Source organism: Zingiber officinale, chromosome 1B (assembly GCF_018446385.1).
Source record: "Zingiber officinale cultivar Zhangliang chromosome 1B, Zo_v1.1, whole genome shotgun sequence".
NCBI classification, from domain to species: domain Eukaryota; kingdom Viridiplantae; phylum Streptophyta; class Magnoliopsida; order Zingiberales; family Zingiberaceae; genus Zingiber; species Zingiber officinale.
Genome location: NC_055986.1, coordinates 151,330,199 through 151,402,287, shown reverse-complemented (window position 1 = coordinate 151,402,287; position 72,089 = coordinate 151,330,199). Strand labels below are relative to the sequence as shown.

At 38.7% G+C, this 72,089-nt stretch overlaps 2 protein-coding genes across 2 annotated transcripts in view; both read right to left on the bottom strand.

Moving 5' to 3' along the window:
- Window positions 1-37,877: 37,877 nt before the first annotated feature.
- LOC121985112 (4-hydroxy-tetrahydrodipicolinate synthase, chloroplastic-like) lies at window positions 37,878-47,401 on the bottom strand. The gene is made up of 3 exons (XM_042538394.1): window positions 47,024-47,401; window positions 39,617-39,697; window positions 37,878-38,896 (listed from the first exon to the last, which is right to left on the bottom strand). Exons 1-3 carry the CDS (start codon window positions 47,128-47,130, stop codon window positions 37,969-37,971), a joined length of 1,116 nt encoding a protein of 371 aa, XP_042394328.1. The 5' UTR covers window positions 47,131-47,401; the 3' UTR covers window positions 37,878-37,968.
- A 24,070-nt stretch (window positions 47,402-71,471) lies between these two features.
- The window catches only part of LOC121985102 (ycf20-like protein), a 10,712-nt gene continuing 10,094 nt past the window's right edge, over window positions 71,472-72,089 (bottom strand). The window contains exon 3 of the mRNA XM_042538384.1: window positions 71,472-72,071. Coding sequence (XP_042394318.1) covers window positions 71,642-72,071 — 430 coding nt within the window. The 3' untranslated portion in view covers window positions 71,472-71,641. The remainder of the gene's footprint in view (window positions 72,072-72,089) is intronic.

Below are 72,089 nucleotides of genomic sequence, written 5' to 3'. Positions count from 1 at the left end.
GTTGCCAGTACGATCCTCCAGATCGACTGGACTTTTGTTCAGCACTCGATGCTTCTGGACTTTCTGCTGGACATCCGCTTCCCGGCTAGTCCAGTCTTTCACCTAGTTCGCGACACCAGGACTTTCCACCCAGGGTTACCACCCCCTAGGACTTTTGCCTGAAGCCATCGACCTGCCAAGACTTTTCGCATAGGGTTACCACCCCCTATAACCTAGGGTTACCACCCCCTAGGGTTACCACCCCCTAGGGTTACCACCCCCTAGGGTTTTCCTTTTGCCTAACCGCAGTTACGACTTTCCTGAAACACTCAAGCAGACTTGTTGGATCACAAAACACCTTAACTTTGAATCCTTTGCCATTATCAAAACACGAGTTCGATCGTTGGATGCTTTCCGCACCAACAATCTCCCCCTTTTTGATTATGACAACTCAAATTCAAAGTTAAGTAAACAAATATCAAATAAAGAATAGATGCAAATAAAAACATTTAAAGCAAGCATAACATCAATGAATATTTTGCTAAAGTAAACTCCATGAATTTAAAGCATAGCATCAAGTTTAGGCTCCCCCTTAACTGTTACTGTCCCTTTAATATTTTGTTATTCATTATTTTAAATTTGAATTTGCTACTCTCATTTTTTAATTTGAATTTGATAATTATTTGAGTATTTGAATTTGCTACTCTCCCCCTTTTCCATATATAAAAAATAATCAAAAATAGTCATTTGATTTTTAAAGAGGGATAACAAGATTTGATAACACTTAACATTTTATAATTTTCTTTTCTTACCTTTTAGCTAAGTGAAATAAAGATCTAAAAGTTAATAAGGGTTGATTTTAAAGGACGATGTTAGCCCTTTGGAAACTTAGTTAAAATTATAAAACCACTAGAAGGTGGAACCTTTTGACAGTTTTTAACTAAGTTGAAAAGCTAGTAAAACTATACATAGAGAAGTACTTGTTTAGATTTTGAAAATTTGTTAGAGAAATATTTGGAGCTAAATGATTTTTGAGAAAATATTTTTGAAGTCGCTTTTTATTTAGTAGAAATTTTTGAAGGCAATGAGTTAAATTTTGCACAACTATGCTTTACTTAGGAAAGCAAGAATTTACAAAGTTAGATTTTGAAAATAAAAATTGGAACTTAGCTAAGCTCTTTGCAAGTATTGGATTTTGAAAACTATAGCTTAGGTTAAAAAAAACTTAGCTTAATTTTAAACAATACTTATTAAATTTTAGGACAAGGAGGGAGTGGAGTAGCTAAAAATTTGGTTTAGGTTATTTATTCAAAGTCAGTTGGTCCTTAAGTCCAAGCATGAGTCAAGTTTAATAGATTTCAAATTATCCAGTTTTACTTTAAGAGGTATCAGAGCCCTAAAGATCAAACATGCTTAACCTGAAAACTAAGTATCCTTTACCAACTGTCTAACCTTTAGCTACTTGCTGATTGCCTAGAGGACAACAACTTTCACTTGGTTAGTCGAGTTAAGTCATTTAGTCCAGTTAGATTTGACTAAGACTGGAAGACTTGACTTGATTGATGTATATTACGTGTTTAACGTCCAGACTCATATTGATGCACAGATATAAGCATTCTTGAGTCTAGGCTGTACTCTATGCATCTCACGTCATTCTATGTTTTATAAGCACAAACAAGGTAGACCTAGGTTTTTGTGAGATGCTCTGGCTTAAGTCTAGGGGGAGCATGATTTCTAGGGGGAAAACTTAGGCTAAGTCCGAATTTTAAAAATTCTAAGAAATTGGAATTTTGAAAACTATTTTTCCTAGAATTTGAAAAAAAACACGTAAAAGCAAGATGATTAAGTAAAAAAGAAACACTTATTCTACCCAACACATTCCTATTTGCCTTCTAAGTGCACTGAACTCAAGTTCAGGTAAGGGTTTTATAAAAATATCAGCTAGGTTTGATTTGGACTCAACATGGTTGAGTGCAATTTCACCCTTAGCTACGTGATCCCTTACAAAATGGTATTTTACCTCTATGTGTTTAGTCCTAGAATGATGAATAAGATTTTTGGTCAGATTAATTGAGCTGATATTATCAATAAAGATTTTTGTATTTTTATATTCTAGTTGATAGTCTTTTAATGCATGCATCATCCACAACAGTTGAGATGCACACTCTCCTAGGGCTATGCATTCAGCTTCTGTAGTAGATAAAGCAACACAGTGTTGTGCTTGACCAACTTACTAGGTATTAACCTATAATTTGGCAGCTACCACTTGTACTTTTTCTGTCTAATTTGCACCCGGCATAGTCCGAATCAGAATAGCCAAAAAAAGTCAAAGGTGCAAGTTCTAGGATACCAAAGTCCTACATTTAGTGTCATGCCCCGGGAAAGTCCCTGTCCGAAGAAATTTCGGCAGCACCTCCCCTGTACAACTGACAATCTGAAGCATTTCTATAGACACAATATACATCAGCCACATGCAGCTGGAATATATACACAACCACGCAGTTAATAATCTCAGCCTACACGACTGGACAAATATAACAACAACCACGCAGTTATATATATTTTTATCAGCTCACTCGGCTGTAATCAAAAACCAACACAGTGGAAATCCAATAGAAAATCAAATACAAACCAAAATACAAGACTGCTAGCCGGCTAGGCTTACACCACACAACCACACAACCACACAACACTCCGGAAACATAACTGGAACACAAAGCCAAACACACATATCATATACCAAGATAAAATAAACAAAAAGGTGGAGACATGTCATCTGATGTGACGTGGGGATCGGCAGGCAGGATACTCCAAGCGACTCCATAAACAACCTGGTACCTGAAAAAGATAGTGTCCACGGGGGTGAGTTCAACAACTCAGCAAATACCAATAGACATGTCTAGTAAGATATATCTAACAACAATAAACATGGAATACAGCTTCCTAATCATATATAGGAAAAATGCAAAACTGAAAGGTAACTAAGGAAGCTGTACTCACCAGGAACTCCTATCCAGAACAAAAGGGTCGTCAAACCGAGAGTGTCACAAATCATGTATGCATGTCAAACATATGCATCCAACCAAATGCAGCAAATAAATGCAGCAAATAAATGCAGCAAGCACAAGCAATAAATGCATCAATGCGTATGATGCCAATGACATGGTCACCCCCGACGTCAGTCAGCCATCTCACACACAATGGCGAGACCGAGTGGGTAGGGTTGTGACAACCGTGCACTCTGCCATCACTGCTCCTGATGAGTGACCGAGTGGACGGGATGCTGTCGGAGTACACCTATCCTCCTACCCCAAATCATAAATGGGGGAGCTCAATGTTCTCATCTCCCGGTACACAATGACGGGGAGGGATCCCTGTCCTGCTACAACGCTGCGTCACACTAACCCATGAGTGGACCAACGGAGCTCTTGACAGAGCACCTGCTACAACACACCCTGCCTGAATATACCACTAACCCATGAGTGGTCGTGTGTGCAGATACACGTAACTGGCGATGTGCTCAACAATAATGAAGATGACAATCGCACAGCATGTAATCATGTGAATGGTGCATGACACTAAGCATGGCAATATCCTGAACCAAATCCATATATATATAAAAATGCGTACCCTAGCACCAGGAAGTCAAATCCACAGATCTAGGGTATACATGTCCTCTATGGCATAACAACCTAGGTCCTGAACATATCCGCCTCCATAAAATATATACCAACAATATACATGGATCAAAGTAAAATGGTCTAGGTACACAGATCAGATATGATATAAAAATATAGGTACACATACCAGATAATAAAAATCTAGAATCTAGTCCTAAACTCAGTAAAGCATGGTATGTCACTTACTCTAGGAACTAAGGTACTCATGGCAATAATCACGAGGTATAAACATGGATACATAACAAGCGACAAAATAGAACATGCTATGGGTATCAAACCGTAACATACCAAAGACAAACATGATCATTGCTTGTAGCTATAAAATACTATACATATCCAATTGACAATATCATAAAAGATAAGTCAAGAGGTACCCGCCTCCAATAGAGGATCGTATCCGGTCCAATCCGACGTCGAGATACTCGTCTCGCGTTAAAGTTGTAGGACCGTTGGGCCGGCTAGGAGGGGGTTGTTGGATATCCTGCTAACACAAAAAGAAAAACAAACCCTCCTCGAACTCTTTAGGCTAACACTTGCATAATTAAGTTAAGCAGATAAATAAAAAGCATAAAGAAAAGTGAGGCACAAAAGATTTACTTGGTTACAACCGATGTGGTTGTTAATCCAAGGAAGATTAAGCTCAATAAAACTCCTTCAGGCAGAGAAGCCTCTTATAGCGTTGAAGTGCAGAAAACAGAAGCTTAGACTAAAAGAGAGTGTACAAGCACTGGATTTACAATCAGCGAGTTCATTTCTAAGCTTCTGGACCAAGGCTATATTTATAGTCTTGGTCCGGGCGCCTGGAAGGGTTCCGGGCGCCCTGGGGGAAAATTTTATCCCCCAACGGTCGGATCGAGTCAAAACTCGATCCTGTTGAAAAGTAGATTTCGGGCGCCCGGAAGGGTTCTGGGCGCCCCGGTCGGTTCCGGGCGCCCGGAATGGTTCCGGGTGCCCGGAGCCCTAAGGTCAACATAAGTTGACTTTTCGACTCCGGTTCAGCTCGTCTCGATCCAGCTCATCTCGGTCCGGTTCTGTTCGCTCCGGCTCCGTTTGCTTGGGTGATCTCGGCCTTCCGGAATAGGGCTCACCCGAACCCATGTTCCGGCCTTCTCGAGCGTGCTTCCCTCCGGCTTCTCGTCCCTCGGAATTGCCGCGTGTTCCTTCTCGTCCACCAGCGTACTCATCCGCAGTCTTCATCCCTCAGTCGTACCCCGTGCCGACCTTCGCGCTAGCTGCGTCTCTTGCTCCCCGAGCAATCTTCCGCTCCGGCTTTCGTCCCTCGGAACCACCGCGCGCGCTTCCTTCTCGTCCGCCGGTGTACTCTTCCGCAGCACCTCGTCCCTCGGACGCACCGCGTGCCGTCCTTCTCGCTAGCTGCGTCTTCCGCTCGAGTACCTGTGCTCCTAAGCTCCTGCAAACTTAGACACTAGGTTAAATACACACAGGACCTAACTTAACTTGTTGTTCACACCAAAACAACCTTGGGGTTCCAACAATCTCCCCCTTTTTGGTGTGATCAACCCAAGTTAAGCTAGGGACAAAACTAGACATCAAATTAAAACAAGTTATTGCATTGATGTGCAACAAAGTTAATTTTTGAAAAATTTCAATTTTCAATTTCTACCTCTCCCTAGACTTATACTTTCTCTTCTCCCCCTTTGATCACAATAAAAATGGGGTTTCAAGAAAAATAATCTAAGGGTTAAAGACTTAGAAAAAAAAATATCTCTAAACAAAAAAAATTTCTAAGTCATTAAGAGCAATTTCGAGAACTTTGAAAATTTTGCAATAATTTCACAAAAAAATCATTCTAAGCCCAAATATTTATGCAAGAAAATTTATCAGAATTGATAACGAAAAAAAAATTTCTTTGCATTTATTTAATTATTGTTCTAATGCTCTTTATCAACAGGATTTAAATTTCCATTTTAATTTATCAAAACTTCTTAAATCACACTGTTTCAAATTTAAAGCCACAAATATTAAACATACAACAATTTGTATCATGTTGATTTCTATTATTTTTTGAATTTCAACTTCACAAACATTTTCAAATAGCATAAATTCTAACTTGATAAAATTCCTCAATAATATAAAAAAATCTTTCGGCAATGTGCAAAATTCGTTTGAAAGAATATTTTCTAATTTGCCAGAATTTTTTAACAATAAGAATTTGCAGGAATCTTTTAATAATAGATTTCTTAATCCAAAAATATTTTTCGATGAATCAATTTCTAATTCATAAAACTTTTTCAATAAAATAATTTGTAATTCCAAATTTTTAGGACCAGAAAAAGTTTTCGATAATATTTCTAAGTTGCATAATTCTTTCGAAAAACTTCTTTGTGATTCACAAAAGTATTTTAGCAAAGTTTCCAACTTGCAAAATTCTTTTGTTAAGATATTTTGAAATTCGAAGAACTCTTTCGATAATATTTCAAATTTACAGGATAAGTTTGACAATTGATTTTCTAATATAAAAAACTCTTTCGATGATTCGCAAAAATTTTCAGGCAATTCTTCGATTGAATCATTCAATTGATCAGAGGTTCGAGTCCATACCTGACTTACCTTGTCAGTAATTGATTCTCCCCCTATCGAGTTGCTTTCTTCTGAAGATTCTCCCCCTTCATCGATCTCGGGATGTACTTCGGCTGTTGTAGTACTTACCTCGATTTCGGACTCTTCTGTCGGTGGCTCGGTGTCTATTGAGGTGTCAGCTTCTGAAGGTTCTTCGTAGAGCTGCAAGAACTTTTCCCAAAGTTCTTTTGCGCTTTCATAATCTGCGACCTTTTTGAAATCTTCCTTTGGTATTACATTCAGAAGATAATATTTTGCCCGCCCATTTGCCATAGACTCCTCACGTTGCTTTTCGTTCCAGAGGCGTAGATCGAGTCCTTCTCCGTTCGTGTTCTTTGGTTCTTCATAACCAAATTTCATTATTAAAGAAATACCAGAATCTGAGTTAAGGTATACCTCCATGTTTTGTTTCCAGATGGAAAACTCCCCCTCGAATGCAGGTGGGTAGTCGCTAGCTCCGGCCATCATTTTTGTTGTGTTAGACGGCGGTTAGTCCTTCTGAGGCGTACTCGGCTCTGATACTACTTGTAGGACCGTTGGGCCGGCTAGGAGGGGGTTGTTGGATATCCTGCTAACACAAAAAGAAAAACAAACCCTCCTCGAACTCTTTAGGCTAACACTTGCATAATTAAGTTAAGCAGATAAATAAAAAGCATAAAGAAAAGCGAGGCACAAAAGATTTACTTGGTTACAACCGATGTGGTTGTTAATCCAAGGAAGATTAAGCTCAATAAAACTCCTTCAGGCGGAGAAGCCTCTTACAACGTTGAAGTGCAGAAAACAGAAACTTAGACTAAAAGAGAGTGTGCAAGCACTGGATTTACAATCAGTGAGTTCATTTCTAAGCTTCTGGACCAAGGCTATATTTATAGTCTTGGTCCGGGCGCCTGGAAGGGTTCCGGGCGCCCTGGGGGAAAATTTTATCCCCCAACGGTCGGATCGAGTCAAAACTCGATCCTGTTTAAAAGTCGATTTCGAGCGCCCGGAAGGGTTCTGGGCGCCCGGAGCCCTAAGGTCAACATAAGTTGACTTTTCGAATCCGGTTCAGCTCGTCTCGATCCAGCTCATCTCGGTCTGGTTCTGTTCGCTCCGGCTCTGTTTGCTTGGGTGATCTCGGCCTTCCAGAATAGGGCTCACCCGAACCCATGTTCCGGCCTTCTCGAGCGTGCTTCCCTCCGGCTTCTCGTCCCTCAGAATTGCCGTGTGTTCCTTCTCGTCCACCAGCGTACGCAGTCTTCGTCCCTCAGTCGCACCCCGTGCCGACCTTCACGCTAGCTGCTTCTCTTGCTCCCCGAGCAATCTTCCGCTCTGGCTTTCGTCCCTCGGAACCACCGCGCGCGCTTCCTTCTTGTCCGCCGGTGTACTCTTCCGCAGCACCTCGTCCCTCGGATGCACCGCGTGCCGTCCTTCTCGCTAGCTGCGTCTTCCGCTCGAGTACCTGTGCTCCTAAGCTCCTGCACACTTAGACACTAGGTTAAATACACACAGGACCTAACTTAACTTGTTGTTCACACCAAAACAACCTTGGGGTTCCAACAAAAGTCTTGTAATACACGGTATACCGATTTAGCTAATTACATATAAATTAATTAGCTAGATCAAATCTCCGAGAAGCTAACCTAAATCCAAATCCAATTATAAATCTTAATTGGAGCATCTAACTCCTCAATCAAACCCCCACATCTAATAATTATTTCTATGATCTGAATAACAATCATTAAATCATATAACCATCATGTATCATCTACCTACGCAATACAATAAGATATGGTTTCATTCTATAGAAAAAAAAATCAGATGCTAACTCCTTACACATCCCCTTCTCCTCATCAAATTAGAACAATTAACTACTGAATGTCATCACTCTACATTAACCCGAAAGCTGAATAAAACTCACCTCAATCCGGATGATCAGCCGGTGCTCCACAACCGGAGCTACAATGAAGTTATTGCTGAGAACAAAAACCGGAACTGTTGCTGCGAAAACCAGAACCACCATTCCCAAATTAGCATAACCTTCCACTCCAACATAGTGATCCTCATGGCAGAATTGGACAAAATAGAGCACAAAAATCGAGATCCAATCCCTTACCTCTCAGTCACACTGCCAGATCTCCACAGCTCTCTGTCGCCTATTCGGGCTCTCAGCTTCCAGCGATCTAGGGCACAGGTGCGCCAACAACGATCTAGGGTTCGGCTGGCCGCTGCTAGGGCAGAGGGAAGGAGAGGAAAGGCGGCGCCAGTAGGTGCTAGACGGTGCTCGGGTATGGAAGCTAGGGCAACGAGCACAGAGAGGGGAGAAGGCATCGGGAGAGGCTTGGCAGAGAGGGATAGCAGAGATAGGGAAGAGGAAACGGTTTCGGCGCCGCGCAGAGGCGAGGAGACTTCGAGGCAGAGACGAAGAGAAGAATCGAGACTCCTTGGCTACTCCTTTTGTCCGCAAGAGAGGAGAGGAAGAAGAAGCGCCGGCGTCGAGGACGGCTCGAGCACGCGAGGAGGGGAAGAGGATCGGGCTCAGGAAGAAGAAGGCTCGGCGCGATGGGAAGAGGAATGGGCGGAGAAGGAAGTTAGGGCACGGGTAAGAAATAGAGGAAAAGAGGAAGAAAAATAAATAAATAAATAAAAATATTAAACATTTCCTCATTTAAATAGGGTAACCTAAACAAGCTTTCCCGGGCCCCGTTTTTTAACCCTGTAACCTGAGCCATACAATCTCCGAAAAATTCCAGAAAAATTTCCAAAAATTTCCTTATCATTATTCACCATTTTTCGGTATTTTAAATTTAGAGTACCTTTAATGTATCTAAGTATTCTTTTAACATATGTTAGGTGTGACTCTTTTGCACAGGATTGGTATCTTGCGCACATACCTACTGCAAACAATATATCGGGTCGGCTTGCAGTTAGGTAAAGTAAGCTACCTATGGCACTCCTATAGTACTTTGGATCTACTGGTTTTCCTTCTGGGTCAGAGTCAATGTTGATGTTGGTTGCCATTGGAGTATTTATTATTTTTGAATTTTCCATGCAGAATTTTTTAACTAACTCCTTAGCATATTTAGTTTGATAAATGTAGATTCCATCTTTGGTTTGTTTTATTTGTAAGCCTAAGAAAAAGTTGAGTTCCCCAACCATACTCATTTCAAATTCATTTTCCATTAATCTAACGAATTCTTTTAAAAATTTAGGGTTAGTTGAGCCAAAAATTATATCGTCAACATAGATTTGGGCTATAAAGATGTCTTTTTCTATAGTTTTTACAAATAGGGTCGGATCTATTTATCCTTGGTTAAAGCCTTTGGATATTAAGTAATTAGATAATCTTTCATACCATGTCCTAGGGGCTTGTTTTAGTCCATATAAAGCCTTTTTTAGTTTAAATACATGGTTTGGGTAGTCTAAGTCTTCAAATCCTGGGGGTTGGCTTACATAGACCTCTTTCTTGATAAACCCATTTAAAAAGGCTGACTTAATATCCATTTGGTATAACCTAAACCCTTTATGTGCTGCATAGGCTAATAACATCCTAATGGATTCGAGTCTAGCTACTGGTGCATAGGTTTCATCATAGTCTAAGCCTTCAACTTGACTAAACCCTTTGGCTACTAGTCTAGCTTTGTTTCTTATTATATTACCCTGATCATCCAACTTGTTTCTAAAAACTCATTTGGTGTCTATTATTGATTTATCTATGGGTTTAGGTACAAGGTCCCAGACTTGGTTTCTCTCAAATTGGGCTAATTCTTCTTGCATAGCAATAACCCAATTTAGGTCAGGTAGGGCTTCTTCTATAGTCTTAGGTTCAATTTTAGAAATAAGGGCAATCTGACTAAGGTTTCTATAGGAGGATCTAGTTCTGACTCCTAGGTTTAGGTCACCCAAAATTTAGTCAGGTGGGTGAGAAGTACTTACTCTAGTTGGTCTTATGTGTGGGTCAGAAACTGGTTCTTCTGGTTTATTAAGGTTAGGTTGGATTTCATTATCTTCTATAGTTCTTGGATTGATGTCAATATGTTCATTTATATTAGATAGGTTGTTTTCTTCATCAAAGATTACATTAGTTGTTTCTTCCACTTTTAAGGTATTTTGATTATATACTCTAAAGGCCCTACTGGTTGAGGAGTATCCTAAAAATATTCCTTGGTTAGATTTGGGTGTAAATTTTCCTAAGTAATCTTTAGTATTTAAAATGTGAACTTTACACCCAAATACTTTTAAATAGTTTAAGTTAGGAATTTTATGGTAATATAGTTCATAAGACGTTTTATTGTGAAGTTTGTTAATTAAAATTCTGTTTTGAATATAATTTATAGTATTTATTACTTCAGCCCAAAATTGATGATTTAAATTATATTCATTTAACATAGTCCTAGCGGCTTCTTGTAGTGTTCTATTTTTACGTTCTACTAGACCATTTTGTTGGGGGGTTCTAGGACATGAAAATTCATGTTGGTATCCATTTATTTTACAAAATTGGGTAAACCTATGATTTTCAAATTCCCCCCCGTGATCACTTCATAGTCTTTTAATTTTAGTATCTTTTTCATTTTCTGTTAATTTGCAGAAATTACTAAATATTTCAAAGGTTTCATCTTTTATTTTTAGAAATGTTACCCATGTGAATCTAGAGTAGTCATCAATTATAACTAAGCAATACTAGTTCTTGCTTAGTGACTTGGCTCCATGTGAATCAAATAGGTCAAGGTGAAGGAGTTCAAGCACAGAGTTAGTTCTTTCTAGATTCGTTGGCTTGTGTGTTGATTTGGTTTGTTTTCCTTGTTGACAAGCATTACAGATTGAGTTTTCAATGAATTTTAATTTTGGCAAACCTCTAACTAGGCCATTTTGACTCATTTTATAAATAAGTCTAGTGTGAGTGTGACCTAGTCTTCTGTGCCACAGCTAGGTTTCCTCTTGTTGTGTCATGAGACACTTTATTGAGGATATTGATAGGTCAATTGTGTAGATGTTATTTTTTCTAAGTCCCTTAAGTCTTATTTCAAGGTTTTCGATGTTTTTAACTAAACACCCAGATTTGTCAAAATTGACTAAGTATCCACTATCACACAATTGACTTATACTTAGTAAATTAAAGTTAAAATTTTCAACCAATAAAACATTTCGAATAATGAAGTCAGAACTAAGTTCAATATTACCTTTTCCGATTACTTTAAGTTTACCGTCGTTGCCGAATGCAACCGATCCTAAGTTCTTGTATTTGAGCTTAGTAAACTTCAACTTATCTCCAGTCATGTGTCTGGAGCATCCATTGATCTAATTCCTACACATGAAGTAGTTGAATTGGTTTCTTTTAATGGATTTAAAGATAGCTTAATTGAAGTAGGCTCCCTAGTTTTCCATCTCACCCAATCTAAGTTAGCAATCAATTAACCCTATGGGTGATTGTGAGATGATTGATTAAATTAATGGTTTGAAAATTTTGGAAAAGGTTTTTTTAATTAATTAAATTTGAAAAATAATTTTAAATTAAAATAATTTTGAAAGAGAATTTTAAGTTAAAATAATTTTGAAAATAGTTTTAAGTTTAAATTAAGTTTGATTAATTTGAAAAAGTTTAATCAATTTGAAAAGTTTAATTAATTTAGTTAATTAAGTTTGTTTAATTAATTTCAATTGAATTAATTTAATTTTAATTTAGTTGAATTAACTTGATTTAAGTTCAAGTCAATTTTTAATTTCTTAATCATCTCACCCGATCTAAATTTTCAATCAGGGAACCCTATAGTTTTTGTGAGATGATTTTAATTTTAGGGTTTTGTTTAACTTTGTGTTAGATTCAGGTTTAGCTTTGGGTTCAACAAGTAAGCATTCTTTGGATAAACTTCTGGGCTATGGTGAGTCACAAGGAACTCATTAAAGTAACCATGCCTTCGAGGTTTTCCAAATAGTCCTACCCATTGAACTTAATACTAAACCTTGGTCTAATTGGTTAGAATCCATTTAAGGGTAGCTTCGGTCAATTCCACTTGGCCAAATGCACCAGGTCGAAGTCATATCTTCGTAGACATGCGATGCCCAAGCTTCCTTAACGTACTATCATCCAAAAACTTCACCAGTATTGTGTTTCAAGTTAAACCTAACCCTTTGTTCTAACCCTATTTACCCTGCCGAGTAGGTAAAGTTCGGTTACCCTGTCGGGTAGATTAAGTTGGAGGTGTCAGTTATTCTAGATCCTCCTTCTATTTGATTTAAGTTTTGGATTCAGTTTTAATTTCAAAATTTTAATTAGTAGTTTGAATTTTGAATTTTTGAATTTTAATTTAATTTCGAATTTTGAATTTGTAATTTGAATTTTGAATTTTTGAATTTTAATTTATAATTTGAATTGTTTTCGTGTTTACTCCCCCTGGATCATAGCCTCGATATGGTCTATCGAGGTAGTGTATTTGATCTTTCGGGACCCAGTATTAGCCAAGTCTAACTTGATTGACCAATTTGGACTTGGGGGCCCATGCTTGTATTACCTTTCTATTTGGTTTGTTTATTAAGGATAAATAAGATTTATATTTCTTTTTAGTTTTATATCCTAGCCCAGTTCTATTGTAAACGGCTCTTTGTATCCCAAGAATTAGGTCAAGATTCTTGGAGCCTAAAGAAAACCGTTCTAAGGTATTTTTTAAATCCTTGACCTGATTTTTCAAACTAGAATTTTCTTCCTCAAGTTTTTGAACTTGAGTTGAATTTCCAATCTGAACTTGATCAGGTAAGGATTTAGAGTTAGTCACTTCTTTAAGGACAGCTACTTCCTTTAGAAGTGACTTAATCTTAAGGTTTGACTTAGCTAACTTGCGTAATAAATAATTGACTAAATTATTAAGTCTAGGAATACTTACAGCGGAGTTTGGCCCTTCGGAAACGGATGCGGATCCTTGGCTTCGCTCGGACTCGGCCTTTGACTCGCTCTCGCTCTCGGATTCGTTGATCTGGTCCCGAGCCATCAACGTGAGTAAACTCGTCTGATCGAGTTCGTCGTCGTCGTCCTCCGAAGAAGATTCGTCCCACGTCGCCTTCAGGGCCTTCTTCCTTCTTTGCTTTTTTGCTTCCTTTTGGTTGGGGAAGTTGGCTTTAATGTGCCCCTTCTGGTTGCATCCGTAGCAGATTACTTCAAATTTTACCTTAGAACTCGGTTGGGCCTCCTTGGATTGTACCGTCTTCTTCAGGTCTTTCTTGTTGAAGCCCTTCTTCTTCTTGTAGAGCTTCTTCACGAGGTTCACGAGTTCGCTGGTCAGTTCGTCTTCTTCATCTTCTGAGTAGGGTTCGTCTTCTGATTTCAGTTCATTTTTTTGTCGTAATCTCGGTTCCCGTGTTCGACTTGTACCTGCAACCAAAGCAACCCCTTTCTCGGTTGGCTGTGCATTAGTCTGCTCGTGAAGTTCAAACTCAGAAAATAACTCATCTAATTTTAAACAAGACAAGTCCTCGGAGACTTTGTAGGCATCTACCATTAATGCCCACAATGTACTCCTCGGAAATGAGTTTAGAGTGTACCTTATGACGTCCTGATTCTCGACTTTCTGCCCGATCGCATGAAGAGAGTTTAGGATGTCTTGAATCCGTGCGTGGAGCGAACTTGCCTTCTCTCCTTCCTGCATTTTTAGATTGTACAGTTTATTAAATAATAAGTCACGTTTACTTACCTTGGTTTCCGAGGTGCCCTCGTGGAGTTCGATTAATTTCTCCCATAGCTCCTTTGCCGTTGAGAATGTACCAGCTCTGTTGAGCTCCTCCTTGGTCAGCCCACACTGGAGGATGCAGGTCGCTTTGGCATCAGCTTCCACCTTCTTGATTATGGTAGATTCCAATTTTTCTCAGGCGTCTTGCCGTCTTCGTCGGATGGGAGTAGTAGTCCGGTCTTGATTATCATCCACGTATCGAATTGTGTCTTCAGGAAGGTTTCCATTCGTCCCTTCCAATATCCGAAGTCTTCTCCAGAGAAAAGTGGGGGGCGAACGGTGCTATAACGACCCGCCTTCTACTAACTAAGCTGTAAGGCTGGACCGTCACATTATGCTGTGTTAAACTATTCCATGACCATCACTAAGTCTAGATGTGGAAACTGTACTAATTAAAATTTTCGCTAACTGCTACTGAATTCAGAATTTCTACTTAAATCACTATTCTTATTATCAATCATATGCTAAGGAGTGTAATCTAAACTATACATGTCATACATTACATCCCCCATGGTTAAGGAAACTGAACTATGGGTTTCCAGTTGAGATCAGGTCTCCCAATCGATCGGTGGATCGATTGAAGTGGTCTGATCGATCCAGTGATCGACTCAGCATGCTACTGTATGCGGAACTTTGGTTGGATCAATCAGTTGATCGATCCAGACTGGTTGATCGATCTATTGATCGATCCAGCTCGCTACTGTACACGGGGTATATTCTGGATCGATCGACTGATCGATCCAGGCTCGTCAAACGATCCAGAGATCAATTCCAAGGCTCTCTGTTCGTGAGGCTAATTCCCCGATCGATCCAGTGATCGATCCCAGGGCTTTCTGTTCGCGACAGAATGTATCCGGATCGATCGGCTGATCGATCCAGGAGCTTACTGTTCGCGGTACGAACTCCTCAATCGATCAGCTGATCGATCGAGAAGCCTCCAATCGAACAGCTAATCGATTGGAGTTTCTGATTTCGTATCGGGGGTCTGATTTCAGCACTGTTTCGTGTCAAGATCACATACACAAGTTCTAAAATAACTGGAGAACATTCTAATTGCAAACAACTAGTGTTTTAAACATGTCCACTAACCATCTCAGCATCTCTTGCATAATTCAGACACTTAAATATCTAGAAATGCAGAAAAGTATTACTATAAGAAAATACTAAGTTCTAAAGGTTGCTAGTTTCTCCCAAGAATCTTTAATCCAAGTTTCTGCTCACACACATGTTCGTAGCATTGACCTCCAGCCTCTTCTAGTCCATCTTTCCTTTACCTTTATCTGCAGTATAAGGAAAAGAAGTATCTGTAAGCTTTTGCTTAGTAAGAAACCATCTACCTCACAAAAACATGCATACGATGCAATTTATGTTTTGAAACCATGATATTTGAAACGTGTACTGAACATGCTAAAACATGGCATTCTGACATACAAAAACATAGAAGCTAGAAACTGATCATGGCTATAACTGAAATATCAATAAGCAAATACGAAAGTGAAATTTACTGAGCTAAACTAGAGTTGAGCTAGGACTAATTTCAAAATATAATCACCCAACTGATTGTGAATTTGAAAACTATTATCATACTAGATAAAAATACATAATCATGCTGCTGATGGGCCCGACTACTGTACTTGCTGTGCGCGCATCCCTAACTAAACCCGGGGTTGTAAATTCCGAATCTAGTAGGGTTTACTAGGTTATCTAAACCTAGGGACGACTATGGGAGCCCAACCCAATGGACATCTAGTCCAGTACAGTGCCACTGAAAAAGTAAAATATTGTGCATAAGCTAATAATGTTGGTCTTGCTTTTACTAGGTCGTTTGAACCCAGAACTAGGTTATCTAAACCTAGAGGCGACTGTGGGAGCCCACCCATTGGACCGTAGTCCCATAAAAGCTATAGCAAGACTCAATTATGCTGAAAAAAAAATACTTCTATTGCATTTTATCTGAGCTATTAAAATGCCTATGTTGCATTTGACTGTGCTAAACATTCTATCGAGCACTTGGTGTGCGCTAGTGCACACCCTATGTGCCAAAATCTGCATACGACTAAACCAATGCATAAAATCATATGAATAGCTACTTATACTGCAGGTGAGGGGTTTCTTACTTCCTGTGCTAAATTTCCTTACGATCTGATCGCTAGGTTTCCGGTGGAGAAGATCCCTTCGTCGATCTCCTCGCGTCTACGTGTTCCTCTCGCGGAGAGGAGCGTCCTCGTGTCGGAATCGTCGCCAGAAAGTACTCCTATGGCCCTAAGGACGGAACCCTAGGTTCTTCCTTGGGCTTGGGCGCCGAGAGGTGAGGAAGGGAGAGGGGTCGGCGGGTGAGTGTTTTAGGAAGAGAAGAGTTGCGTTAAAAACAATTCCCCACTTAATAATCTTCCTATTTATATTAAGTGGTTAATTCACTCAACTTAAATATAAATATAATTGATTCCCTCTTCTTCCAGCACGGCCCTGCTGGGTTCACTTGGTTACTAGAGTCCGTTATAAGTCGTAGGACCCAATAGGTCTCGGGTTCAATTCCCGCGTAAGCTATTTTACGATTCCATTTATTTTTGCTACTTCCGCTACTCTAAAAATTTCATAAAAATATCCTAAAATTTCAGAAAAATTATAGAATATTTATAAAATTATTTGGAGAATTTTCGGGCATTACAGGTGCTAAACCCTTCTTGTTGGGCCATTTGTAATATCGACAGTATATGTAAAACAAAAACAAAAGAAATGTGCCAAGACTAGGTCTTGGATTAGCAGTGCGGGAAGATAAGGATAAGAAATAATGAACTCGAGTGGTGTTGCACCAACTTCGAGTAAAACCGATTCGTAAAATAATTAGAATGTAGCTAATTAGCTAATTCTAATTGACTCCGAAAAAAAATAGAAAATAACCACGAAAAAATGCGTGATTGGTGGTTGCACCAGATCCACGCGACCCCGCTCTGATACTAATTGTTGGATCGAGATGCGCTAGAGGGGGGTGAATAGCGCTCGTGGCTTTCACTTTTTGAAATCGTAAATCGTATCAAAAACTAACAGAGTAATAAGTAGCGAAAATAGAAAAGAAAAGCAAACACACATAGAAGGACATGGAGAACTTACTTCGTTCGGAGCCTGTAGCGACTCCTACTCGAAGGCCCGCGATCCTTGATCGCTTACTGTGGGCAACAACTATAAGCTCGAATAGATTTACAAGTTTAAGTACAAGAAGCAAATAAAGAACGTAAATAAACTTTTATACCGACAACTAAAATGTTAAATTGAAGTTCCAAGTCGTCGGCGTCGAGTTGCAGCACTTCGGAATGAGTTCGTTAGCAGTTGAATGCAGAAGAATCGCTTGAGAATTGATATTTTTCACTGCTGCTCGAAGTCCCCTTATAAAGGGCATCCAAGGCGCCTTGAAAGCCATTCAAGGCGCCTCTACTGCTCCGAGTCCACCGTGCAGATGAGCGCTGACCATTCTGCGCTTATCCCATCTGAAGGTGCCTTAATCTACTCGAAGGCGCCTCCATCCACTGGTCCAAGGCACCTTAAACTTCATCCAAGGCACCTGGGACTGTGCTCCGCTGGTCTCTTCTGGCTCGCACCCGAGGCGCCTCCAAGCTCCATGGAGGCGCTTCGGCACTGTTCATCCGAGGTCATTTGTGCACTTTGGTCCCTGCAAGATATGTTAATCCAAAAATACCCTGCAACACAAAGTTAGTACAAAACAATAATATTAATGGAATGATATGACAGTCTCTGGAATGTCCGGGTCTGACTTCGGATTTCCGTCCAGAAACCCTAGGTCGACCCGACGCCTACTATTCCCTCTACGGGGAGCGCGTCCTCTCCTACTCCACTCAGGAGATTTACCTGTTGCCAATGCGATCCTCCAGATCGACTGGACTTTTGCTCAGCACTCGACGCTTCCGGACTTTTTACTCGACATCCGCTTCTCGGCTAGTCCAGTCTTTCACCTGGTTCACGACACCAGGACTTTCCACCTAGGGTTACCTCCCCCTAGGACTTTAATCTGAAGCCATCAACCTGCCAAGACTTTCCGCATAGGGTTACCACCCCCTATGACCTAGGGTTACCACCCCTTAGGGTTTTCCCTTTGCCTGACCGCAGCTAGGACTTTCCTGAAACACTCAAGCAGACTTGTTAGATCACAAAACACCTTAACTTTGAATCCTTTGCCATTATCAAAACACGAGTTCGATCGTCGGATGCTTCCCGCACCAACAAATTGTTTCATTGATAATCTTTATCTTTTGTTCTCTTTTTGTTTAATGTGAATGATTTAAAATGATATCCTCTAGTGGTTATCTATTTTAGCATATTAATTTGTTCTCTCTGTCGATCTCTCTCTCAGTAACTACTCCCTCATGGAATAAAATGATAGGAAACTCAATCTCCTCATAGATTTCAACACTTAAAAAAAATTATAGAACTTTAATCTTGTATCCATAATACCTTTATTAGTCACTCTACTAGTTGAGACTTGAAAGAGAAATGTCTATCTCTCTTCCAATTGAAAGATAGTTCTTAAATGTATTTGTATTAACTATTGAAACATGGACTGACACAATTGAAACTCAAATAGAAATATAAACACATCTCAATTGATATATTTATAGTGTTACTCCTCTTTGATACTATTAATTCCTCAGTCGATGTGTCTCCTCTTTCGCCTCCCCTCTGATTTTAACATTTTATCTCCTCTATGTGGCCAATAGATAAAATTAAAAAAAAACAGAGTCAAGGGAAGAGAATCATCTTATTTTAGGTGGTGTCATCTGTTGACGCTTCTTTTCACCTTCGCTCTCTTTTTTGTTTCATTTCCTTCCTAAATCCACTGACAAAATAGAAGATGCGACATGGGAAGATAATCTTCCTATCTCAGTCAAATTCAAGCGATACTAGCTAAAACAGGTATTGGAACAATACAATTGAAATCATGTTGATAGGGGTGTCATAGACACAACATAGTATCAGTATACATTAGTAACAAAAATGATGCAATCAACCTTGTTGATACCAGTCGACACTTGAAATCATGAGAGTATTACAAAAAGACAAATTTTGTTGCCAATGGTTTGCAAAGATTTTTTTTTTTTTTGAAACTTGCAAGTTGTTTTGTAAAATACCGAAAATAGGCGAATATTAATAATGGAATTTTCCAGAATTTTTGGAAATTTTTCGGAAATTTTTCGGAGCTCGTAAGGACGAGTTAACGGGTATAAAAACGGGGTCCGGGGAAAAACTTGTTTAGGCTACCCATTTAAGCGAGGAATTATTTATTTTATAAATTCCTTTTTCCTTTTTCTTATTTCTTTTCCTTTATTCTCTTCCTCGCCAAAACCCCGTGCCCTCACCCGCGCCTATCGGCAGTTCCTTTCCTCTCCCCATCGCGCCGACTTCTTCTTCCTTCCCCCGAGTCGAACTCCTCTCCTCTTCTGCCCTAGCCTTTGTACAGCGTCACCGCTGCCCTCTCTGGACCGAAGCAGCGCCGGCCACCGCGACTCCCTCCTTTCTTCTTCCCGAGACCTCGCCGGCCACTAGGTTCGACCTAACGCCGCCGCCCCTCTCCGATCTCCTCTGTGCCGGCCTCCTCCACACCGTGCCCTAATTCCCCGATCTCCTCTCATCAAAGTCGAGCCTTCCTCACAGCGACTCGTGCCCTAGATCACCGGGGATAGGGAGTGTGCGCCGAGGACAAGGCTGATCACCAAGTTCTGTCGTGCCATCTACAAACCCTTGTTTGGTCCGGTGCCACCAGATCAAGTCGGTGCCTTCTTCCGTGCTTCCACGCGACAATGGATCTGTGCCATCGTTGGTCCTTGCACTGTTGACACTCATCTGTGGTAAGGAGGTCAAATTAAACTTGTGTTGGTGATAGGTTGATGTGTTGGATTCTAATCTTGTCCTCTGTATCCGGTTGTTTACAGTGAGGCAAGGTTTTGTTCTGTGGGATTTCCAGTAGAAATTCCCTCCAGCAGCACTTGGTTTCCGTAGCGGCTGTGATTTGAGGTAAAGTGTAGGATCGTGATACATTTTGTAGTGAATTTGGATTATATGGTTAGTAGGTTGGTTTAGGGTTTGTCCTAAATAGATCTTAAGAATTTATTTAGCTATTTATGTAAATTGTAGCTAAATAAAATATATTTGATTGTTCGTGACTTAGGGTTTTGACGCGAGACGAGTATCTTGATTACCGGATTGGACGATCTATATTGGAGGCGGGTACTTTGACTTATGTCTTTTGATATGCATAATAATGTGTTTAACATATAGCAATAATTGTGTTATCCATTTGTTTCGGTTGGTCACTACATGATCTGTTACATGTTTGCTTGTTTACTTATTACGCACTGCATGTTATTATTTACTTGATCATACATGCTTTAGGTAGTGACTCAACCACATGATACATTATGTTCAGGACCTAGGGTTTATTTGATACCCTATCTGTTGTGTACCTTCCATCTGATACATTGACTTGTGGTACACCTCTTTTATTTATGTATGGATCTTACTATGCTATTTATGATATTGTCATGTTTAATGTCATGCATCATCTTGCATGATTGTATGCTGTGCGATTGTCTGCTCCATTATTGTCGAGCACATCGCCAGTTACATGTATCTGTACACACCACCACTCATGGGTTAGTGGTATATCATACAGGTGTGTGGCAGTTCTGCTGTTTGGCTCCGTTGGTCTGGTGACTCAGCGTGGTAGCCGGCAGTCAGTTCCGCTCTGTTTGGCTCAGTTGTAGCCGGCAGGCAGTTGGACTTTGTTTGGCTCCGTTGGTCCGCTCATGGGTAGTGTGACTCTGCGTGGTAGCCGGCAGAGAGTCCTCCCCGTCATCGTGTACCGGGAGATGAGAGCATTGCGCTCCCCCATTTATGATTTGGTGTAGGAGTATGTATGTACTCTGACAGCATCCCGTCCACTCGGTCACTCATCAGGGGCAGTGATGTCAGAGTGCACGGTTGCCACAGCCCTACCCACTCGGACTCACCATTGTGTGTGAGATGGCTGACTGGCGTCAGGGGTGACCATGTCATTGGCATCATATGCATGATGCATTTATTATTTGTGTTTGCTGCATTTACTTGCTGCATTTATTTGGATGCATATGATTGACATGCATACAGGGTTATGACACTCTCGGTCTGACAACCTGTTACCTTTTTACCTTGATCCTGGTTAGTATAATTTTCTCCTGTTTTTGTTTCAGTTGCATTTATCCTTCTCGTATTCAGGAGACTGTACGCATGATTAGTGTTGTCTGTTATTCACTTTATTTTGCATGTCAGTTGTACCTACTGAGTGTGGACTCACCCCGCCTCCATTGTTGTTATATTTTCAGGTTGAGGCTGTCCGGAGCAGTTCCAATTGCTAGTCCCCATCTGCACGTAGTGCTAGTCCTCTGCTGGTCTTGAGTTGTTATTTATCTTAGTTTCTTTATCAGACTTTGTTTTTAGTCTTGTATTGTTTTACTTATGGATATTGTATGGATTCTTATCGTTTGATGGATTTTTGGTATGATTTGGATTTATTCTACTACATGTCTGCCTGGACGGCAGAAGAGGTGAGTTCATCGGATTTGAGCTTTACGAGTGTAGTTGAGTAGGGTTGATTTTGAGTCATGGTATTACTGCTTTAGTTTGCTTATATTTATATAAACTGTGTGGTGATGGTTTATTTACATGTTATTATTTCAGCCGCATGTGACTGAGGTATATAGTGATTGTAGAAAGTTTTAGATTGTCCGCCATACAAGGGAGGTGCTGCCGAAATTTCTTCGGACAGGAACTCCTCCGGGGCATGACATGTTTATAGTTCTGATTGTCTAATAAGTATATTATTGCCTTAATGGTCTTTACAAAAAACCAATCTACTTGGTTGCAAATCAATGTAATCATAAATTGGTGATGACTTTGCAAACTGTATTACTATCAAACAAGTTCCTGAAAATTCATCCATCCTATAGTAATTAGGCCAGATATTTCCTTTGTCGGTTGTTATAAAAGTGGAGAATTCAAAGAAGTACTATATGTAAGCAATATTAAGAATTTCACATTTATATATCTTACCAACAAACACCATAAGTCTCAGTTATTTCACTATGTATTCCTACATTTCTACTCAAATTTCAGTAAAAATTATGTTCAGGAGTGCAGAGAGTTCATGCTAAGGTGTTAGCCACCTCACCTAGGGTTTAGGAACTCCTGAAGATGAAATATATAAGAGGATAGAGAAATATTATCTCTGCCTCTCGAAAGTTATCTTCTGTAATTTTCACTAAGTAATATTGATCCGGTGGTAAGACCGGGGGGCCCTCATAAGGAAAAAGCCGACGACACATGTAGATCAGCCGTCAAAGGAGGATCAACCCCAGGGAATCAAAGTGGGAAAACCATAGCGCCGAGCAGATAACCCGCTCGGCCGTGCTACACAAAAATGGACAAGCTGTGTGTCCGGTCGGCCGAGATCTCAGGCAGTGAGCCGAACAGAGGACGACCCCTAGCCTTTCCGGACGAACGACCACTTACGCCAGATCAGACGAAGGTTCTAGCCGAGCGGCTTGGTGGTCGACCCAGGAAATGGCAGTCAAATAGTAGAGGACAGTATGGACGTCATCTCAGTAACCCCGGTTGCTTACAATAGATATGTTCGAAGATCAGACCATGCCCGATAAGGGGCGATAGAAAGTTCTGTTGTCCCATCGAAGAGACGCTCAGACTGTAGCAGCATGAATCAAGCATGCCCTTCTGACAAATCCATGCTGCGGTATGGGGCGGGACATGTGCGTGCTTCGGATTATGTGCACTCAGCTCCCGTGGATATCTATATATACGCCATTGGTCTTCGCCGGAGGTATGTAACCCAGAATCCTTGGAGCCACTTTTTTGCTACTCATCTTTCTGACTTGAGCGTCGGAGGGTCGTCGCCGGGAACCCCTTCCTGGCCCGACTTCTTTGCAGGATCGCCGGAAGTTCACACCGATAGTCGAAGATCCACGTCAGCCACTGGAAAGCGCCACGTACCCAGCGTCCGTTGATTCGGCTTTCGGACAGGATCAATTTGGCGCCGTCTGTGGGAACGCTCCTGCATCCGAACGGAAGCAATGGACGAGGCTGGACGAGAGCACACGGTGACGCTTTCCACGGAGGAACTCGACGCTCTGATCGAGTTGAGAGTGTAACGACCCACCTTCTGGGTACTGGCTGTAAGGTCGGTCGCTACAATTATACTAAACTATACTGTGCAGAAAGCTGGCTAATTAAAAATTTTACTAACTATTATCTTTTAAAAACCTAATCTGAATGTTCTAGGTGTACCTAGGGGTCGTACACATGCTAGGGGAGACAATCTATGCCTCTCGGATGTCCTGCTAACTGTAATCAGGCATTCCAATCGGTCCGTGGATCGATTGGGGCTGTCGGATCGATCCTGCGAACGATCTAGCTTGTTACTGGCACTAAAACCTGACTTTGGATCGGTCGGCTGACCGATCCATAAGTTGTCGCTGCTGTACGCTGCTGGATCGGTCTACCGACCGATCCAGGAGTTCACTGATCGGTCGGCTGACCGATCCAGCTGCTCACTGATCGGTCGGCAGACCGATCAGCAAGCCCTGGGTGCGAGGGCCAACTTTCTGTATCGCGCTGGATCGGTCGGCTGACCGATCCAGGACGATACAGTAGCACACTGTTTGCGTCTGGATCGATCGGCTGACCGATCCAGTGGCACCGTCAGACTCTGATCGGTCTAGAGACCGATCAGAGTTCTGATTTCGCTCCTGGAACTCTGATTTCAGCACTGCTTCGTACCTCAGCCTCATTACAAGTTCTAAAACAACTAAGAAACGCTCTACCAACAATAAATAACATTCTAACATCATAAATGAAATATTCTAAGCATGATAGGGTGCATGGTTAACTAGTTCATGGCGCGTAAGCCTAATAAGTGTATGAAATGCTAGAAACTAAGAGTTCATATGTTAAACTTGCTAACATGTTCTGATGCATAATAAAACTAACTGGATCCCTAGGATCTTTTATTCCAGTTCCTTCCACACACATCCTGATCTGCATTGACCTCCAGCCTCCGCTACTGGTCCACTTTTCCTTTACCTTTATCTGCAATATAAGAAAAGTAGTATCTGTAAGCTAAAAAGCTTAGTAAGAAACCATCTACCTCACAAAAACATGCATACGATGCAATTATGATTTGAAATCATGCTATTTGAAAACATACTGAACATCCTAGCATGGCATGGCATACAATCATATAAGCATGGCATACTGAACTAATCATGGCATAGCATACAATCATATAAACATGGCATACTGAACTAATCATGGCATAGCATACAAACTAATTACGTAGCTATCATATGTATCAACAAAAAGAGCTAACTGATATAAACTGATCTAGGCTAATACTAAGCTGAAACTGAAGCTGTTCTGAATTCACTTACCCATCTGATAAAGATTTGAAAACTAATACATAATAAGTGAAAATAATAAACATGCTGCTGTAGGGCCCTGGCAACTGTAGTGCGCGCATCCCTAACTAGACCCGGGATTGCAAGTTCTGAATCTAGTAGGGTTTACTAGGTTATCTAAACCTAGGGACGACTGTGGGAGTCCAGCCCAATGGATATCTAATCCAGTACAGTGCCGCTGAAAGTAAAATACTGAAATAGCTAATACTGTTTTGCTGAAACTAGGTTATCTGAACCTAGAGCTAGGTTATCTAAACCTAGAGGCGACTGTGGGAGCCCACCCATTGGGTATCTAACCCATATAAGCTGAAATAAAACTGAATATGCTAATTATCGTGTGCTATGGCATTTAACTGAGCTAAATAAATGCCTACTGTATCATAAGGCTGTGCTAGGCATTTTGTCAAGCATTTGATGTATTCTGACTCTCCTCTCTATTAGGGAGACCACCTCTAGGCACCTGACGACGTCTAGAACCTCTATCTGAAGAGGGAAAACGCGTCCGGCCCATCTAGAGATGCTCACCAATCCCTAAGTCTGTGAGAAGAATTAGATACACCCTATATATTGCCAAAATCCACTAAAACTAATCTAATACATAAAAAGATAACACACGAAAGCTATTATACTGCAGGTGAGGGGTTTCTTACCTCCTGTTCGTAATTTCTTACGATTCTATTCGCTAGAATTCCGGTGGAGATGACCTTCTCGACGATCCGATCACGTCTTCGCGTTCCTCTCGCGGAGAGGAACCTCTTTCGTGTTGGAGTCATCGCCGAAAGATGAACCGATGGTCCTTGGGCTTGGGCGCCGAGAGAGGAGGAGGAGGAGGTGTGGGCGGCGGTGAAGTTTTGGAAGAGGAATAGGTCACGGTGAAAATAAAACCAAATAACTCTTCACCCTATTAATCTTCCTATTTAAATTAAGCGATTAATTCGGCCAACCCAACTATAAATATACTTGATTCCCTTTCCTTTCAGCACGGCCCTGCTGGGTTCAACCGGTTACTAACCTTATCCCTAAACCATAGGTCTCGGGTTCGATTCCCGCCTAAGCTATTTTGCGGTTCTATTTATTTTTGCTACTTCTGCTACTCGGGAAATTCCGGAAAAATATCTAAAAATTCTAGAAAAATCATAGAATATTTATAATGCAGTTTCGAGAATTTTCGGGCGTTACAGAGAGCCGCTAAGCTCCTGGAACAAAAACAGAAAGCACCAGCCAAACGGCCTGAGCAGCAAGCAACATCAGCATCTGGTGGCTAAGCGGAAGCACCCCCATCCACAGTTCCATTCCATCGAGCCCTCTTCCGCACTCCTCCTGAAGCTACAGCAGCTAATCATGATAGAGGTTCTTCGTCAGAAGAAGTACCAAGGCGGGATGATAGAAAAGGTAAAGCCCCCCGAGCGGATGCCTCGCCCGAGCGAGTCAATCGTCAATTCTCAGAGGCCATCTTGAGGGACCCTCTGCCAAAGCACTACGTGCCCCCGACGATCGGCGAATACAATGGAACCACCGACCCGGATGATCATTTGGGTAAATTCGACAACACTGCTACCCTTCACCAATATACGGATGGGGTGAAGTGCCGAGTTTTTTTAACCACCCTCTCTGGATCGGCTCAACGGTGGTTTCGGAGGTTGCCGAACGGGTCCATCACAAGCTTCAAGGACTTCCGAACAGCCTTCCTCCACCATTTTGCAAGTAGTCGGCGCTACTAGAAAACCAGCGTGAGCCTGTTCGCCATCAAACAAGAGCCAAGAGAGCCACTCAGAGCTTATATCCAGCGGTTCAATCAGGTGGCTATGGACATTCCAACGGCCACCTCAGAGACAATGATGAACGCATTTACACAAGGCCTTGTGGATGGGGACTTCTTTCGCTCGCTTGTTCGGAAGCCGCCTCGACACTACGATCATATGCTGCACCGGGCCAACGAATACATCAACGTAGAGGAAGCCCAGGCAGCCCGAAGGAAGGAAACTCCCGCCGAACGGGCTCCTCCAGCCGAGCGGAAGCCGCACACTGCTCATCAGCCGCCCAGAGGACCAAGGTCCGAAGCAATCCGCTCCCCCCATGCTAGGTCCCATGTTCAAGAAGTTTCAGCCGAGCGGTCCAAGCCAAAAAAGAAGTGGACCCCCATGTTTTGCTCATTCCACCGGACGGACACGCACAATGCCAGAGATTGTAGGAGTCTTCCCCTGATCGCCCATCCCGTTCCCCGGAGTGGTGGCCATCGATCACCATCGTTCGACCGGCGACAGAGAACTCAGGGAGCTGATCGAACTATATCTGACCGCCGACAAAGACAGACTCCTGAACGGCAGCATACTCTTAGGCGTGAAGACAATCCTCGGATGTCCAGGGAGCGACCTAGACCGTCCGCTCGGGAAGAAGAAAACAGGAACAACACTTCCCGAGGAGAGATCAACATAATAGCAGGCGGGCCAACCGGCGGTGACTCCAACCGAGCCAGGAAGGCGAATGTCCGGCAGCTTCAGATCCATGCGGTCGGCTGCAGCCAGGAACGGGCAAGCGGACCCGAAATCAGCTTCGGGCCCAGAGACTTGGAAGGGATTGAAGTTCCTCACGACGGCGCCCTGCTCATCAAAGCGGTAATAGCCAATTACACTATCCACCGCATTTTTATCGACACAGGAAGCTCGGTCAATATAATATTCAAAAAGGCCTTTGATCAACTACAAATCGATCGAGCCGAGCTGCTGCCCATGACAACCCCCCTCTACGGGTTTACGGGCAATGAAGTCCAGCCGGTCGGACAGATCCGGCTGGCCATATCGCTGGGAGAGGAGCCGCTCAGAAGGACGCGGACTGCCAATTTCGTCGTAGTGGACTCCCCGCCAGTGTACAATGTCATATTGGGGCGACCGGCTCTCAGTGAATTCCGAGCAGTCGTCTCCACCTTCCACCAGAAAATCAAGTTCCCTGTCGAAGACAAAGTGGGAGAAGTACAAGGGGATCAACTGGCATCTCGGCGATGCTACGTCGAGATGGTCCGAGTAGAAGCCAACGCCGCTCGGAAGACGCCCCGGATTGAGGTGAACGCTATCACGGAAAAACCCCCCTCTTTCATTTATGAAGAAAAAGAGGAAGTGCAGATTCACCCGACCCGATCGGAGGCCACGACATTCATCGCATCCGATTTGGACGCGAGGCAGAAAGAGGAAGTGATCCAATGCCTCCGGAGAAACCATGATGTCTTCGTATAGTCGACGCATGAGCTGCCCGGAATTTCACCAAGTATAGCGCAGCACGAGCTACATGTCCGACCGGACGCTCGGCCGGTGAAGCAGCGAAAGAGGGATTTCAACGCTGAACAGAATGTCATCATCCGGGCGGAGGTTGAGAAGCTTCTGGAGGTCGGCCATATACGCGAGGTTCAGTTCCCGAGCTAGCTAGCAAACGTAGTATTGGTCTCCAAGCCGGGCAACAAGTGGAGAGTATGCATAGATTTTCGAGATCTCAACAAAGCTTGCCCGAAAGACTTTTATCCTCTGCCTCAGATTGATCAATTGGTGGACTCCACAGCTGGCTGCGAGTTGATATGTATGCTCGACGCTTACCAAGGATATCATCAAGTTCCGCTCGCCCCAGAAGATCAAGAAAAAGTCAGTTTTGTTACAGCCTACGGCACCTACTGCTATAATGTAATGCCGTTCGGACTGAAGAACGCGGGAGCCACTTATCAGCGCTTGATGAACAAAGTATTTAAAGAGCAGATCGGGCGAAATCTGGAAGTATACGTGGACGACATTCTCATCAAATCCGTCCGAGCGCCCGATCTCTTCAAAGACATGGAGAAAACTTTCCGAACGCTACGAAAATATGGAGTCAAGCTAAACCCTCAGAAGTGCCTGTTCGGAGCAAAAGGAGGACGTTTCTTGGGTTACATAGTGACCGAGCGGGGTATTGAAGCAAATCCCAGCAAGGTGAAAGCCCTACAAGATATGCCGCCTCCAAGAAATCTGAGGGAAGTGCAACGCTTGACCGGTCGGATAACTGCTCTGTCCAGGTTCATCTCCAAAACAGCCAACCGGAGCCTATCTTTCTTCAAAATCTTGCGCAAGGCCACTAAGTTTCACTGGGACGAAGATTGTGACCGGGCGTTCGAAGATTTGAAGACATATTTGAACTCCCTACCTGTGCTAGCCAAGCCAGTCGCGGGTGAGCCGCTTTGTATCTACCTATCTTCAACTGAGCAAGCAGTCGGCTCGGCATTAGTAAGGGCGAGTGGAGAGGAGCCTATATATTTTCTAAGTCACATTTTAAAAGATGCTGAATCTCGCTACACCGGACTTGAGAAGTTGGCTTTTGCTCTGGTCCTCGCCTCTCGGCGCCTTCGTCCATACTTTCTGGCGCACACCATTATTGTCAAAACTAATAGCCCGCTCGAACGAGTATTGCTGAATCCAGAAGCCTCCGGACGGCTTATTAAGTGGACAACGGAGTTGAGTAATTTCGACATTCAATATCAACCCCGCACGGCAATTAAAGCGCAGTCCTTAGCGGATTTTGTGACTGAGGGGCAGAATCCAGAGTCGGAAGCTATGTGGAGAATATATGTGGATGGATCGTCCACTCGGCTTGGAAGTGGGATTGGAATACTGCTGCTCTCTCCCCAAGAAGAAAAGATGCACTTAACCGTCCAACTGGATTATAAAGCTACAAACAATGAAGCGGAGTATGAAGCCCTCATCGCCGGCTTGCAGGCAGCTCGGCATGTGGGAGCCGGTCGGGTAACGCTTCATTCGGATTCGCAATTGGCCGCTCAGCAGCTCTCTGGCACCTTTGAAATTAACAACGCTCGGCTCAAGCTCTACGCTGAAGCCTTTGAGAAGCTTCAAGTCAATTTTAGAGAAGTCATTATCCAGAAGATACCCAGAGCGGAAAACTAGGCGGCAGATGAGTTAGCCAAACTCGCGAGCTCAATAACGCCAGTCGCCATCCAGCAGCCAATCGAACAAGTATCTTTGGTGGCGCACGTCGATCGGATAGAGGGCCTCGCGTTTCCGAGCGACTGGAGGACACCCATCATGGAATTTCTCCGCTCGGGAACTACAACCTCTGATCACAATGAAGCCCAGATCCTCAGGAGGAGAGCCGGTCGGTTCACACTTATTGGAGATCAACTATACAAAAAGGCTTTCTCCCGCCCCTTGCTGAAGTGCGTAAGCTCGGAAGACGCGGAGTACATTCTCCAAGAAGTGCATCAAGGATTATGCGGAGGACATCCGGGCGGACGATCGCTGGCTAAGAAAATATTGCTGGCCAGATATTTCTGGCCAACCCTTCAAGCAGACGCCGCTCGGATCGTTGCAACTTGTCTTTCTTGCCAGAAGTATCATAATTTCTCACACCGACCTGCGGAAGAAATGAAAGCGGCCGCTGTGTCCTGTCCCTTCGACCAGTGGGGAATGGATATCGTGGGACCGTTTCCTATGGCGACCGGGCAGCGGAAATTTTTACTTGTGGCAGTTGATTACTTTTCCAAATGGGTGGAGGCAGAGCCGCTAGCCAAGATCACCGAGCAGATGGTCAAGAAGTTTATCTGGCAACACATTATCTGTCGGTTTGGCATCCCTCGCCGACTGGTTTCCGACAACGGACGACAATTCACTGGAAAGTTGCTCGAAGATTGGTGCAAAAGTTATGGCATTGAACAACACTTCACGTCCGTGGCATACCCCCAAAGCAATGGTCAAGCTGAAGTAGCCAATCGGGAAATTCTTCGTATTTTGAGGGCTCGGCTCGACCATATGGGAGGAAGCTGGGTGGATGAAGTGCCCGGCGTCTTATGGGCTATCCGAACTACTCCGAAGGAAGGAACGGCCGTCACGCCTTTCCATCTGGTATACGGCGGCGAAGCGATGATTCCTGTTGAAGTCGGTGTTGAGTCCGTCCGAATCCAGAATTATGATGAGGGCAACACCGGGCGAAGGAACATAGAGCTGGATTTGGTTGATGAGGAGCGAGCCAAGGCATCCGTTCGGCTGATGGCGTACCGACAACAGATGAAGCAAAACTACAACCGGCGCGTAATCCCCAGATCATTCCAGGTCGGCGACCTTGTCTGGAAGAATGTCAAGCCGGTCGGCGATGTCGGCAAGCTGGAAGCTCCCTGGGTGGGCCCCTTCAAGGTTATCGAAAAGCTCCGCTCAAGCGCTTATTATTTTGAGGATGAAGGCGGGCGCCCACTGGACCGACCTTGGAGCGCGAATCATCTCCAGCCTTATCGAGCTGGGTGAAAGGTGCACTGTTGTAATTCATTTTTGTGCATATTCTAGTCGCCCATGTCCTTGTAATGTAGGAAGCAAAAATGATTTAAAGGATGGCTAATGTGTTCACCGAACGGCCGAGTCAAAATTAGTCTTAAAAGGCCGTCGAGCTCCGACGTTAAAAATCGAGAGACGAATCGGCGTCTATAAACCCTCCGATCAGAAGACCGTCGAGCTTCGACGTTAAAAATCAAGAGATGAATCGGTGTCTATAAACCCTCCGATCGGAAGACCGTCGAGCTCCGACGTTAAAAATCGAGAGACGAATCGGCGTCTATAAACCCTCCGATCGGAAGGTCGTCGAGCTCCGACGTTAAAAATCGAGAGACGAATCGGCGTCTATAAACCCTCCGATCGGAAGACCGTCGAGCTCCGACGTTAAAAATCGAGAGACGAATCGGCGTCTATAAATCCTCCGATCGGAAGACCGTCGAGCTCCGACGTTAAAAATCGAGAGACGAATCGGCGTCTATAAACCCTCCGATCGGAAGGTCGTCGAGCTCCGACGTTAAAAATCGAGAGACGAATCATCGTCTATAAACCCTCCGATCGGAAAACCGTCGAGCTCCGACGTTAAAAATCGAGAGACGAATCGGCGTCTATAAACCCTCCGATCGGAAAACCGTCGAGCTCCGACGTTAAAAATCGAGAGACGAATCGGCGTCTATAAACCCTCCGATCGGAAAATAGGTGATTTCCGATGGTAAAATTCGACGTTGGAAGGCGGGCAACCGGAGCCTATAAGGCCGCCGGACGGATGGCTTTCTGCGTAGCCCTCGGTCGTAAGGGCCGACCCGTGGTCGGGCCCGCCGTAAAGGCGAAAAAGAAGACATCGTATGGCCGAGCGGCTCCTTTATCAAATGTACTTGGATACGCGAAACTTAAGAACAAGGCAAAAACTAAAAATTGGGCGTTGGTCGAACAAATAAATAACAAAAGAAGTTCATTCACGCCGAACGGCGGATAGACAAAATTTATAATGTTTGCCCCGAGCGGCAGGCATACAGAAAATTACAGATACTTAAAAAGAAACCTTACAGACTCTCATTCACAGTCATCGAAATTAAAAAGAGAGTCGGGGATGGAGCCCATCATGGTCGCTAGGTCTTCGGGGGGGACGGACAGCTCGGCAGGTATGTGGCCCTTGGTCTTCATGTAGTCCACCGCCACTTTGATCGCCTCCTCAAAAGTTAAGGAGAGCTTGTCTCTAAACTTTTAGCTGAATTCGTCTGAGCGGACGAAGGCTTTGCGCACCTCCGCCGATCGACCGGGCTCTCCATCTTGATACTCTTTGAGAGTAGCCTTGAAAGCGTCCAGGGCAGCTTGAAGATCTTGCAAGGCCCCTTCTGCTTTAGTCTGGTCAGCGGAGCGACCCTCCCGTTTGGGGGTTAGCGAAGCGTCCAACTCCTTTACTCGTTGCTCCAGCCCCCGGTTCTCCACCTTCATCAGGTCCATGTCGTCAATGGCCTTGAGCTTCCGAGCGGTCGCGGTCTTTATTTCTTTGTCCCGCTGCTTGACCAAGGCTTCGAGGCGGGCAACCTCGCTCGTCAAGCCGGAAGACTTACCCCGTTCAGCTTCTAGCAACCTCTTGGCCTTTTCCAGAGCGGCCGTTAACTGTCTACTTTCCCCCGCGGCCTTGAGCATTTTCAGCTCATCCTCCAGTTCGGCCAGGTGATTGCTGATGGCAATCTGCTCCACCCAGTTCTGCGAACAGATATGAACAAGTTAAAAACTCGATCCAAAATAAACAACAAAGCAAAGGAACATACCCCGATCGCCTGTTGTAAGTTGCTGTCGCCGAGTTGGACAGGAGTCAACATAGCGATTCGAAGCCGAGCATCCTCCCAAGCTTTGGCGAGAGGGCCTGTAAGGGTGATCTGCTGCTCGGGGACCACAGGCCGATCAGCAACAACCATGTATTCTTCAGACGGGAGGCGCAAGATGGTTTTTATCAACCTCGAGCCGCTCGGATCACCCTGGGGCGTAGCGGCCTTACCGGACGGCTCGCCGGTGGAGGAAGAGGGACGGTCGCCCAATCGCCTAAGGCACTGCATGGTTCGTGGAGGGCTGGAGGGCGGCACCTCAGAGGCAGCCCTTGGAGAGCCGCGCGGCGTGGGTGTGCTCTCTATAGAGACTGTCCTGGATAGCACCGGAGCTTCATCGCCCCGCTCGGAGCGTCGTTCATCAGATGGCTGGGAAACTCGCTCTGGTCGTCCTCGCTTCCGAGTGGCCAGGGGGGCTTCGTCAGCCGAGCGGCCCTCTACCCCAACTTGAGTAGAAGGCTCCTCATCGCCTGTAGCCTCGCCGAGAGAGGCGGAGGCGTCTAAGGCTTCGGGGACAATTTGGGTCCCCTCACCCTCCCCCGTGGCTGGACCGACTGGGGTCAAGCCCCGCTCGGCGACCTCTTTGTTCTTGGCTGCTTCGATCTCGGCGGCTCTCAGTTTCAGCCGCTCGGTAGCCTTAGCGCGCCACATGACTTCGGCTGCAGAAGCAAAAAATAAATCAGTTAGAACAAAAGAAAGGGGATGATAAGAGAACTTATTCATGCTGCAAGGCAGGTCGGCCGGAGTAGAAGACAAGCCAAATATATACAGTACTCCCGGAAGGAGCAACTTGTCTATATGGTAGCGTTGGCCGACCAGCCGTTCGGCCGCATGAAGGTAGGCTGGATCACCCCTAAACTTGCCAAGCTCTGGTTGTGCTGGCACTACCGTCTACCATTTAATACGGAAGGCTGGTGGCTCGGGAAAGCGAACGTAAAAAAAATGCTCCTTCCAGTGTTTGTTGGAGCTTGGCATGTTATCAAAAAGAACGAAACCTATCCTAGATTGGAAAACGAAAGTACCCCACTCGGCTTGCTTAGGGTAGTAGAAGTAGTGGAAAATTTTGGGGTCTAGGGGAATGCCGTTCAGTTTAAAGAGAATTATCACCCCGCTCAGTAACCTTATGGAATTCGGAACTATCTGGCCGAGCGGGATGTGAAAATAGTTGCATACTTCCAGGAAAAACCTAGGGGGTGGAAAGCGCAGCCCGGCCAAAAATTGGTCTCGGAAGAAAAGGACAGTGCCGGGCGGCGAGTCATGAGGCCGGTCGGTGGGGGTGGCTACTACTATGTGGTGGTCGAGCGGCAAGTTATAGGTTCGAGTGAGGCGCAGGGCGTCCTCCTCGTCAAAATGGCTCTCCATGGTCATGTACCAAAGACCAGGAGCACCGCCGGTCGGCTGTGAAGTGCTAGTCATGGTCAAAAGATAAAGGAAGACGGGGCCGAAAGAAAAGGTCCGAACAAGAAATGAAGGGAAGCCGACTGAATGAAATAGCTAAAAGAAAGGAGAAAAGGTAGGAAGCTAGGACAAGAGTCTTACGAGGAAAAGGGATAAGCGGCTGGGGCCTGGGGGTTGCCGAAGAGTTGAGGAGCAAAGTCGGCGGAGAAGAAAAGGGGCAGAGAGATGCTGGAGGTGGACGAAGCGGAAATGCGGCGAGGAGGGGGTCGCGAGCTTTATATCGCCGACTGCGAGCAGCCTCTACCGTCCGATCCAGGGCGTGAAGAACAAGGCCATCATCCAGCCGTTCATTTCAAACGGTGGCTGTCCCATCGGAAGTGAGGCGAGCGTCGTACGATGACGACAGCGGGGGCGCCACGTGTCAATGAGACATAAGGCGCACCCACGGCGCGCGTGCAACCAGCGTTAACACCGACCTGGTAATAGAGCCGAACGGACTTAACCCAGAATATGAGTCGAGCGGATGATCGCTCCCAAGCTCGGCCGAACGGCCTAGTATAGTGGCTCTCACTCAAACATGTCGACAGTCCAGTCAGTCGGACTCCGCCTCCTTCGACTAGACTTGAGGGGGAGGCAAGTGATCCGGTGGTAAGACCGGGGGGCCCTCATAAGGAAAAAGCCGACGACACGTGTAGATCAGCCGTCAAAGGAGGATCAACCCCAGGGAATCAAAGTGGGAAAACCATAGCGCCGAGCGGATAACCCGCTCGGCCGTGCTACACAAAAATGGACAAGCTGTGTGTCCGGTCGGCCGAGATCTCAGGCAGTGAGCCGAACGGAGGACGACCCCTAGCCTTTCCGGACGATCGACCACTTACGCCAGATCAGACGAAGGTTCTAGCCGAGCGGCTTGGTGGTCGACCCAGGAAATGGCAGTCAAACAGTAGAGGACAGTATGGACGTCATCTCAGTAACCCCGGTTGCTGACAATAGGTATGTTCGAAGATCAGACCATGCCCGGTAAGGGGCGATAGAAAGTTCTACTGTCCCATCGAAGAGACGCTCAGACTGTAGCAGCATGGAGTCAAGCATGCCCTTCTGACAAATCCATGCTGCGGTATGGGGCGGGACATGTGCGTGCTTCGAATTATGTGCACTCAGCTCCCGTGGATATCTATATATACGCCATTGGTCTTCACCGGAGGTATGTAACCCAGAATCCTTGGAGCCACTTTTTTGCTACTCATCTTTCTGACTTGAGCGTCGGAGGGTCGTCGCCGGGAACCCCTTCCTGGCCCGACTTCTTTGTAGGATCGCCGGAAGTTCGCACCGATTGTCGAAGATCCACGTCAGCCACCGGAAAGCGCCACGTACCCAGCGTCCGTTGATTCGGCTTTCGGACAGGATCAAATATCATGATCTTGCAAGTAATAAGCAACTAACTCTAAACATGTGGGTCATATATCTAAATGTACCTTCTCGGTTATCTAACCGAGTACGAGTGGTCCATATTCAAAATTCCCATTGTAAAGGATACATCAATCCTTAATTGACTATGATAGTATGAGTATAAGCTCCTTGTCGATTACCCAAATAGTAGTGGCAAGAATGGTATGGTTGTTGGTAATTCCTGAGTTTGTACTCCTTGATCTTCATTAGGTTATTGGCAGGTCAAACACCTACTTTCCAACTCAGTATCAGTTGGTGCTACAGATGAATCTATATTCTTTGTATCAGGTTCAAGTCACGAAGTGTCAACTTGTCACTTTCGTAGTCGTCCTCAACCATGATTCGAGTGTGCTAAGTCACCAAGTGTCATCATGCTAAATCAAATCGGTGAGAACGCAATGGACATTCAACTGGTCTAATAGTAACCTAAACATAATAGTGAATCCAAAAAATATCATTATTTTTTATAAAATTTTTATCCATCTTTGTCTTTGTCATTTCCTTCTTTAGAGTAAAGAGAGCTGACAAAGTCATTTGGAACTAAGGTATTGGATATATGTAAATGGAAAACAGGTGCAGAGGAAAGAGACTCAATTGTAAATGAGACTTTCTCATATTGAGAGTAAGGTATATTGATTGGTTTATATTAATTTACAAGCATTGTAGTTGTGAATAAATATATGGGGAGAGGTTCTCTCTCACGCATGGATACACAGGAGGTACAAATCTAGAGTCCAAATGTGCACTGAATCAAGTCGACTCATGTACGAGCACAACTTGCATTCGTCGAATGTCAAATTAGTCAGAGCAAAATTTGACCGAATATGTAACATCCGGACGTTTGAACTAAATGGGCTAATGGGCAATAAATGACTTTAATGCGGCCATTAAATACTACAAGGGTCTAAGCTCCTATTAGATAACGAAGTCCATATCAAGAGCATTAGTCATTTCCAAGCATTAGGCCAAGCATATGCAATCCTCCATTGTTTCATCAATTAAAAAATGAACTCCCTTCACAAGACGGATTGTGAGAGATATCTTGGTGAACTTAATTATTTTTTATTATAATCAATTAGAAAATGAATTATTATACAAAGAATCACTGTGTTAGGACAAATGTCCTCGTGTGGGGCAATCTTAGAGACACCTCTAAAATGATGGCTTAACATTTTACTCCAATCAATTAGAAAATGAAGCCCCCAAAATGTAGCTGAGTTGGTACTAAAGTAGTAGACTAGCATCAATGGCAAGTGTTTGAATCATGGCTGTGACAAATAACTTTCCCATTTAGGGGGTCACTCAATACCTGATTTACCTCCCTTCATACCACCATGGGATCGGCGATGAGAGATATTTGGTGTGAGCATTATTACATTTTGCATCAATCAATTAGAAAATGAAGCCCTCATGGGCATAGTCAAGTTGGTATCAAGTGTCAGATTCAAATCGCGGGGTTTATCCCATTCTTAGCCCCCTTAATTAGGAGGCCCACTCGACTGACCGAATGACTACGTAATTTACTCCATTCCAATGTGTTTGGGATAGTCTTGAAGGGGTCCGGTGTGAGTGTTATCCGCTTTTTCACAATCAATTAGAAAATTAAAATCCAAAGAAAATTATTGAAGTAAACCACGATGCAATTTTCTTCTGGAGCTATGGAAGATTGGCACAATACTAGACTACTGTTTAGGGATGACAACATATCCGGATTGAGACGGATTTGATCAAACCCAAGACTCGCCCCGTCTCCCTTTAGACCCGCCCCGCCCTGTAAACCCGACGGGCAGATCTGAGTTAGACTCGCTAGACCCACCATATTTTATTTTTTAAAAAATACAAAATAAAAAATTTTAAAAATTAATTAAATATTAAATTTATTTTCAACATTTATATTAATAATATTTTATAACTAAAAAATATTATCACAAATTAAAATCTATCAATTTTGACTCAATTAAAAATTAATTATCAATTTTTATTCAATTAATAATTAATAAAAAAAATATTATACAGGGTGAATCCGAGACGGGTCCGATCAAATCCAGGACCCGACCCGAATCCACCTAAGGTCCGTTTAGGCAGGTCTAAACCCACCCCGCCGAGACAAGTTTGTTACGAGACTGATTTTCAACCCGCCCTATTGTCATGTCTACTACCATTGAAGCGGGCTAGATATCTATCGAATCTAGCACATTCTACTAAAAACAAGAGATATCTTGGTAAGAAAAAAAAAATGTGCGATGTTTTCTCTTGGCTTACTAGATAATAGAAATACAACCTTACAAGGACAAGTAGAGATAGTACAATGTTGACGCATGTCATTTCTAAAGTATAGACAACTTGCAAGATGGCTAATAAAAATCTGTCAGCAATTTCTCAAACAAAAATAGACACTCTAATTCCTATTCCGGACAGAAGATTAAAAAATAATTACGAGTGCTAAAGAGCAAGTGCATTCAGATTGATCGAAAATTATCAACCAGTTAAGCCCCACAAAGAGTTACAGTGATCATTCTTGTGAGATGTGGCTACAAGTTTACAACATAAATAGACTAGTACCTACCTACCAAAATAAAGTCATCTTCCTCCAAAACTTGCACATCTCTGTGTCCCACGAAGTTCTCACGCCCAAGTTCCTCGACAATTTTTACAAATTCAAGTCTCTTGGCACGAGGAAGAGGAACATATGGCAATCTGAATATTGGCCTAATAACACCAAGCTGAGCCAGAGCAGTATTAAGGCCTATAGGGTTTGGCTCCTGGAATGACCATTTTATGAGAGGCGTCAGCTTTGAGTTTAGTGAGTGATTCTTGCCTCGGAACATGATGTCGTGCATGAGACCTGGAACAAGATTGCTAACAACAGAAATAACACCTGTTGCTCCAGATGCCCATCTAGCATCATGGCATTCATCATCGTTTCCACTCCATGTAATGATGCCTTTATCTACATAATATTTGATACGGTCATTTCCCATGCACTCCTTAACACCTGCCATGTTAGGATTCTGTGAGATAGTCTGCAAAACCGAAGGTGGAATATCCTGTCCAGTCCTTGATGGCACATTGTATATAATTGTTGGGCCCATTGAAAGGACAGTATCAAAATGTGCAACCATTCCATTCATAGATGTCTTCCCGTAGTAAGGATTGATATGCAATGCAGCGTGCATTCCCACAGCAAAGCCTTGTTCAGTTGCATGGATTGCTTCTCTTGTTGAGTTACTTCCAGTATTCCCTATTACTTTAACTGACGCTCCAAAACAATTGACAGTGTGTCCAATAAGCATGATATGTTCATCCCAGCTCATGAGGTGACCTTCACCAGTTGTACCTCCAACAATTACACCTTCAGCGCCATTGATAATCTGCATGTGCATCAAGGAATCATAAGCTTCAAGATCAAACCTCCCATCAGGTAAATATGGGGTCTTGATTGCAGTGATTAATCTTAAGGATTTAATATCATCAACTGATGTCCTGGAGCAAATACCAAGCAAAAAAGTTAAGTCAGACATTTCCAACTGGAATAAGAATTTTTAGCATTTGATCAAAGTGAATTTGCTATTGAATGCAGATGCTATGAAAATACAAGTCAGACAATTTTGAAATTTTAGATATGCAAGTATCATTAAGTAATTGTACGCTTTGATAATTAAAGTGCCTACTAGGGAGTAGGGGGTCATGGTTTAGCAGATTCTCTGGAGAGTCTCGTTTACACTAGTTTTTGGGCTGCACAAAATCACAAAACAGTAAAATCTCTAAGCTTATTGTATTTATAAGCAAGTACCAAGTGCTTTAGGCATATGGCAGGTACTAACTCTTGTTTATGGACAGAAGATCCATTTTCAAAATGCTATCAAATACGATTATTACCAATTGTAGCCTCAAAAAGAATAACTTCCATACAACAATAACCAAGCCTTATCTCATTACTAGATGGGGTCAGCCAAAAGAATAACTTCCATAGTTAAAATAAAATCACAAGAGACAGGATAGACAGTGTGATGATGATGATGATAATGACAAAACCACAAGAACAAGTTCATTGTCCTTGTTAATTACACCACGTTGCACTTTAACTTTGAAAAAATGCCTTGCTAATTAATATCATTAAAAAAACAGACCGTGCAGTTTAATAAAAGTGATACCCATGTCCCATGTCCCATGTGGATAATGCAATGTTGCAGCATAACAAACCTGTTTTTAATTTCTAGGCTACGCATTGGAAGATGAAAATCAGTGATGAGAGCAGCCATTGGAAATCTCCATCTTGTAATCCTAGATGTACCACATGTAAGATAAATATTAGAAAAGACAAAGAAATTGCATCCATCAATCAGATTTAGTCTAAAAATTCTTTTTTTTTTGTTCTTTTACTAGAAAAAAATGAACAATAAAAAAAGTAGCTGGAAGTATCTAGAACTATGCACTCACCTTGTACACCAAAGAATTTGAAACCTTCCTTTTCTGGAATATATAACGTAATAGGATACATAACAACCAGGCATAAACTATAGCGGGCTTTGTGCCACAAGTCCATCACAAAGTTGATATCTTATATGGGAAACGGTAATCAGACACAAAAAAAATGGATAAAAACATCATCACATTGCATAAATTGGCACTTGGCAGAACTATCTGCAATTCCTACTTAAGTTGATATCCAAGGGAAATAATAACTGAGCAAGTTAGGTTCAGAAAGAAAAAGACAAACTTGGGGAAATTTTTCTGGTATCAACTCAGGATCAGATCTTTGATATGCATACAATCTAAAAATAGTTTCATAAATGTTAATTAGAAGTTTAAGAGTATTTTATCCTTTTCGATTGAAAAATCAAGGGTAAAGAAAAGATTAAGCATTGTGTGTGAATCAGGCCTTAGTAATTCTAATATAGAGAGAAACCAAGCAGATCATGTACAAGGTAGAATTTCTTCAACACCAAAGCTAACTGTCATGATAAAAAGAGCAATAGAAAAGGGATAGTGGAATACAAATATAGAATAGACAAAAATAGTTTGGATGATGATCTTTACCTAGTGATGCCATTTTAATAAACTACTCAAAATACAATATCCAACAGCTTCAAAAGATTTAGTTAATGAAAGAATCCTTTTGTATTGTCTATATTAAAAGGAATATCGCTACAATTTATTGTAGCTGCAATTGTTCAATCTAAAGGTTAAATATATCTGAGTTCCATTTGTATCTGCTAGATAATTCTAGGTGCCTTCAGCACCCTAGTAACTCAGTACGCAAAGAATGGACTACATCAATGCTTGGATGTAATGCATATAACAAAGAGCTCTTGCATTGGTAATGAGTGTCTATGGCTTGAAGATCAGGTTAGCAACTTGAAATATAGGAACACTTTTGGCAGGTAAAAGGCAAAAATTGGTAGATAGGATTGAATGAAAATAAACATAATAATCTTATAGAAAACAAAGTTGATTAGGGATAATGTAAGAGAAATGAGTAATACAACAAGATGTTGGTAATACCAAAAAACTAAACATAGGAACATTTTTGTTTGGTAGATAAGACTAAATGAAAATAGACATAATAATCTCACAGGAAACAAAATTGATTAGCGAAAATACAGAGTAATAAGTAATACAATAAAAAAATTAGTAATACAGAAAAAACTAAACATAATGTGAAGAATGAATCACAATAAATAAGCATTATAAAGATAATATCATCAAAGCAAAGGGAATTGAAGATACTCATATTTTTATGTGTATGCTCCTCAAGGAGGATTAGACCATTAAACCAAAATAAATACCAAAAAAATCAAGCTAACATCATTCAATTTATATCTGTAACTGAAAACTTACTTGGAGAAGAATTAAATGTAGATGTAGAAGAGAATATGGAGTTGTGTGATAAGGTCAATTCATAGAGAGTTCAAATATTTAGGAAGTAGGAGTGGTGTGAGAAAACCCAAAAGGATTTTCATTGTAAAAAATAACAGAATTGAAATGAGAATACATTGAGTACGTATAATTAGAACAAATTGAAAACACAAAAGTAATAAGTCTAGAAAATTGCAAACCATTAAAAGAGCATATGATAATTTTTATGGCAACATAAGAACTGAGAATGGAGAAGAAAGATAGTTATTGGATTGTTAAATATAGGTAAAAGAAAGATTGATATTTAGATAATATTAGTTATGTTAGATAATATTGGCAACAAAATAAAGAAAAGTTACAAACTATTTAATAGGGACTCAATAAGTTAAGCTTTAGAGTTAAGAGATACAAATTTAAGATAAATTTAGGTACCAATATTTTGTTCATTCCACTAGTTCAAATGATGTTAGAGAATCTGTGAAGAAGGATACAAAAATATAAATCCAAATCCCTATTGAAGTTTAGAAATCTCAAAGGTATATTTTGCTCAACTAAGTCATTCAATAAAATTTTTAAATTTAAGAAGATGATTGATATTTAGTACCAAATAATTTTTTTCAAAAAAGAAAAGGTGATGTATAAAATTTAGTATAGCCAAGATAAGAGATAAGAATGTTAACATGGATGTATGGGATTACTTGACAAGAAAAATCGGAGAATAATTATATTTCAGATTAAGATGCAAATACCATAGGTTTTTGGATCGTTCGTGAGGCTAGAGAGGAGGGAGATGTGACTAGTCAACCACTTCTTTTCTTGTTCAATTTTACAATCACGATTAGTATGCAATAAAATATCAAATCAAACACAAAACCCACGAGCAATTCAAACACTTAGCCTTTTACATGATTTGAAACCCTTGGTTCCTACTCCCGTCTACACGTTCTCCTCCTCGAATGCGTTCCTGAGATGGAAAACCCTCTTCCAATCTTGTTTTCCAAAGATAAACAAGAAGATACAATACTGGAACTCTTCAATGGCTTACTTTCACTTGTTAATTGCTTTCTCTATATGATTGCTAAAACATGTTGCCAAATTTCCCCTTGTCTCCCTTCTTATAGACTTCTTGTTATCAACAGTTGTGTTATTTTCTGTCAGATCAGTCGACTGTTAACATACCTAAGTTGACTGATCTTGGGACTGCTTCAACTAAGCCAACTGAAATTGCATCCAATTGAAGTGCTTAATTCCTTGCATCTAATCAAAGCACTTAATTTGGTTAGTTACTCCATTCTGATTATGTGGGTTGCAAATTAGATAGGAATAATGCTGTGAAAATGTCAATTTCTTGAGTCTTCCCTGCTTAGTATGCCTACTTAGTTGGAATAGCAAGAAGCAACATTGTGTTGCTTTATCCTCAACCAAGGCTGAGTGTGGCCATGGGTGGGTGGGTGGCATAACTACTTTAAATAATGCACACACTAAAGGATTATGAACTTTAACTATGTTAAATTTCTATGTAATTATATAAGCATCATTAATTTGACCAAAAACTTAGTGCACCACTATGAGATAAAGGAAATTGAAGTGAAGCATCACTTCGTTCAAGATTAAAGACCATGTATCCAAGGTAGCATAGTGCTTGACTATGCAGAATCCAAGTTTAACCCTTCTAACAAATTCACTAAGCCTCTTCCCGAAACCGAGTGTAGCTCTCTTCAAAGGGAGTTTAATATATGTTTTGTAGACTAGAATAGGTATTCTAGCCTTGCATGATCACCTAGAATAGGACTATACATTTATTACATCTAACAAAGCATTTATGAGAACATGATTTGTGTATGAGGCATATAGAAATTATGTAAGCTGTTAGGTGGATAGTGGATACTTTTAATTCAAAATGTTAATTATGATGCATCACTTTGAGCCAAAATAACATCTAATAATGAATTATGAAAATGACCAATCATGAGGAAGACGTGTATAATTCATGCATACATAGTTCAAAGATCATAATTAAAAATTTCAGTCCAAATGAATTTCAAAATGTTTCGGAAAACTTAAATCGATTTTGAATAAGAGTCTTTGGATGATACAAAGTTAGAAGGGTATTGAAGTTTTTCATAGTTACCATCTTTGTGCCAATCATGAGAAATAGAATTTATTTTCGTAAAAATATTATGGTATAAAAAGTGTGTTCATAAAGGTTCATGAATTTTAGACAGATTTTTTAAATCTTTTTAGAATTTTGATTGATAACATTTTTCAAATGAATGCAACAATTATGGCAACTGAATAGGTTGAATTGAGTCAACTAACTAGGTCTTCTAATCAACTTAAGTTCTACTTAGACCTGCCCATGGGTCGGGTCCTAACCGAACACCTCCCGTAATCGGGTCAACAAGTGGTTACTCATTGACCCGGGTTGCAACCGTAACCGGCCCGGCCCCTACTGGGTTAATTAACCGATGAACCAAGGGTTAATCTAGGGTCCAAACTGCTGGTTCGGAGTTTTTTTTTATTGTTATAGCCACTGGTGGTTCCAATCATTTGGAACCACTGGTTAATCAACGGTTCTGATCGTTGAGAGGGGGGGTGGATTTTTTTTTTTTAACGGTTGAAATTGTTTGACTATTTTTTTATCAATAGCTACAATTTAGTATCCATCACTCACCAAACTCTATAAATATAGAGCTCATTTCATCATTTCCACACCATCTTCTCTACTCTCATTCTTAATTCTGAAATCTCGATCGCTTTCGAATTCAATTCTATATGGACTTCAATTCTACAATTATAATCGAAGGAGGAGGTTCATCATCTCGATCTCGAAGGATCACAATATTCAATTTATCGATGATGAGATCCAACAACTTCCAACACACAACACGCAAGGAAGTACCTACGGCAATACTTTTAAGGTTTGGCATGCTCCTCCTTTAAAATTGTCTATTTTTACTAAACATTTTGAAAAGGTCAATCTTCTGTCCGAGAATTACGTGCAAAATGTAAGCATTGCAAAGCCACCTACAAATTCCAAGCGAGCGGCAACTATGGGTCATTGAAACTAAACGTCGAAATGAAGCACCCAATGGAGATACCGAGTCCAAACATCAAACGTTCTCAAACGCAATTATCCAAATTTTCCTCAACTAGTGAAGGTATCGATTTAGATTTATTTATAATATCTGATAATAAATTAAAAGAATATAGCTAGATTAGAACATCTTTCTTTTAATTTTGGGTCTAAATGCACTTTCGAAGATTTTAGTCAATCACTTAATCCATCTGCTAAACGTGCTCCTCAAATAACACTTACTCATACAATTAAAAGATTAGTAAGAGAAAGGGAAAGAAACTAATTGAAAATTTTGGTAAATTAAATAATAAAATTTCTTTATGTTTAGATATTTGGAGTGATCACACATTCGCATATGAATGTGACTTGCCAATAGATGGATAACTCTTGGGAAATTCAAAAAATGTTTATTAGCCTATATAGTTTTCGATGAATCACATAGTGCTCACATCTCTCAATTAATATATTTAATTTTAGAAGAATATAGATAAACTTTTAAAATATTTTCAATATTATTTGATAATGCAAGTTATAATACTAGTATTAAACTTAAACTTATATATCAACCTGCTATTGGTGTTTTATTTTTCCAAATTCGTTATGTATGTCGTGTTTTAAATTTATGTGTTCAAGATATTTTTTTATAAATTTATAATTTTAAAAAATAATAATAATAATATAATAATCTTTAACCTTAGAGAACCGTGGCAAACCATGAACTGGAGGTTACGAACCGTGAACCGTGAACCATAACCGTCCAAGACAATTTAAGTTAAGGGTCGACCTGTCAGGAAGAAGGTTCCGAATTGTCGATTCCTAACTGGCGATTCTGAATTGGTGATTCCGAACTAGCGGTTCCAAATTGTCAAATTCGAACTGTCAGTTCCGAACCGTGGTCGGGTCTAGCTCTATTGCAACAATATAGTGTTTCCGTTTCAACTAAGTTGGCAAAAGGCAACTACACTCGCCCCAATGCCTCTGCCAACCAGCCCCAAGGTCAACACGAAGAAGGTAAATCATGGGTGGCTACTAGCCCTTGGAATAGTGACTAGCGCATGAGGGAAGCATTTACCTCGGCTATGCCGATATTCAAACCTCAAATTAGCAACACCTCATGCACTAACCACGAGACTATCCCGAAGGGACGTTTCAATTTTAACTAAAGTTTGATTTTTGAATGTTGGTCCATTCCCATGAACTTGAATTCATTGTTAACACTTTGGAAGTGCTTTCAATTTTTTTTTTTTTTTGGATTAAAAGAGCTATTGTTAGTGCAATGTAGGGGAAGATTAGAGTATAAACTTATGAGTGGATAAAATATAAACAAAAAGAGAGATATTTTTAGAGGATGATTTCTTAATGGAGAAATTTCGTCTCAATTGTAGAAATCTTCTTTCTTTCAATTTGAACATTTGAGTTAGGGGAGGATCCTAACTAAGAAGACTTAGTATCAAGATGATACATGATCAATTCTAATTCTAGTGATACATTAAGGAGAAGTAGAGTTTAAGATTAAACTTATGTTTTTGACTAGGCACCCAATTTACATGACGAACCCGTTGGTCCTAAGCCTAGATAAAGGAGGAAGGTTGCTAGCTAATGTTAAACTAAGGCAAATGTTCAATGAACCCAATTTAGAAGAATTTCACTCTTCACCAATTGTGGGGCATTTTGGCTTCCTTCGCGCCTATAAATGAATCCCAAGGGCTTTCTATTGAAAAGGAATGAAAAAGGACATCAAGAAGTTTATTGACAAATATGGATAGATATTTCTATGGACTTGATAGACGATTTACCGACATCACACGAACGGACTACTATCATGGTGGTCATTGACCACCTTACAAGATATCCCCACTTTTATTTGTTATCACATCCTTATATGGATACTCGCATTAACCAAACATTTGTTGATCATATAATCAATCTACAATGATTACTAAGATCTATTGTTTCTAATAATGATATTGTATTTACAACTAATTTTTGGAAAGAAGTGTTTCATTTGCAATGCATCAAGCTTAGTTTTAGAAAGAAAACTTGTGAAGAGGAATAATCAAGTTGTAGTCAAATCAGTTGAATAACTTGTGTATCGAAGATGCAACAAGGGAATCATGACATCAGTCAAGAAAGGTTTTTAGAGTTTATCGTTGTACGACCTTAAGGACAAGGTTATTTTAAAGGGTGATGGAGTGATACAGTCCCCAAATACACATTCAAATAACTACTGGAAGATATTATAGATCGTTAAATTTGTTATTAATTTTTAACTTTTCTGATATAATATGTCATTAGATATATTTATTAATTGTTGATAGTGCATTCTTACATGTCTATACAATTACAACAACACCCAAGTCTTATCCCACTAAGTGGGAAATTATGTTACCTTTAGAGGAAGCAATATATTATTGGAGTTCGATCTCCATCCTATCCACTCTTTTTCTTCTTTTCTTTATTTTCTCTGTTTCTTCTCCTTCAATAGAACTAGACTTTACATCATAAAATATTTTAGCACTATTAGTCCCAACCTAAACGAATTGAATAAAATTTCCACATAATTATCCTACAGGCACAATGTGCCCACTGCCAGTTACTTGGAATGAAAAGAAAATTAATAAAATAATGATGCATAGACATCAATGAGCCCAACCAGGAAAGACGATACTGACCTGCGGCAGGAGTCAAAAACCGGAACAAAATGCCGGCCCCTTGATCTAAGAGTCCCAGTAGCATCGGCGGATGACAAACCGTGATTCGTTATCAGCAAAGATGTCATTTTACGTTTTCTTATTCTCCGTCCTCTAAGAGGAATAAACAATGAAGAAGTAAAACAAGTCCAAGAAAGGCACTTTCTAGCCCAACGATTCAGTAGATGGTAGTGGTGTAAATGGGGGTTCTGATGGTAAGGGTTGAGTCAATGAAGTCGGAGGCGGAGAGGTGGCAGAGCTGAGAAGAGGAGGAGAGCGCCGGAAAGGAATTCATTTAAGGATAGTTTATTATTGTTAGGAGAAACGAAACAGAGGATGCGGCGGTCGGAAGCGCTAGAATGGCACATTGTTAGGGTTTTAATAGACGTGGCCGGGCGCTTTTTCTTATCCTGCCGTAAAAATTTTCGGGATTTTTTTTTGGGTACGTTAAATGAGAGCTCATCATCCGTAGATCCGATCGTGATTTGGAATACTCCATTTTCAAAGGACGATCTAGTGATCAGCACATAAAATATTATCATTATAAAATCTGAGATTCAAATCTCGATAAAATCGAGATAAATATCTTCATTATGTGTTAGTCATTATTCCAAAAGTTAGTAATCGTCCATGATTTATTTTTTTTCATGTTGGCCCTAGGACAGATTGTCGGGAGCACTAGTGATGAGCGTATACATATTTTACCACGATAATTTGGAATACTCCATTCGAAGGTTTAGAATGACTAATTTAACATCCGTCTATAACATCCACTAAGATAATTATAATTCATGATTCAGAATTATATTCACGGTGCAGTTCAACATATATATATATATATATATATATATATATATATATATAACTTTGTTAAATAAATTATATTTCTTTACGTTATTATCCAAGTTAAATAGTTTTTATCCTACTTTTTATAAATTTAATACTAAATAAATAATATAAGGCCATTGAGTAATTAATAGATAAATAAAATTAATAAATTAAAAATAGAATAGTACGACATCAAATAATTTATGACAAATAGGTTATAAAATTTAAGATAGATTAGTCTCAAACGTAAAGAATTCACAAATAGAATAAAAATTAATTCAAATACAAATGTAGAATAGGTTAATTGATATTGAACTATAGTATTAATATTACTAAAATATTATAAATATATTAAATTAAAAATTATAATTAAAAAATATAAATAAAATTTAAAAAAAATAAACTTTTTTTAATGAGCAAGTGGTTAACCATCAGTTCACTAGCTATCAAAGGCCTACCTTATAACTGACTTATATAAAGGTAGATTAGTTACGAGTTTGGCTCATTGAACCATGTCAACGGGTAACTGACCAGTATACATAGTTACAGGTCCAGGACGGATGTGGTTGGGACCCAACTCGATGTAAAGTCTACTCATGCAGTTAGTCATCTACCTTGGTACAGAACAATTGGTAGAACGTGGGTAGAGGTCCTGGTGAAAGAGATGCTAGTGGAGAGTGGAGACACATCTTGTTTTTATATATAAGGTATCCAGATCATATAACCCGACTAATCTTAGGATACATAGTCTAGCCCCACATTCCTCCCACCAAGTAAATATAGAAAGTATGGTGACGGTTGACATGGTACATTTGCTCCACCAGTAGTTCAACCATCATAGGTGTATCCTACGTGGAAATTAAGCTTTGATTACTTAGAAAATGCACTCTGCCTCTTACCACCAATCTTAAGGTGGAGGCACATCGTATCCGTAGATTGTGTGTGGAGGAGAACCCCGCCAAACTAAGTATTCTAATAGGAGATAAAGAATGGGAAAAAAATAACACAATTGAATGTAAAGGAAAGTTCATCATAATCATCTTCATGCTCATTCAAAAAAGATAGTGATGGCCCCCGAGACAATGGTACAACAGTAGGGTGCCTTTTCAATTTCTCATGCATTTAAAGATTGAGTCTCATCTTTAGAGAATTAACAAATGAATTTCTCTTAATGAGCAGTTGACATAAGAATGCTAAGTTGATAGGTCGGCTCCACTACGAGTGCTTCTCGATTTATCCTAGTGATCAATGAAAAACTTCTGAAGGATCAGGTCAGTCACCCTAGGATTAGTCGGTGTAAACTGAACACTTGATGTCAACTAAAAAAAAGATAATGATGGTAAGTCTCTCATAATGACAAGCATGGTCAAATGAATCCCACGCAAAGGATGATTACATGTGATGCCTTGCTAACTCCCTAGCTTGGCAAACATTTAACCATAAGCATCTAGAATTTGCAAAGGATTCTAGAAATGTAAGGCTAGGTTTAGAATCAAATCAATTTAATCCATTCAAAAATATGAGTGTGGCGCATAGTATGGTCGGTCATTTTAATATCATACAATCTTCTACCATAGATGTGTATAAGGCAACCATACTTTATATTGTCACTATTGATACTTGACCTATATATTCCTGGAAATAACATCGACATCTACTTGCAATTTCTTATTATAGATTTGAATGATTTGTGGGAGATATTAGTGCAAACATATGATCCATCAACTAAGCAATTTTTTTTAGTAATCCAGGTATCCAACTCTTTGAGTCGACTAATCTAGGAGGTAACCGGTCCAACCTCACAAAAAAAAATAAACAAAATTTTCAATTGTAAGTTGAATTGCTATGAACAATAAATAATTTTATTGGGTATACAACCTTAATGTCAACTTGCATGCCGAGTGTGCCATAAATTTACAAATTCATGATGGTTAAAAAATGATGAAAAATACTATTATATGGGTCACTATACATTTTTGAATAGCGATCATACGTTTCAAAAAATATTAATTTTTTTTATGGTACAGAAGAGTATGAAAGACCACCAGCCACACTATTAGAAGACATGGTGATAAACAAGTTGAAAATTTTTTATTTATAGTTGAAAAATAATTGAAGATAATCAAGAACTATCATTTAATTAGGAAAAAAAACTTTATTCTAGTAGTGGTTCTATGTGACACAAAGAATTTCAGGCTAGTCAATTGATATACGATAAATAGACTTATTGCAAGGGTCTTTAAACCTATAAAAAGAGAAGCAAATAGACACTTCAAGGTTGGCAAAATAGTTTTGATTAAACATATTAGAAGCCTTATGTTTTTGTTATATTTTGAGGGATGTCCTAAGGTAATCACCTTATGATTTTAGTATTTATTTGATAAATATAGATTCACTATTTGAGTACATATTATATGTTTGAATAGTCTTAAACTCATTTACTGAATGCCCGCAATACAATTCATACCATGAGAGAATTTATGATTGGATCACAACTTATAATTATCTCTACATATGTAATTATGAGCATATGAGAATTTTCCTAGTCCTTGAATTGGTATATTTGAACATCATCAATTCTGTAAGATTAGCATGAGTTATACTCCTTGGTTCGGCTAAGTAGTTGTTTCTCACTAGCTGGAGATATTGGGATGTCGAGAGCTAAACGTGGATGCTAGTTATGATAACTAGTTCATTAGATGACCTGTTGTAAGAATTCATATGATTCTCTACATATATAGATGTCTGTGGAGTTCTTACTGCAGCTCGAATACAAGTTTCTTTAGACTAGAAGTATACAAGTCATCTTAGTTATGAAGACTTATAATTTGACATCTTAAGCAAATATCTCTTAGAGGTGTGGACTCGAGATGATTCGGTATAAATCGAAGTGTCCGAAGGTATTTAGATAGCCCACAAAGGATTCACCACTCCTTGCAAGGAGACATATACCCTATGGTCACTCATTAGGATTATTACTCAAAGTCTTTGGTCAAAGCATCATATGTTAAGAGTTTCAGACTCTTGTACACATGTATAAGTAATTTGAATCCGTAGAACGAGGAAATATTACTTGGGCTAGGTATGATGTAGTCAGCCTAGTGGAAGTAGACACATAGACCATGTCCTGAACCAAGTGGGTATAAGATGAGTTAAAGGAACAAGGCACGACTCACTATAGCTACTGAAGTGTTTAGAATTAGTTCTGAGATTAACTATGATTTTTTATTAATTGGGGATCATAATGTACTATTAGGTGTCACTCATAATCATTCCATAATTAAGTAGTTAATTATAGATGACCAAGATAAACTAGAAACCTATTGGGTCACATGTACTACGAGTCTCTACAAGATGTAAAATAAGTTAGAGAATAAGATTCTCATATCAAGAAATAAATGTTTGGTTGGACCATACATAAAATAAATATAGAAATATTTGTCAGAATGGAAGCACGAATGTGTCATATCTCTTATGAAAGAGTTGAACCCTATTTGGTTTAGTCATGATCAATTTCATTTAGCCATGAACCAACTTGATTTAGTTATGAACCAAATCAAGGGGTTAATGGCTAATTTTTTGTTAAGGAATAATGGGTTGAATTTGGACTTTCTAATCAAACTCATTAAAGAAAACTATATATTAATATAGTTAAGAGAGAATTAACATATAATTCTCCTCTTGTTGTGAGCCACCCAAAGAAAGAAGATCTTCTTTTTACTTCTTCTTCCTCTTTTTGATCCTTCTCCTTCGCTCATGGCTAGTACCTTCCGAAGGCAAAGGTTGTTCTCTTGGAGTTGTCTTGAAAAGTTTGACATGGATACAAATAGAGATGAAGTTTGACAATGTTGACTCAAGGCATAGGCCATTAAGGCCTATGCCTAGGGCCCCTTTGGGACCCACAAATTTTACATATATACACCTATATAAATTAAATGTGAATATTAATTTAAAAACATATGAGTATGGATATTAAATATTTAAAATTATAGTTAAAATGAATTTTAGTCGATATTTATTTTTATCGGTAATTTTAATTTTTTTTTACTAATTAAACTATATTTGGTCAAAAAATTTAAATTTTTTATAGATTAAATTTGGATCATTTTTATTTTTTTACTCGTGTTAGATTTAATTGATAATTTTAATTTTTTACTATTAAAATTAGATTTAGTTGGTAATTTTTTTTTATTTTTTTATTAAAATTTAATTTGTAATTTTAAATTTTTTAATGATAAAATTTTAATTTATTAATCAAAATTAAATTTTGTTAAGAAATTAAAAATATTTATTGGTTACACTTAATTGAGATATATATTTTTTTTGAAAAAAATACTTTTGAAAGTCAAAAACATATTCAATAACGTAGTATTATTTCTTTCTTAAATTTTATTTTTCTTTCACTTTTTTTAATAATTCACCATCAATATTTTCTAGCTAAATATTTTTGGATAAATAAATTTCATTAATAATTTATCAAAGTTAAAATTGATAAAAAGACAGTTTAGTTCACAAAGCTCCAATTAATGAGGGATTTCGAGGAAGAGTATATTCTAAGTAATGACTATATCTAGTATTCGAACCTATTTCCTCTAGGTCACATAATAATTTTACTCTTGTGTCGAGACTTTTCTTCCTCGAAGTTAAAAATGATTGATATTTTTTTAAAAAAAATTTGTAAGTAAAATGTATATTAATAGTATTACAATAATTTATTATTGTATCTAAATTAGATAACATAAAATATTTTTTATTTTTTAAATTTTACTAATAATAAAAAAGTGAGGTTTAACATAAGATAAAGTTATTGTTATGTGGCCTAGTTGGTTACTGCTTCTAATTGTATAAATAATCATTGGCAATATATAAAACTGCCTTTTTAAATTTTACTGACAAAATTTAATGTCGCCCCCGGGACATGGTTGAGTTGGCTAATACGAGGTAGATATTGTTACAATGGGCAAGGTATCGAATCTCGGCAAAGTCAAGAAAAATGCTCTCCCCATAGTGGTCGACTGCAGCTTCTCGATTTACCTCCTCACAGATGGTCGTAGGGTCGGTCGTGTTGGGCTGCTAGGGTAGCTAATTCCACCTTTTGCTATAAATAATAAAATTAAATATTTCTAATAATATTATTTAAAAAATAGTAAATTCTTTTTTCTGTCTAGGGTCTCAAGAATGGTTGAGATGACCCTGAAGTTCGATAACATCACAAAATGTTGATGTCCTTTTTGTTACAGGTTATCTATAAGGTATACCTAAAATAATTATTATTTTATTTCTTTTATTCTATGATCTTGTCTGCACGATTATATCTTATATGTGTATGGTGTGTGTGATGTAATAAATTAGTTTATTTATTGTAAGTCTTCCGTTGTGCATGTAAATAAAATATGTTTTTAGCACACAGCGCATCAAGTATATCTCATCAGTGGTATCAGAGCTCGATCGTGCTTTGACGTGATTGTAAAAGTACGTTACTGTTCATAATTAGTGTTGTAATTAATTTTTAAAACTTTTCTAGAATTATTAAGAATTTTCTATTTTTGGAAGTTTCCTAAATTGTTAGGAAATTCTACTTATGGCAAATTTCTCAAATAATTTTAGAAAATTAAATTTATAAATATTATGTTAATTTAATAATTATCAATTTTGAAATTTTCTAGAATTTTAAGAAATATTTTATTTTTAAAAAAAGTTCCTAATTTATTAGGTAATACCAAATTTAGAAAAATTCTAAATTTTTTTAAAAATATGGATTTTAAATATTTTTAATTAAATTATAAAAATTATCTTTTCTAGAATTTTCAGATTTATTAAAATATTCTATTTTTATAAAGTTTCTTAAATTGTTAAGAAATACCAAATTTGGAAAGATTTAGAAAATCATAAAAAATCCAGATTTGAATTATTATGTAATAAATTAAGAAATATTAATTATTTATTTCCTAAATTATTAGGAAATTAATTCAAAATTTTATTTCTAAAATAATTTAAAAAATTTTATTGATAATAAGATTCTAGATGAGATATGTTAATTAAATTTAGAAATTAGTAAATTAGATAAATCTTAATTTATTAAAATCATATTTATAACATATTTTTATTTCTAAAATAGAATTATAACATATTTAAATTGATGTCACATTCATGTCATATTGTATGTTATGTAGATGTATTAATTATGACATGATTAAATTTTGCCATGTATGCAACGGATTATATTTTGCCATATGTGTGATGTGTCACGTTATACCATGCGTGCGACGTGTCATGTCATCATCTATATCATGTGTGCAATGTGTCATGTCATCTTTTATGTCATGCATATAATGTCATATAGATAGAATATTTGCATAATGCAGATGAGACCAAATCCCTTACATGAGACATATACCTTCTCTTAATATAGTAAGAACACCAGAGTTTAAGTTCTTGTTTGAATTGTTGGCCAAAGTCAAGATCAAACTTAAAATTAAATATGTTCAAACTATGGAGATGCAATCTCATGATTAATGGGTCAGTTTTAAACTTGAAGCATTGATTTGTTGTGTTAAAGTCATGATCAATATGGATAGAGGTGAAGTTGGGTGATATGCATTTGATGTATACTTGTTAATGTATTAACAACACGATGTTTATACGAAAATCAATTAGTTGCTAGCATAATGTGATAATTGCATATAAGTGATATGCAATCGATAAATTTGTTACCTACCGCTATAGCTAAGAATGACTTGTTGGTCAAAGTCAAGGTTGTTCTTATTTATGGTGGATATCAACTCACTTGGAGAAAACCTACCATCTCCCGAATTCAAAATAAGAGTATTTAAATTTGATAAATAAGCATACTTTATTACATGTAAATTGTTGATATAAATAAAATCATGTCTCATATACATTCTTATTTTTATATTTTTAGGTTAATCATTTAATTATGACTTCTGTTAATCTATTTTTGATTTCGGACTCGAACAAACTGACTAGACCAAAGTTCTTGGACTAGTTCGAAGTTTAAGAATTGTTTTTAAAGATAAGAAGCTAGCTTATGTCTTTACTGAGCCTTTTCCCCACAAGTCTTGATGTCAATGCAACTATGGATCAATTGTTGGTCCATCAGAAACATAAAGATAATTATGTATTTACAAGTTACATCATACTAGCATTGGAATGTATACTAAAAGTCTAGCTTTTATATAAACATTTATTTAGAAATAAGAATTACATTGGTCAAATAACTACATTTATGATAAGTGTAGTTGTCCGTTTAATTTATATTGTAGATAACATGGTGTGAGGAGACACACAGAAGTTCATGCTATCAGTTCCTTATAAATTATAAACAGTTGCTCACGTCCAAGATGGAATGAGACAACTCATTGGAGTGGTTGTAGTGTAATTAAGTATTAATTTATCTTGACTAATAAATCACACTAGTACACTATGAGGGTATTGAGCAGGACCATTTGAGGTAGTTTCTTTTTATACTGACTATATAAAAGAACAATACCTTTGTTATTATGGAAGTGTGTACTCTTAATCATAATATAATAACAAACACATATACTTAATATTTATTTCTTTAATTTATCAAAGGGTGTGATTTAGCTCGTTAAATCAATAGGTCCAATAAGTTGGGAAATGATATTATTTATATGGTGTATTGTTGATTATAGAATGAAATTGTGTCCTAGTAATCTAGGTTGATGATGCCCCCTTGAGGAGCTCATAAGAATTGTCATGTAAACCCTACAGGTGGACTTAGTCCGACATGACAATAAGATTGAGTGGTACTACTCTTGGAGCTAGATATTAATTAAGTGAATTATCAGTAATTCATTTAATTAGTGGGCATTCAATATCTTAAACACAGGGAAACTAACACACTCATGATAAGAAGGAGCTCATATTGTAATATGAGATTAGTGTGGTAGTGCAATAATAACTCTTTAGTGGTATGAGTTATTATTGATAAACTTGAGTTGGGTGTTTGGGGCGAACACGGAAAGCTCAAGCTCATCGGGAGACCAAAACCAATTCCTCCTCTCGGTCCCTATTGTTGCCTCTTATATAAAGCATTATATCCACCCAAAGCCTAGATTCTTAAGGCCCAAGTTAGGGTCGGCCAAGCCTTGCTTGGAGACCAAGCAAGGGGTCGGCCAAGCTAAGCTTGGTGCCCAAGCAAGGGGTCGGCCACACCATGAAGAGAAGGAAGTTATATTTTGTAAAATCTTTCCTTTTATAGAGATCCATAAAAAGGATTTTAAATGATGATTTTAATATAAAACTTTCCTTTTTTAGATCCGTCATAAAAGAAAATAAAAGGAAGTTTTTATTTTGTTAAAAACTTTCCTTTTATGTTGGTTTTAAAAGAGAGTTTTAAATTTTAAGATCTTTCCTTTTATAGCTTTCTACAAAGGAATAAAAGAGAGATTTGAAATCTTTCCTTATTTGTAGTTATCTATAATGTGAAATAAAGATTTTAATTTTTTTGATAAAATTTTCCTTTCTTGAAACCATGATTTATTTTAAATATTATCTTTTATAGATATCCATAAAAGGATTTAAAAGAGAGAGATTTTAATTTATAAAACATTCCTTTTAGAACTATCCACAAAAGGAATTTTAAAATAGAGATTTTAATTTTTGTTTAAAATCTTTCCTTACTTGGAGAACAAGCATGTGGCCGGCCATGACAAGAAGAAAAAGAAATTTTAATTTTTTTGTTTTAAAACTTCCCTTTTTTAGTCATTGGCAAGGTATATAAGGAAGTTTTAATTATGTTTAAAACTTTCCTTATTTGCCAAGGCCAAGGAATATAAAAGAGAGAGTAGAGATGCCTCACCTCATAACAACATATCTATTATTCCTCTCCTCTCTTTCTTGGTGGTGATCCGCCCTTTGCTCTTCCTCTTCTCTTCATCTTTGTGGCTAGCGGCATCAAGACTTGAAGGTTGGATTGGTGGCCGAACTTCATCATCTCTTGGAGAAAGTTGGTGGCCGAAACTTGGAAGGAAGAAGAAGGCTTGGGTGGATTCTCGTCTTGGTAGATCGTCGCTCACACGACGCCCGAGATAAGAAGAGGAATATAATAGAAGATCAAGAGGTCTATAAGCTACATAAGGTATAACTAGTTATTAATTTCCGCATCATAACTAGTGCATCCTTTTATATAGATCTTGTAAAACCAAACACAAGAGGTTATCGATTTTAATTATCGTTTTTTAATCAATTTTCGTTTCAATTTCATGTTTCGATAATGTGTTTCTATTGAGGTCTCTATTGTTAAACCTTGTTTGCTGTGAGATGTTTAAATATCTGATTTCTTTGAAAGGTTTTGTCTAGGCAGTGGTGGATGATCTCATACCCAAGAAGGCCTAGTGCCTCGCCACGTTTGACCTAGAAGTCAATCCTTGAAATAGATATTTGATCAACTTCTGTAATATGGTTTAACTTAGGAAGATCACATCGGTTGAACTTGTAGTAAGAATGTTAGGTTTCGTTCCCAATTCAAATTTAACTTCTAAAGGAAAATTTTGGATTTATAATGGTAAACATCGTTTGCAATCCAAATTTAACTTTAGTAGAACACATGGGTAGCTAGGATAGTTCTATGCTTGTACAAATTTTTGTACAGGGGAACTAGGACGGTATTCCAAGTAGCAACCAACAACTAGCCACTATAACTCCTGAACTACAGAAATAGCATGAGCATTTGGATGCTTATAATATTGTATATCATCTTCATGAGTTGTTTGATGAGCAAGCTAGATCTGAAAGGTTCAAGGTCTCCAGGATTCTCTTTTGCTCAAGGATACAGGAGGATTTGTCTATAGTACAATTTGTACTAAAGATGAATGACTACATAGAGTGTTTAGCATCACTTGGTTTCATGATGGATCATTAGTTAAGTATTGACTTAATTCTACATGTTTTGCCAAAAATCATTCACAATTTGTAATGAACTATCGGATGAAAAATTTAAAATCGATCATCCCCAAGATAATTAATATGCTCAAGAGTGTAGAGCCTTCTATTAAAGGTGAACAAAAAATTATAATGTTAGTAGACTCCTCTAAGAAAAGTTCTAAAAGGAAGCTAAAACATTAAGTTAAGGGGAAGAGCAAAAAGGTCAAGACAATAAAACCAACACAAAAAAAAGTTCATGTCATCATTATGGCAAGATGAGACACTAGCAAAGAAACTACAAGATTTATCTTGAATCCGTGAAGAAGAATACGACATATGATGCCTCATCTTCTTCAGGTATTTTCATTATTGATTGTCATGTTATTTCCTCAGACACTTGGATATTAGATACTCATGTAGCTCACATCTATGTAATGACATATAGGGGCTAAGGAATAACAGAAGACTCATCAAGGGAGAATCAAGTCTGCGAGTTGAGAATAGAGCAAAGGTTGTTGCAGTCGCCATCGGAACATACTTGTTAAAGCTTTCTAGTGGATTTGTCTTAGAACTGGATAATTGTTATTTTGTTTCTGTATTAATAAAGAACATTGTTTCTATTTCTTATTTAAATAGAAAATATTTTCATTTGACTTTTAGTAACAATTATTGTTATATAACTTTGAACGACGTTCTTTATAGCACTGAAACTTTATGCAATGACATATACAAGTTAGATATATATAGTGACATATTCAATATCGAAACAAGCAATAAACATGCTCAAATAAATAATCAATTAACCTCTTACTTGTGGCATTACCGCCTTGACCATATAAGCAAGGAACACATGTCTGAATTGTAAAAGATTGTAGTTAACGAATTATTTGAATTAAATACATTTGATACATGTGATTCATGGTTTAAAAGGCAAAATGACAAAGCTATCTTTTTCTGAAAAGGGTGAATGAGTAAATGAGTTACTTAGGCTCATACATATCGATGTATGTGAACCAATGTCAACTCACACACTAGGAGATTATAGCTACTTTATTACTTTCATTGATGATCACTCTCATTATGCATATGTGTATCTAATAAAACATAAGTATGAAGCCTTTGAAAAGTTTAGAAAATTCAGAAATAAAGTAGATAAACAACTTGGTAAAAGTATTAAGATACTTTGATCCAATCTAGGTGGTGAGTATTTAAGCTAAGAGTTCAAGATTATCTAAGAGACAATGGTATATTGTCTCAATAGACTCCGCCTTATACGCCACAACATAATAATGTATTAGAAATGTGTAATCGAACCCTATTGGACATGGTTAAGTCAATGATGAATTATGCAAATCTTCCCAAAACCTTTTGGGATTATACACACTCATGATAGTTGTTTACTTGATAAACAGAGTCTCAATGAAGACAATCTTAATTACTCTATATGAGATATAAACTAGTAAAAAAATCTCTCATATCTTATTTGAAAATATGAGAATGTTCTGCTTATGTGAAGAGGACTATATCAAACAAGTTAGATGCTAAGTCTGATAAGCATTTATTTATTACATACCCTAAGGAAATTAAGGGTTACCAATTATATCACCCCTTGAAACAAAAGATGTTTGTTTCAAGGCATGTTATATTCCTAGAGAAAGAGTTTCTCTTGTAGGAAGCAAGTAGGAGTATAGTTGAATTTAATGAAGTTCAAAAGACTCCAATAGATACTAATAAGATGTCTAGTTAAGAACCACAACTAATTATGACATAACCTTCTCGTAAATCAAGTAGGACACGTAATATTCTTGAGAGATATGGATCTCTTGTAAGAGAATCTAATAACGTGTTACTCATTAAGGATGAGAAATCTGCTGATTATAAAGAGACTCTGAATAGTTTAGAAAAGGACAAGTGGCTTACAACCATAAAGTCAGAAATGGATTTCATGTACGAAAACCAAGTTTGGAATTTGGTAGACCCACCTGAGAGCTTTACACCTATAGGGTGCAAGTAGATTTTCAAGAAGAAAACTGACATGGATGGTAATGTAATTACCTATAAGGCAAGGTTGGTGGCAAAAGACTAGGTAAGACATTGATTATGATGAAACCTTCTCATATGTAGTCATTCTTAAATCTATTCGGATGCTTTTGGCCATATCAGCTCATCATGATTATGAGATATGACAAATGGATGTGAAAACATCTTTCTTTAATGGAAACTTACTTGAGGATGTGTATATGATACAACTCGAAGGTTTCATATCTGTTAACAAGAATAAAGTATGCAAGATTCAACGGTCCATTTATGAACTAAAGTATCCAGGAATTGAAATATCTATTTTGATGAGGTAATCAAAGAGTTTAATTTCTCATAAAATCTAAACGAACCTTGTGTGTATCAAAAGGTTAGCGGGAGTGTGATTGTATTCCTAATATTATATGTTGATGACATATTACTTATAGGAAACGATGTGCTAGTTCTATAGTCAGTTAAAATTTGGTTGTCCATGATATTCTCCATGAAAGACATGGGAGAAGTAACTTACATCCTAGGGATGAAGATCTATAGAGATAGACCGAAATGGTTGCTTGGTCTTTCATAGTCAACATATATAGACAGAGTGCTAAAACGGTTTAGCATGTCTGAATTCAAGAAAGGTTTCATACCTATGAGGCATGAAATTTATCCTTTGAAGTCTATGTGTCCACGCACAAAAGATGAGAAAATTTACATGGATAAGATACCTTATGCGCCCGCAATAGGATTTATCATGTATGCTATGTTATATACAAGGCCTGATATATCATATACTCTGAGTGTTACGAGCAGATATCAGTCAATTCCAAGAATGGATCATTGGACGACTGTCAAGATAATCCTTAAGTACTTGAGAAGAACTAAAGATATGTTCTTGGTATATTGAGAGATTGATATGATCATCGCGGGTATATAGATGTTAGTTTCTAGACGGACAAGGATAACTCTAAGTCACAATCTAGATTCATATTCATATTAAATAGAGGCATAGTTAGTTGGAAGAGTTCCAATCAAGACATTGTTGCAAATTCTACCTATGAGGAGGAATACATTGCAGATTCGGAAGCAATAAAGATCAAGAAGTTTGTTACCGAACTTGGTGTGGTCTCATCCACTATTGAAGAATTACTTATTTACTGCGACAACACTGGAGTCATTGCACAAGCAAAGGAACCTAGATCTCATCAGCGATCCAAACATGTGTTTCATTGTTATCATCTGATCAAGGAGATCATTAGTAGGAAAGAAATACAATTTAAGAAAATTTCCACTGAAAGAAATTTAGTGGATCCTTTGACAAAGGCTCTACCATAAAGTAAGTTTGAGAGTCATGTTCATACTTATGGTTTAGGACACCGTGGCGATTGACATCAGTGATACAAACATGTGTTTCGTTGTTATCATCTGATCAGGGAGATCATTAGTAGGAAAGAAATATAATTCGAGAAAATTTCCATTGAAAGGAACCTAGTGGATTATTTAACAAAGACTCTACCATAAAGTAAGTTTGAGAGTCACGCTCATGCTTATGGTTTAGGACACCATGGCGATTGACATTAGGTCAAGTGGGAGTGTTAGATTTTGAGGGATGTTCTAAGATAATCGCCTTATGATTTTACTATTTATTTGATAAATATAGATTCACTATTTGAGTGTATATTATATGTTTGAATAGTCTTAAACTCATTTATTGAATGTCCGCAATACAATTCATAGCATGAGAAAATGTGTGATTGGATCACAACTTATAATTATTTCTACATGTGCAATTATAAATGCATTGGAATTTTTCTAGTCATCGAACTGGTGCTTAGAGATCATTAATTCTATAAGACTAGTACGAGTTATACTCATTGGTTTGGCCAAGTAGTTATTTCTCATTAGTTGAAGATATTGAGATGTCGAGAGTTAAACGTGGATGTTAGTTATGGTAACTAATTTATTAGAGTGACCTGCTGCAAGACTTCATATGGTTCTCTACATATATAAATATATATGTGAAGTTCTTACTACAGCTCTAGTGTAAATTTCCTTAGACTTGAGGTATACAAGTCACCTTGGTCATGGAGGTTTATACTTTGATATCTTAAGCAAGCATCTCCTTGGAGGTGTGAACCCGAGATGATTAGGTATAAGTTGAAGTAACCGAAGGTATTTGGATGGCCCACAGAGGATTCACCGTTCCTTACGAGGAGACCTATACCCTATGACCACTCATTAGGATTATTACTCAAAGTCTTTGACCAAAACATCACATGTTAAAAGTATCGGACTCTTGTACACATGTATGAGTAATTTGAATCCATAGAACGAGAAAGTATTATTTAGGCTAGATGTGACGTAGTCAGCCTAATGGAGGCAGACACATAGACCATGTCTTAAACCAAGTGGGTATATGACGAGTGAAAGGAATGAGACACGACTCACTATAGCTATTGAAGGGTTTAGAATTAGTTCTAAGATTGACTATGATTTTTTGATTAATTGGGGATCATAATGTGCTATTAGATGTCACTTATGATCGTTCTATAATTAAGTGGTTAATTATGGATGACCAAGATAAACCGAGAATATATTAGGTCACACGCAATACGAGTCTCTAAAAGATGTAAAATAAGTTAGAAAATAGGATTCTCAGATCAAGAGATAATGTTTGGTTGGACCATACATAAAATAAATATGGAAATATTTATCAGAACGGAAGTGCGGATGAGTCATATCTCTTATGAAAGAGATGGATCCTGTTCGGTTTAATCATGAACCAATTTGGTTTAGCCATGAACTAACTTAATTAAGTTGTGAACCAAACCAAGAGAATAATGGGTTAATTTTTGTTAAGGCATAATGGATTAGATTTAGGCTTTCTAATTCAACTCGTTAAAGAGGACTATATATTGATATGATTAAGAGAGAATTAACATACAATTCATTATTGGCTTGATTAGATTTTGAAAATCTAAACCCAATACCTCTCCCTCTCCCTCTCTCTTACTGCCGACCACAACAAGAGGTTCTCCTCTTGTTGTTGTAAGCCACCCAAAGGAAGACCTTTCTTTTGCTTCTTCTTCCTCTTCTTGATCCTTTTCCTTTGCTCGTGACTAGTACATTCCGAAGGTGCAGTTTGTTCTCTTAGAGTTGTCTTAAAGAGGTCAGCGTGGATATGAATAGAGGCAAGATCGATAACATGACAAAAGGTTGATGCCCTTCTCGTTGTAGGTCATCCGTAAGGTATAACTAGAATAATTATTATTTGTAAATTTGTACACCTTTTCTTGATAATATAATTTACCTTTCATAAAAAAATAGAATAATTGTTGTTCAATTTCTTTTATTTTATGATCTTGTCTGTACGATTGTATCTTACATATGTGCAGTGTGTGTGGTGCAATAAATTAGTTTATTCATTAAGTCTTCAGTTGTGCATATTTATGAAATGTGTTTTTAGTATACACCACATCGGACATATCCCATCAAATTTCCCTAAGTTTTCTTCTTCTTATAATCTTTGTAACTCTTGTGATTCTTTGAGGTTTTCCACCTTTGAAAGAGTTTTAAGAAGGAGAAAGATAGTGGATTTTTTAAAATGATCCATTGATGAACCATAGGTCATAGAGTTGGAGTCTGAAGGACTATAGAACCACGTAAATGCCTAGGTGTTTGTGATTGCTAGTGTTGCTTGTTTTCTATTTCATTATGCTAACTTTGTTTGTATGACCTTGCTAGTTTGTAACAAGTGTATAGCTTAAATCACTATTTAACCCCCACCCCTCAAGTCGGCTTCTATGGTCCTAACAAAGCATTCATTCAACACCAAAACCACTTCACTACATTCTCTACTCTCAAGCTCCTTCTTCCACTCATTGTAATTTTTCTTTTACACTTTTGTAATCAAGGTATTGTAAGAGGTTCCTTCACCTCTAGATGGTTTCTAATAAGGAGAAAACTGGTGAAATTCATGGAGTGGCCTGCAAAAATATCATAGGCCAAAAGCAGGAGCTTAAGGGCTATCAAACCACATAAACTATTGAGTTAGAATCTCTCTCTCTCTCTTTCTTTTATACATTTCTTTAGTGTCTATTGCTTTTAATTTTCTTGTTACAAAATAATTTTCTTGTTGCATCTATGTTTCATTTAAGGCTATTCTCTCCCTCCCTTCTAACATTCTTTCAATCCTACGACATCAAGGCATTAGTGTTTGATTTCTTGTCTTTCTTATTTCCACTTCATTTTTTGTTTGATTGAACTTGCTAAGCTATTAGCTAGAGGATAAGTCTTATTTGCAGGAGTAAACGCTATTCACTCCCTCTAGACTTTCAACCAACTAACCTATCGGTCCTAAATGGCTCAACAACCCAAATTAAGGTGGACTCATGGACATATTTGATTAAATTAAATAGAATGATCTTGAGGAGCATGGTTCATTTAATGAATTACCATGTCCCCTCGGGGCGATGCGGTGGTTAAGGCATGAGGTGTTGCTACATGAGGTCTTGGGGGTCAAAACTCAATGTGCCTGATCATACTTTCCCCATGTCTTGTCCACCTACACTAATGGTTAATAGTCACCTATGATTTATCTCCTCCATGTTAGCCTAGGGACGAGTTGGCGGGAGCACTGGAGGCGAGTGAATCACCTTATGCCACATTCAATGACTTACCATCCTAGGATGAGATGGACTCCAAGGCATGGAGCATCTAGTGGTGGACTCAATGGCATAAAGCATCGGTTAGAAAGAGTAATCTAACCTATAAACTTCTATGCTAGGATCCAATTCAAGCTTTGAGTAATCAACTCTTTCCTAGCTTTCATTCATATTATTAGAAAGAGTATTATTATTTGAGAGTATCTCATTCAACAAGAGGCTTGTCCCTACTGCCTCTTGTAAAGGAGTGTGCACACCAAATGGGATGTAAATCGTGTAGGAGTAGGGTCTCTTAACCATGTTATATAGACTTGTTAGTATTTTTATACTTATTGTTTCACTATATATAATGTAAATATCCCAAATTAGTTTTGATATAATCAACTGAGTTAAGTTAAACCCTATGTATTTAATACTTTATGTTTGAATGTATAGGGATTTAGGAACAAAAAAAGTCGAGTGGAAGATGCAACGAGCTAAAATGATGGCACTGGAAGGGAGTCTGTGGGCTCAATGTATCAGAATGACGAGAATTATGGAAGAGTACATTAGTCTAGCAAGAAGGCTAGGTGCAGAGCATCCGGGGGATGAGAAGTTGGGAAAGAAACTTGCACAAGGAGAAGGCCGAAGTTGAGTTTGGATGAGCTCAACTTTGGACGACCAGAGCATCACCTAATCAAGCACCCGAATCCATTCTAGGTGCTCGGATTCCATGCAACAGGATCCAATCCAAGTGCTCAGAAAGGGCGACCACATTAGCGAGCCATTACTAAAGCGGATCAGCATGGAGTCCATGTCAGCAAAATTTAGGCACCTAAATCACTTCCAGGCACCCGAAATGCCAAGAACCGTTGAGCAAACTATTGTCAAGTGGATCAACTCGACCAAAGTCCAAGCGCTCGGAAAGTGCTACATCAGCAAATGACTATCTCGACCAGAAAGCTATAAATAGAGGTCTTATCCTCTAAGTTTAAAATACACATTCTGTATTTATTTCTAGTTTTAATTTTAAGCTTCTGTACTTTCAACTCTGAAAGAGATTTCTCTGCCTCTGACCTTTGTCAAAAAAAGAGCTTCCATAGTATGTCTTTTACAATCTTGAATTAACAACCATGTAAGTTGTAGTCAAGTAAATTCTCTTAGTCCATTTTACTTTTTATGTTATTTCTTTTGAGTAATTAATAGTATATACTTGCTAAGTAAATAGTAAGAAAAGATTTAACATTAATTTGTAAGTTATTCATCTCCCTCTAGTCGGTCCACCCGATCCTACATATAAGAGTGACTTGATTTATTTCTTAGGCTCTTTTGTTTGCTTTTGCAATGCTTGAAAGTTCATCCATGCTTGAAAGTTTTACAATGAAGAATTCATTTCCTATTACCAATGATCATGTCAAACTCTCCTTTTATTTTCCTAAACTCTAAACCTTGAAAGATCCTATATGTTGGTCTCCTCCTTGATTACAAAGTCAAATTCCTACCACATTGATAAGAAACTATCTAGGAAAATACATGAACCACTTATATATGAATGATTATCATCATCTTTGCTTGAAAGTTTTACAATGAAGAATTCAATTCCAATCCCATGTATCATGCATGTTAAACTCTCTTTTCATCTTCCATGGTGTTTGCACTTTGCTTAATAATTGCATCTTCTACCAACGCTCCATTTGTTTCATAAAAAAAATTTCTAGAAAAATATACTATAAATCATGGTCAATCAAAAATATTTTTTCATCAATGGAAAATTTATTTAAGTAATAGGTATTTTTGAAAAAAAAAAAAAAGAGAATACCCTTGGAATAGAGCAAAAAATCATTTTCCCTTGCTCACCCAAAAGCATTCTCCCCAACTATAAACTTCTCTCTATCCTCCATTTTTCACCCTCACTCATGCAAGTTGATCCACTTGAAAAAAATTAATCTAAATGGAAAGGCCAAGAAGGTAGAGCAATTCATGTGGTCCAAGTGACTCAATGAAGCCACATGGTCTGATTAGGTTAAGACATTCAGTTGAATCACATGATCTAGACTAACCAAGTGATTCAAATGGACCAATCAATAGGATGATTATCTAGTCAATGGTTAAACCCAATAATTGAGTTCAGGTCAAGCTCGATCATGTTGATTAAGCTAGGGGTAGTCAAGTAGGGGAATCAGGTTGAGTAGTTAATGAGCTAATGGAATATCAAACTAAAAGGACAATCAAGCCTCAAGAGAGGGGGAATCAATTCACATCAAGAACGATCAAACCGAAAGTCTGAACGCTAAGAGGATGAGAGAAGGTAGATCAAATTGTAAGGGTAGGTCAGATTGAGTGTGCATGTTAGGTTGAGGAGGTTGAGCGTTGAGTCAGATTGGATATGTGAGCTAAGTGTATTAGGGGACTCAATGGGCCAAGTTGGCTAGACAAGCTAGTCAAGACTAATAGATTGACATAGGGATTGGTCAAGTTGGGTAATTAATTGGGTCTGCCAAGCAAATTTTGTCAAGGTGTATGTCAATAGGGTAGGTAGACATGATTTAGTCCATTATTATTAAGGTTGACTAGTCTTATTGCAATAAAAGATGATTACGCATTATAAGTGTCTCTCACATCCCGTCTCTAAATTATGTGAGGAGAGGTAAATCATAAGATCAACTTATAATTGGCCATCAAATTAACTAGGGGTGAGAAGGTTGATTAGTCTCATCTAACTAAGGAGGGTGAAAATTGTTAGATTGGAGAGAATGGAGATAAGGGTGATTGGGTTGGCCAGCTAATGGGACCGAGGATGAATCGAGCTTGAATCAATCATGCTGACAGATTGATTCAGGTGATCGGACATGGAACTGAATTAGGCAATTGATTTATTCAAGCAGAATAATCGATCCGTATGAGTATGAGTATGTTGATCTAGATGACTTGGTTAGTCTAGGAAGATTAAATGTGTCCGTCAATTGCAAACCCAGTAAAGTTAAACTATCGACTAGTTAAACCTTAAATATTTTCAAATCGTGTACATTACAACATTAAATAAAACCATATTTCAACATATTTTGAAAACGCATCCAAAAAAAAATGAAACGTTTTTTATAAATATTTTTTTATAAAAAAAATATGAAAAAATAATTTGTTTATAGATAAACAAATATTAATATTTTAACTATCTCTTATTTGTGCAATCAAGAATGACAAAATTATTATAATATGACAGGAATCAATTCTCAACGGGTATATGTACAAAAACAACAACCAAACATTTTCTCACTAGGTGGGGTCGGCTGTATGAATCATTTTACGTCATTGAGCTCTATCTCCTCTTATATCATCATCTATATTTAAATAAATTTTATCTTGTTTTATTGTTACTAACCAAGTCTTTTTTGGTATTCCTCTTCCTCATTTGACATGCATGTTTATCATAGTTTCACATCGCCTAATTGGAGCATTTATTGGTCGTCTAAGTACATGTCCGTACCATCTTAAACATGTCTCTCGGAGTTTGTCCTCAATAGATGCAACTCCGACTTTCTCTCTAATGCTCTCATTTCTTATTTTGTCTATCTTCGTATGTCCACACATCCACCTTAACATTCTCATCTCTGCAACTCTCATCTTCTGCTCATGTGCTCGAGTCATAGCCCAACATTTAGCTCCATATAACATAACAGGTCTAACTGCGGTTTTATAGAACTTACCTTTAAGTTTAAGAAGTACTTTACGATCACATAAAACACCCGACGCTCCCTTCCATTTCACCCATCCTGCTTATATTCTATGTAAGACATCTCTCTCAATCCCTCCATCATTTTGTAAAAATGATCCTAAATATTTAAATCTCTCGGTTCCGGGCAACTCGTCCTCTCCTATCTTAACAATTGTTTCATTACTTCTAATATTGCTAAACTTAAATTCCATATATTCTGTCTTTAATCTACTAAGCTTAAAACTTTTCCCTTCTAGTGTTTCCCTCCAAGATTCTAGCTTAGCATTTACTCCTTCATGTGTCTCATCTACCAAAATAATATCATCTACAAACAACATGCACCACGGTACTATGTCTTAGATGTGCGCAGTGAGTTCGTCCATAATTAGTGTAAAAAGATAGGGACTTAGGGCTGATCCTTGATGTAACCCTATCTTTATTGGAAATGCTTCAGTTACTCCGCCTGAAATCTTTACTCTGGTCGTTACATCCTCATACATATCCTTAATTAGTTCAATATATGTTACGCTAAAACCTCTCTTTTCTAAAATTCTCCATATAAGTTCTCTTGGGACTCTATCATAAGCTTTTTCTAAGTCAATGAATATCATGTGTAGATCTTGTTTTTCCTCCCGATATTTTTCAATTAATTATCTAAGGAGATGTATAGCTTCTATTGTCGACCTTCCGGGTATGAACCCAAATTGATTTTCTGTCACTGTGGTCTCCTTCCTTAATCTTTTTTCTATTACTTTTTTCCCAAAGTTTCATAGTATGACTCATTAGTTTAATACCCCTATAGTTTGCACAATTTTGTATGTCTCCCTTGTTCTTATATAAGGGAACTAGAGTACTTATCCTCCATTGATCAGACATTTTTTTCGTTTTCAATATCATGTTAAATAATTTTGTAAGTCATTCAATACATTGTTTCCCTAAGCACTTCCATACCTCTATCTGAATATCATCTGGTCCAACGGCTTTTCTATTGTGCATCTCATTTAAAGTTTGTTTTACTTTTGAAATTTGAATTCTACGATAAAAATTAAAATTTATATACTCATTTGACCTAATTAAATTACCTAAGTTGAGTTGGTCACCTAAACCTTCATTAAAAAGTTGATGAAAATACTTCTTCCACCGCTCTTTTATTTCTCCATCATTTACTAATACCCTATTACATTCATCTTTAATACATTTTATTTGGCTAAGATCTCTTGTTTTCCTTTCTCTCACTTTAGCTATTATATAAATGTCTCTTTCCCCTTATTTTGTATCCAATTTTTGATATAACCGTTCAAAAGTTTCATTTTTTGCTTCACTCACTACTTTCTTAGCTTCTTTCTTGACTATTGTATATTTTTTTAAGTTTTCCTCGTTCTTACAAATATATAATTCCTTATAAGTTATTCGTTTTTCCTTCACTTTCTCTTGTACTTTCTCATTCCACCACCAAGATTCTTTACTTAGTGATGCATGTCCCTTTTACTCACCGAGTACACTCTTAGCTACTATTTTCAACTTTGATGTCATTTTATCCCATGTTGTATTAGAGTCATCGTATATTTCACCTAATGCTTGTATTTCTACCTTCTCCTTAAATATATTTTGTTTCCCATCCTTTAACTTCCACCACTTAATTCTAGGAATTGTATATATTTTCTTTCTATTGATATTATGTTTGAGGCGTATATCCAACGCTACTACCCTATGTTGGGTAGTTAAGCTTTCTCTAGGGATGACTTTACAATCTTTACAAATCTTTCTATCCTTCTTCCTAACCATAAGAAAGTCAATTTGCGATTTATTATTCCCACTTTTGAATGTGACTAAGTGTTCTTCTCTTTTCTTAAAAAACGTATTAGCTAATATAAGGTCATATGCTATCGCAAAATCTAATATAGTTTTCCCTTCCTCATTCCTCGTTCCAAACCCATAACTCCCATGTACTCTCTCATATTCCTCAGTTTTCACTCCGACATGCCCATTTAGATCACCTCCTATTAAAATCATTTCATTTGGTGGAATATTTTGTAATATTTCATCTAAGTCCTCCCAAAACCTTGATTTGGTAGTTTCATCTAATCCTACTTGTGGTGCATATACACTAATTCTGTTCATAGTTTCTTTCGCCACTATTATCTTAAGGGCTATAATTTTATCCCCTTTTCTAACTATTCCTACAACTTCATCCTTTAACAAACTATCTACAATGATACCCACTACATTTCTTGCTTTACTTTTTTCAGTGTACCATAACTTAAAACCCGAGTTCTCTATCATCTTTACCTTCTCGCCTGTCCATTTTGTCTCTTGTACACACAAAATACTAATTTTTCTCCTAATCATCATATCTACTACTTCCATTGATTTACCAGTGAGAGTTTCTATATTCCATGTTCCAAATCTTAGATTATTAATTTTCCTATCATATTTGTTCTTATCTAACCTATGGTGTGAGAACTCTTGCCTATTTAACACTACACTCAAGTTCTCATGGAGATGTAGCGGTCCTTGCTGAGACATTACAGTCGAACCCTGTAACGCGAACTCTTACATATTTATCACTACACTCGAGTTCTAGAGATGTAGCGGTCCTTGCCGAGACGTTACAGTCGGACCCTGCAACGCGTTCCTTCCGGGGAACAACCTAGCATTAGCACAATAATTTAATGGATTCATTCATTGAATATTTATCATAGCTTGACGCTGGCTGGCAACCTAACCCAACCCTCCTTCTTTATCCGAGCTTAGGACCGGCCATGACCGATCATCATAGGCAGAGTTCAACGGGTATATGTCCTATAAAAAAATTCCTCTCATCCTTTAACAATTCGACAAATTACTATAAACAACCTATAATTTATCTCCCTTCGTGTAATTCCAATCTAATCACTTTTTTTTTACAAGAATTTATTTCTCAGGCTTCCGTTTGCTTTTAAACATAAGAGTAAAATTATATCTCCATAGAACCTCACTACCAGTGGTCCAACTAAAAATTAAATTGCGGTCATGCAAAAGTCATTTTCTCTATGCTCGACAACTATTCTCAGTTTGAACAAGGAATGCTCCAAGTCAACTTTATCGAAACTAAAAACTATACAAAGCCATTACAGAGCCTCTAAGGAGGGAGCAAACTAATAATAATAATAATAAATAAATAAATAAATGATGTTTAGTCAAAAAAACATATATTTTTTTACCAAAAGGAAACATCCGATTTACCTAGTGAAGCTATACAGGCGACAAAGGAATATAAGGAAGTGAGCCATTTCACGAAAGACTTGCAACTAGGAAAGACGAGTGGAAAAAACATCCAAATTTGAACAGTTTTAGGGACAGTTTCATACATGTAAGGATTGCACGGTGTTAATCTGTGATTGACATGGACAAGTGGTATAGTATTAACCAGGCCCCAATGGGTCCTGCAATTGTGATGTCTTGCTAAAATTGTGACTCGGAATTGTGTGCTAGTTTAGGAAAACGAGTCTAACTCCCAAGCTTGAAGGCATCTACAAAGAGACCCAAGCATACACCAGCTTTCCAGTAGTTCACCATCACGATCAAGGACTTGAATATCCCCGAAGGCATTGTGAAGGGCTTTCTGTACATTAGCATCCCTATTCCTTCAATGGCAGCAACCACTACACCAGCAACCAAAACATCCCAGTCGCCAGTCTGCCCGAGGATTGTAGCTAGAGCATTGGCTGTATAGAATCCCAAGAGGAGGAGGAATATCTTCGTCGGAAGGTTCTTTCTAGCAGCATTAAGCTTCTCAAGAAGCTGAACACCCGCTGCACCAACAATAGTACCCAATCTTGTCCTCCCAACTCCTGCATTATCTCCTTCTGTGTTTTCTGCACCATTGCCACTTGGGGATCCACCTGCGCCCAAGGCTAATGCTTTCCTCTGCGTGTACCTTTTTATCCAATAAATT

Coding starts and splice junctions, on each gene's coding strand:
- LOC121985112 (XM_042538394.1), bottom strand. CDS start 47,130: ATGACATCTTTGCTGATAACGAATCACGGTTTGTCATCCGCCGATGCT. Junction 39,698..47,023: donor GTTTTTGACTCCTGCCGCAG/GTCAGTATCGTC, acceptor TGGTACATCTAG/GATTACAAGATGGAGATTTC. Junction 38,897..39,616: donor AGCCTAGAAATTAAAAACAG/GTTTGTTATGCT, acceptor TATTTGCTCCAG/GACATCAGTTGATGATATTA.